We start from the raw sequence: 67,719 nt of genomic DNA, 5'->3' as shown, positions 1-67,719 counted from the left end.
AGATGGTGCGTCAACGTGCTTACGCCAGCTCGAATCGTTACCTCTTAGGACTGATGCTGGCACAGCGGGGCCCAGGAAGGGGTGAGGGCAGTGGAGCAGCAGATGGGAGAGACTGTGTGGCCTGGCCAGACTCTGCGGGAAGAGCATTTTGGATGGGGTTCGGAGAGCAGAGGCAGGGCAGTGAGAATGAGGCTGGCACAGGACAGAGCCTGCTGCCCATACTGACCTGAAAGAGTCTCTAATGGTTGGCCAGGCCGGGAGCAGTTGTGAGTTCTTGAGCAGGAGCGTCCCGTGGCCAAAGGGGGCATTTCTGCACGAATGGCCACTGGAGTGGCAGAGATGGGGGAGCCGGGGTCAGGGCTTGCTGCAGTATCTTGGGGTAAGGTATTGGGTATCCGCAGTAGGGTAGGACGCACAGAGGTGACTTCAGATGTGACAGATGAGGGATGTAAGGGTAAGTGAGCAGAGAATAAAACCGATTCCCCCCCCCCAACACACACACACACAAGCACATGCACACACACTACATGCATGGTGCACGAACACACAGCTTCTAGGCAGGCGAATCTGTCCTCCCCCCCGCCCCCACATGCACACACACTGCATGCATGGTGCACGAACACACAGCTTCTAGGCAGGGGAACCTGGGTGAATGGTGGTGTTCCTGGAGGGAAGGGGAGCTGGTCTGGGGGAGAGAAGGAACTTTTCTCACCTACAGGGTTAGGGCCCGTTGCAGCTCCCTGACGCCCTATAACAGCCCCTTCTGTATTCCAAGGGCAGATCCGGGAAGAACTGCAGAAGTGACCTCAGGGTTCTGGGAGGGCTGTGGGCTGAGGCTCCTCTCTCCTCTTGTGCTCCCCCCACAGGTCCCCCAGTCATCGTGGTGCCCCCCAAGAACAGCACGGTCAATGCCTCCCAGGATGTTTCCTTGGCCTGCCGGGCTGAGGCGTACCCCACTAACCTCACCTATAGCTGGTTCCAGGACAGCATCAATGTATTCCACATTAGGTGGGGCTCTGGGGTGGGTGGGGGACTGGTAGGCAGCCTTTGAGGAGCCCCCGAGCTGAGCAAGCCTGGAGCCCGGCCCACATGTGCCATTTTACAGCCGCCTGCAGCCCCGAGTGCGGATCCTGGTGGACGGCAGCCTGCGGCTGCAGGCCACCCAGCCCGATGACTCGGGCCGCTACACCTGTGTGCCCAGCAACGGCCTCCTGCGCCCACCCTCGGCCTCCGCCTACCTCACGGTGCTCTGTAAGCCTGACCCAGCTCCCTCCCCAGCCTGCTCCCTCTCCCCTGGGCCAGGCTGAGCTCCCGCCCTCCAATCTGCCACTGCTTCCCCCGCCCCCCCAGACCCAGCCCAGGTGACAGCAATGCCTCCTGAGACACCCCTGCCCATAGGCATGCGGGGGGTGATCCGGTGCCCAGTCCGTGCCAACCCCCCACTGCTCTTTGTCAGCTGGACCAAGGACGGGCAGGCCCTACAACTGGATAAGGTAGGGGCCTCGGGCCGGGGGAAGGAAGGGCATAGATTGCTGTTCTGGTCAGGACAGCTGGGCTGGGGTTAGTTCCGTGGAATTCAGGTCGGCCACTAGGGACACGCTTCTTCCTGGGGCTGTGTGGGCTGTTCGGAGAGCAGGAGCACCACATCCGTCCTTAAGGAGGGCACAGCCTGGAGGGGTAGGACAGCGCACACGCTCTGTCGAGTTGCGGGGGGGGTCACAGTGCCTGTGGGGACATGAGGCTACCGAGAAAGCTCACGGGGCAGGTTGGGGCCAAAAGGGAGCACTGTGGATGCCAAGTGACTATTCCCTCGTTCCCAGGCAATCTTTGTTTGTCTTCAAAGAGTACACATTCTGCGTGGGCTACCACCGCGTCCTTGAATCCCAGTGCCCCCCAGGGCTTCCGCAATAGGACTCAGTACATTTTTGTTGAACGTTAGAAAAAAAAAGTGTGCAGGCAGTTGTCTGAGCAGAGGTGTGATAGTTTTGGAGCTTGGAGCAGGAGTTGAGTCTGTCAGTGAGTGGAGGACAGAGTGGACGCAGGGAGAGGGGTTCAGAGGCTGTTGAGAAGGTCTAGGGGAGAGGTGAGGAGGTCATGGGGGTGGACGGGCTTGACGCCTAGACAAACGCCTTCCCAGAGGACAGAGCTGGTGAGCATTTGGATGGGGGAGTGGGGAGTTAGGAGTCTGTGGTTAGTAGGGACAGTGAGGCCCTTAACACAGAAATAGGGAAAGGAAGGGCTTTGGCGTGGAAGATGCTGACTTTCATCATGGAGCGCTGGAAAGACAGGTGGGGGACACCCCAGCAGGCAAGGAGCTCCCTACCAGGGCTCAGCTCCAGGGGGCGCCCCCGGAAAGAGAAGTGAAGGACTGGAGTTCAGAGAGGGGTCAGGCCTGGGGGAGGAGTCCTCTGCAGGGAGGCGCCTTTCTTCTCCCTCTCCCGCCCCTGCCCAGTTGCTTTGACTAGTGGCCATCTCCTCTCCTCTTCCCTCCAGCTCCCTGGCTGGTCCCAGGGCCCGGAGGGCTCACTGATCATTGCCTTGGGGAATGAGGATGCTCTGGGAGAATACTCCTGCACACCCTACAACAGTCTCGGCACCGCAGGGCCCTCCCCGGTGACCCGCGTGCTGCTCAAGGTGAGGCTGTGGCCGGGCCAGCAGCACTGGGCCAGGTGGCTGGGGATGCGCCCTGGCTGACGCCGGCCGACCAGGGGGTGGGACAGTCAGCGTGGGGAGGGGCTTCCGAGTCTGTTTCCCACGGTGGGCACAGTCGTAGCTACCAGACGCCGTCCCAGAGGTTTCTGCAGAGATGGTGCTGGGAGGTGGGATGGGAGGCACACACATCCCCAAAGTAAGATACCCCGCCGGTCCAGCTCACTAACCTTGGCCTCTCTGGAGGGGCAGGGGTGAGTAGCAGAGGGGAGGGTGGAAGTTCTGTGGAGGTTTATACATCCCCAGAGAGGCCTCCCAGCCCCCAAGTCCTTGTGCAGCCCCCCATTTCCCTTCAGCCCTGCCAGGGAGCAGAGACTACAGGTAGGGAGATGGGGCCTGAGACGGCGTGTGACCGGAGCCCCCCGGAAAGAGGAGTGTGGTCCTTAGATAGCAGGGTGAGAGGCCCCTCCCGATGCCAGATCTGGCTTGCAGGCTCCCCCAGCTTTTCTAGAACGGCCCAAGGAAGAATATTTCCAAGAAGTAGGGCGAGAGCTACTCATCCCCTGCTCAGCCCAAGGAGACCCCCCTCCTGCTATCTCTTGGGCCAAGGTAAGGCTCCCGATCCTGCTCTGCCTGCGTTCACGCCCACTACGCCCCTGCTTCTCCCTGCCCCTGGTCATTCTGTGGGAAGGAGGGGGCGGTCGGGGGCAGGGTGGGGAGGACACTGGAGCTGCCCTTGGTGAGGGGTGGCTGCGTGTGTCCTCAGGGCTGACCAGTGGTTCTGTAGGTGGGCCGGGGGCTGCAGGGCCAGGCCCAGGTAGACAGCAACAGTAGCCTCATCCTGCGGCCACTGACCAAGGAGGCCCATGGGCGCTGGGAGTGCACTGCCAGCAACGCTGTGGCCCGAGTGGCCACCTCCACACATGTCTACGTGCTGGGTTAGTGGCTGGAGGGCCGGCGGGGGGCTAGAGGAAACCGTGTGGGACAGGAGATGGGGGGATGATTTTTGGAGGTCCTCGTGGGCATAGTGGTTGAGGGAAGCTGGGATGATAGGTAGAGGTCAGAGGCCCCGGGACTCCCCTTAGCTCTTCACTTTCCCTCAGGGCCCTGACCATCATCCCTCCCTCAATTCCCCCTTCCCAGGCACCAGCCCCCATGTTGTCACCAATGTGTCCGTGGTGCCTTTGCCCAAGGGTGCCAATGTCTCCTGGGAGCCTGGCTTTGATGGTGGCTATCTGCAGAGATTCAGTGTCTGGTATACCCCACTGTGAGTGACCTGCCCCTGCCATTCCTGTCCTCCCCCATTCCATCTGACCCTCTGCCCTTTCCCCCACCCCTCCAGCCCAACCTTGCCCTAACTCTGCCCTATTTCCAGGGGATCTGAGGTGTTCAGGGCCCAGGTCCTCAGACCCCAGAAGGCTGAGGGGAGGGGACAGGTCAGATCTCTGGGCTCCAAACCTTCCTGGCCCTTCTAGTTCATGAGATGCCCCCATTTCCTCATGTCCTCCAGGGCCAAGCGTCCTGACAGAACCCACCATGACTGGGTGTCCCTGGCAGTGCCTGTGGGGGCTGCTTACCTCCTCGTGCCAGGGCTGCAGCCCCATACCCAGTACCAGTTCAGTGTCCTAGCTCAGAACAAGCTGGGGAGTGGGCCCTTCAGCGAGATCGTCTTGTCTGCCCCTGAAGGTGAGAGACCTCTGCCCTGAGAGCAGCTGACAGGGTGGGAAAGGACTGGTAGGGAAAACCCAGATGTGGGATGACCTGGGTGGGAGGGGTCAGAGGTGCCAGGCCCCTTGGGGTCCACAGGAGTTTGTGGAACAAGATCCAGATTCGTCTTTAGGGGCTCTGGGAGAATGGTTGGGTACAGAGGTGGGGGCAGGGGTGGTGGTGAGAGAGGGGTTGGAGGGCTGGCATGTGGTGGAATGGTCAGGGGACAGGGGAAGGGCACTGGGAGCCCTATCTCCATCATGCCTATCTGTCCTGTTCAGGGCTTCCCACCACACCAGCTGCCCCCAGGCTTCCGCCGACTGAGATGCCACCTCCCCTGTCACCTCCCCGAGGCCTGGTGGCAGTGAGGACACCCCGGGGGGTGCTCCTGCATTGGGATCCCCCGGAACTGGTCCCTGAGATGCTGGATGGCTATGTCCTGGAGGGACGGCAAGACTCCCAGGGCTGGGAGGTGCTAGACCAGGCCGTGGCAGGCACGGAAATGCAGCTGCTGGTGCCCGGACTCATCAAGGTGTGTGGGGGAGGCGGGCACAGGGAGCTTCCTCCTCTCAGCTGTCCAGGCCCCAGCTCCGGCCCCCAAACCTCAGCTTCCCACCCTAACCTCCCAAGTGCAGTCTTTCTGCATGGGGCTGGGGTGGGCGGCGCTGGCCCCTGACCCCCTTCCTGGACCCCCACCCCCAGGACGTTCTGTACGAGTTCCGCCTTGTGGCCCTCGCGGGTAGCTATGTCAGCGATCCCAGCAATACGGCCAACGTCTCCACTTCCGGTGAGAACCGGGCGGGAGGGCAGAGCGCTGGGCACGGGGGGCTCCAAGCCCACCGTCGCGGGCACCGACCCCCTCCCCCCTCGTGGCCCCTCGCCCAGGCCTGGAGGTCTACCCCTCGCGCACACAGCTGCCGGGCCTCCTGCCCCAGCCGGTCCTGGCCGGCGTGGTGGGCGGGGTCTGCTTCCTGGGCGTGGCTGTCCTCGTGAGCATCCTGGCCGCCTGCCTGACCAACCGGCGCAGGGCAGCCCGCCGCCGCCGCAAGCGCCTCCGCCAAGGTAGGCCCCTGAGGCCGCGCCCCGCCCTCCCGAGGCCCCGCCTCCCCAGGCCCCGCCCACCGGGGGTGGAAGGCCCCACCCCCAGGCCCCTCTGCGCGCGGCCAGGTGCATCCTGTCCTGCACAGTCCCCGGGGCGGGAGGGCTTGCCAGCGGGCGATGGCTGAGCCTCAGCGCCTGGGGCCCTGGAGGGCCTGAGTTTTGCCGGTGTCCTCTCTGGTTCTCCTGCCCGAACAGATGCGCCCCTTATCTTCTCTCCGCCTGGGAAGTCAGCTCCACAGTAAGTCTCTCCACCTCCTCGGCCTCCTTCTGCCTGCCCTCTGCGCCCACTATCTCGGCTTCCGTGGTGGTGCCTTGGGGTGGGCTGGGAGGGGCGGAACAGAATGAGAACGAGGTGAGGGTGGGAGTGCAGAGACCCCAGCTTGGGGCCTCTCCACTGTTGCCTCTGCCTCTTCTCCACCTCTCCACCGTGTGGGTCCTTGTCTCGGGTACTCTCCCTGGCTCTGCTCTGTTGTGCAGCAAACTTCTCAAGGCCTGATGCTGGTTCCTGGGAGGGGGACTGGCCCCCTGCCACAGAGCCTGATCTCCTGTCCTTCCCCAGCTCTGCTCCGGGCTCGGGCAGCCCCGATAGTGTGGCGAAGCTGAAGCTCCAGGGTTCCCCAGTCCCCAGCCTGCGCCAGAGTCTGCTCTGGGGGGAGCCTGCTGGCCCCCCCAGCCCCACTCCAGATCCTCTGCCTAGTCGGGGGCCCTTACCCCTGGAGCCCATTTGCCGGGGACCAGATGGCCGCTTTGTGATGGGACCCAACGTGGGGAGCCCCCAAGAAAGGTCAGGCTCTGAGCGAGCTGAACCTCGGACCCCCGCCCAGCACCAGGCCAGGTCCTATGACTGCAGCAGCAGCCCCAGTGGGATGCCCCAGCCCCTCTGCATTGCAGACATCAGCCCTGTGGGGCCCCCTCCCGCAGCCCCACCTAGCCCTCTGCCTGGTCCAGGACCCTTGCTCCAGTACCTGAGCCTGCCCTTCTTCCGGGAGATGAATGTGGATGGGGACTGGCCCCCTTTCGAGGAGCCCGCTCCTGCTCCACCCCCAGATTACATGGACACCCGGCCCTGCCCCACCTCCTCTCTCCTTCACCCCCTGGACTCCGACACGGTGTCCCCCCGGGCAGCGCTTCCTGGGGCTGTGACGGGGGCCACCCCAGAGCCCCTGTACACAGCACTGGCTGACTGGACGCTGAGGGACCGGCTGCTGCCAAGCCTTCTCCCTGCTGCCCCTCGGGGCAGCCTCACCAGCCAGAGCAGCGGGCGGGGCAGCGCCTCGTTCCTTCGGCCCCCCTCTACGGCCCCCTCTGCAGGAGGCAGCTATCTCAGCCCTGCTCCGGGAGACACCAGCAGCTGGGCCAGTGGCCCTGAGAGGTGGCCCCGGAGGGAGCATGTGGTGACAGTCAGCAAGAGGTGAGGACAGTCCCTGCTCATCCCTGCCCAGGTTCCAGTTCCTGCCCAGACTTCCCCTAATGCCCTGTGCCTTCCGGGCTCCACTCCCACCCTGGGACCAGGAGAACTTGTCTCCTGTTAGAAGCTTTTGCTGAGGTCCAGGGATCTTCAGGGGACGCATGGTCCCACCTGAGCTTGGGGACTCTGGGCTGGGGCTTTTTTGGTCACCTTCAGTTCCTCCACCCAATACGGGACATTTGTCCCTTTTAACAGGAGGAACACGTCTGTGGATGAGAACTACGAGTGGGACTCAGAGTTCCCCGGGGACATGGAATTGCTGGAGACTCTGCACCTGGGCTTGGCTGGCCCTCGCCCCCGACCTGAAGCTGAGCCAGAGCTAGGTGTGAGAGCCCTCCAGAGAGGCCGTGTGGCCTTGCTGTTCCACGTCTTGCCCGTCTGGTTCCCGTCTGGTCCCAGTCGGGCCCCGTGCCCTAGGCTTGCTCCCACTCCTGTGCCTCATCTGCACCGGCTGGGCCTGGGCGGCTTCGTGGTGCCAATGACCCTCAGACCTCTCCCTGTCCTTGTCCTGCCCTCCCCTTGCAGATGTGAAGACTCTGGAGGAGGGCGGCCTTCCGAGCGTGGCCCATGCCCCGGGCCCTGAAGCCCGCTGCGCTGCCCTCCGGGAGGAGTTCTTGGCTTTCCGGCGCCGCCGAGATGCCACTAGGGCCCGGTTACTGGTCTACAGACAGCCAGTCCCCCATCCTGAACAGGCCACTCTGCTGTGAAGGCTGGGTGAAGGCACACAGGCCCTGCGCGCGAGGGCCCCACAAGACCCAGCTCTGGCCTGGGACACTGCTTCTGCCCCCCTTTGGTGTCCAGGCACAGCCCCTGATGGTGGGCAGGGGTGGGCTTGGTATGAGATGTCTGCTGGGCCCCTAGAGCCCAGGACTGAAACAGAGATCTTAGGTCTGCCCGTGTGTGTGTGTGTGTGTTGATGGTGAGGTGTTTGTGGTGTGGGTGAGGTTTTTTACAGGTGAATAAAGAAAGTCTGAAAAATGTTTCTATGTGTCTTCTGCCTTTGAATCTGAGAGGGAGGGAGGAAAATCCCTGAACCCTTAAAAAGGAGGGGACTCTTCCTGAATGAACAGAGGTTCATTCAACATCCTTGTAGAAAGCATTTATTGAGTGCCTACTGAGGTCAGCTACTAAGACCAGCCATTGAGTTAGATGCTGAGAAAACAAAGTTCACTAAGTCAAGCCTTTGCCCTTGGCAAGTTCCTTCTAGTCAGTGAAGCAGGCAAAGGGACAGTTACAGTGTGATGTGATAAGTTCTGTGATAAAGCTTTGTGTTGCACATTGTGGTCGCACAAAGGAAGGCGTCAACAATGAGTGCTTACAGCATGTGCTGGGACAGTGCTACCTATGGGGGGGTCCTCATGGAGTGGGAGTAACAGCAATAGCGAGCAGCTGAGCCCCCACTTTCTCGGCGGCGCCGGAAAGCCAAGAACTCCTCCCGGAGGGCAGCGCAGCGGGCTTCAGGGCCCGGAGCATGGGCCACGCTGGGAATGTGCTCATGGGACGACTTTAAGCTCCTTACACGCTATTTTCCACCACTCTGAGGTAGGTAGAATGCCGGGCTCCATTTTCTAGACTGGGGAACTAAAGCATAGAGGTTTTAGGAATTTGTTCAGAGGTCACACAGCGGGTACGGAGTAGGGTAGGTCAGAAGTTGGTTAAAAGAGGGAAAGCACCCCAGGCAGAAGGCACAGAGGAGTGAAAACACTTGGTCTCCCAGGGACTCACTTGGCACTGGATTATAAGATTGGGGAAGAAGGGATGGCGAGGTGGAGGGAGGACACTGGTGGTTGATGTCCTTGGAAACCAAGCTAAACGGGTAGCTTCTACCAAACAGGAAGAACCCCACTATCTGATGAAGGCAGGGACTCTACCCGAGGGGCACAGCTCAGGAGAAACCTGAAGAGGGGCGCGCTCCTTCAACCCCTAAACTATGCTCCCCTCCACCCTCAGACACAGAACTGCCCACCTCCTTCTCTCCTGAGGCCTCCTCTTCTGATCCCTCCAGGATTAAGAGACGCCAGGTCAGGGAGGAGGAGACTAAGGGGAGAGAAGTCAGATCTGAACCCTGGGTCCCAAGGCTGATCACACCTCTTGAGCCCTGGGCAAAGAGTGACCTCACTGTGAGTTCCTGCCCAGGCCTGAAGAAGGCGAGAGCAGGAGCACGTGGGGGTACACCCTAGTCACTTGGGGGGCGGGGAGGGTCTTCCTGCGCTTCCCTTTACCTAACCACCCTTTTTACATCAAGAGGTCTCTTCCCACATAAACACGACCATAGTCTTGAGCTAACCTTCCAGGCAAAACGCTTCCCACCAAGGCGTAAGTTTAAGAGCTCTGGGCTGGAGGCCGCGGTCCTCACGGGTGGAGACCACTACTGTGGCCCGCGTAGGCCCGGACTCCCCAGATCCTTTCGCCCAGGCTCCCGCGCACCGCCCCCCTCCCCAAAGCTCTGCCCTCCGCTCCCGCGCTGTGGCGCCTTTAAAGCCTCTGGGCGCTCGCCCCGCCCCGGGTCCGCCCCGTCCGAGGCGGGAGCCCGCTGAAAACCCCCCGGCCCGGGCCGGGCGCGCCACTCGGCCCGCAGCCCCTGCCAGGAGTGTGCCGCGCCGGCCCGCCAACGGTGAGCAGGGGGAGGGCGGGGGGCGCGCCCCCAGGAAGCGGGAGGCCAGCGCTGGCGACTTGCTCCCCGGATGCGGCGAGGGTCCGACGACAGCTCTGCTCGCCCCGTGCTGTCGGGTCCTGTCCCCAAGCCCCGACCCGGCGTTGCTGGGCGATGAGGTCAGCCGAGGTTGCGGGTGCACGGACGGGGCGTCCGTCCCGAGCAGCGGGGGGACTCGGCCTTCGGGGGAGAGGAGCGGCGGGCGTCGGGGCTTGGCTGGCGTGCCCGGAAGGCGGGCGCGCCCTCGGAGCTTCCCCGCGACCCTCACTTCCCGGTCCCAGGAGCACGTGCGGGAGCTGCCCGCGCTCCGCGGCCCCAAGGCCGCCCTGTCCGTTCCTCTTCCCGCCGCCGACCCGCTGGCGAGTCGGGGTCACGGGCCGGGGAGGACAGCCCCCGACCTCGGGCTCCGGGGGCTGCCGCCCGCGCCGGCGGGCGGGGTGGGGAGGGGGCTGCTTGCGGGCGATCCTGCCCCCGCGCCCGCGAGGGCCCCCACCCCGCGCCCCCTGCTGCTGGGAAAGCCGGCGGGGGCTGCGGGCGGGCGGGCTGCCCAGACCACTGCGTCACCCCAGCGGCGGGCGGTGGGTGACTCATCCGCCTGTAACGGCCCAGGGTGTGGCGAGGCGAGGCGCGGCGGCGGGGCCGGACCCGCAGGACCGGAAGTGGACGGCCGCCCTCCCGGCCCTGCAGGCCCCGTGGAGCCTCCTGGAGCCCGTGCCCGGGGAGTTCCGGGGCAGCCTGGCATCTGGGAGCAGCCAGCGTGGCGGGAGTGGGGGGTGGGGTGGCGGGCGGCGGAGGTCCCGGGGACGGGGAGCCCGGTGACTTGGCTGGGCCCTCCCGAGTTCTGACTCCAGAGCACCGGACGGAGGGACAGCTCCCCCCCTCCAGCGCCCCTCCCGATTTCCCCTTCCTCGTCCCGCGCGCGGGGAGACCTACAACTGCAGGGGAGGCCCGGGGAGCGTGGGGCTGCGGGGCCCGGCCCTGCGGGGGGCAACCGGTAGCCTTTGTCGGACTGCAGCGCGCCTCCAGCGCCCCAGCCCTCCTCTGCGCCCTGGACTGGCCTCGAATCCTTCCTGCGCCCCAGCCCTTCTCCCTCCAGGATTTTCGGGGAGCGGGCTCTCTGACTCCGAGCACACCGTCCGTTCAAAGAGCATGTCTTCTCTACCCCCCAACTTGTAACCTCCCACGCCTCCAAACGCCCTCTAAGCTTAGCCTCCGCCGCTGCCCCCGGAGGGACCCCTCGCACCTGCCTGCACCCGGGAACTGCCGGGGGGGGGGCTTTTTCCCCGGAGGCCGCCTCCGGCCCGGGCGCACGCAGCCTCCTCACCGTGCGTGTGTGTTGAGTGCGCGTTTCTGCCCGGTGCCCCCACCCTGCCGGGTTCCTGTGTTTGGTACACAGAAGCCATGGCAACGGCCCCACCTCACCCCTCCTCCCGCAAGCCTGCGGCTTCCTGTTTGTGCCGCTTCAGCTTTCTCTTCTGCTCGCTGACGTGATGGTGAGGGGCTCGGTCTCAGGTGTCCAGCACCCTTGCCCTGCCTGCCCCCTCTGCGCTTCCCTTTGGGGGCAGGGGCCCCCGCTGGCCCCTTCAGAATAGCCCTAAGCCCGATTCCGACTTGGGAAGTTCCCCTGCGACCTCTGTGCCCAATGAATGGAGAGTCTCTTTGTCTTCCCCTGTGAGACGCCCCGGGCCCCCAGCCTCCCCAGCGGGGACCCTTGCCCTTGACATCTGCGTGGGGTGGGGCGAGGTGAGCGTCCTGCCCAGGGTCTGGGGGGCCCCTCCCCCTCCCCCTTCCCGGACCATTGTAATCTTGTGGGTGGGGTGAGGGCTGTTCCCACAGCTGCAGGCAGCTCTGGCTTGGGTAACTCACCCCCGCCCCCCCAAGTGGTTCGGCTGTTGTCTTCTCTTCGGATCCCCAGCCCTGGGCATCTCCTACACAGCTCCCCACCCCAGCAGGCACCTGGCCCTCTTCCCTTCCTTTGAGGGAGGGCTGCGGAAGGTCCCCTGGGTGTCACTAGGGCGGGCCACCCCAGCTCCAGCACACCAGCCTCGGCTGCCCAAGGGGGCGGGGAGGAGAAACCCCTGCAGGCAGGCTGGCCGGGCCGCCCCTTCCCGGAGCTCAGCCCCACAGCTCTGGCACCTCCGGGCCCCAGGGCAGTGGCCCCCAAGTGGAGCCGAGATGCTGCAGCTGGAGGCTGTGACACGGCCATTGGTGTCCAGGCTCCAGAGTGGGGCGGGGCCCCCAGCATCCTCCCGGAGCCCAGAGGTGGGGCTGGGAGGCCAAGTCTGTCCTGCCCCTGGGGCGGGGGTGGCGCTTCAGGCCTGCTCTCCCCTACTGACCCTGGTGTCGGGGTTAATGATTCTTCTGCCCTTTCTCTCCCTGGGCCATCGTGATCCCTTGGCCCTAGGCCACTTGGCTCCAAGGAGACACAGCCCCGAGGCCCAGGGGACCCTAGTGAAGCTGCTTCCAGGAGAGAGGTCTGGACATTGGGTTGGGAAAAGGGGGCTTACTGGTGGCTTCCGCCCCGTCCTCCCCCTTTCCCCCCAGGTCTCCCAGCCATGCCTCTGTGTGTCACGGGCCCCGGGCTGAGATAGAGCGAGTGGTGGCTGAGCTGCTGGGGCTGGGCTGGCAGGAGAGAATCTTGTCCCCCTTGCTCTGCAGGCCTCGGCTGCTCTCTGCTTGCCCTCCCCCGGCCGAGAGTGTGTGTGCCTGGTGGTGTGGGTCAAGGCCCAGACTGACATTTATCTGGGCCAGCCTTCAGGCTGGGGGGGAGTGAGGGTGGGCTGGTCTTAATGAGGTATAAAAATAACTGATTTAGGGGGAGGATCGCTGCCGGAAATGTGCTGCTGGATAAGCTGGCGGAGAAAGGAGCAGCGCTGTTGGAGTGTGGGGGAGGGGACCGGCCTGAGACCAAAGGCTGAGAGCAGGAGGGGTTTGAGGCGGCTCTGCCCCATGCCTGGCTCCTCTGCTGAGCCCCGAGGCCCATGGAGGGGGTGGCAGGATTGTGGAACCTGGGGTGTGTGGGAGAGAGTGAGACAGAGTGACTTCATCCCTACCGTCTGACCTGTCCTGGAGCCAGGTGTGGGGAGCAGGAGTCTCCCCTCCCTGTCCTTGCACATAGGTGCCTGTTCTGGGGGATCCCCCTGTCTGAGCGGCAGACAGCTAGCTGGATCTCACAGTGGAAAGGGAAGCTCATCTGCAGAGGGGATAGGGACAGGGAGTGAGGTCCTGTTCCTTCTGTGCTCCTGGCTCCTCCCTGGCATGGGTAGCATTTTTGGGACTTGCTCAACAGGGTCCCGGGAGTGGGACGTAGGCAATGAGGTAGGAAGTGGGGACAGACTGCCCCTGGGCCGGCGGTCTGGAAACTGCCCACTTCTTCCCAACACAGGTTCTCAAACGAAGTTAAATCCTCCCATGTGTTTCCCCAACTCTCCCTCCCCTCCAGAGTTTCCCTAAAAATATCACCCACACTCCTGGGTTAGTTCCCTATTCCTGCTGTAACAAATTAGTACAAATTTAGTGACTTAAAGCCACACACATTTCACATGGTGCAGTTTAGAGACCTCAACAGAGGTTAAAATCCTCAGCAGGGCTGTCTTCCTTCTTGTGGGGTGTAGGGGAGAACCCCTTTGCTTGCCTTTTCCAGCCTCTGGAGGCACCTGCATGGCTCTCCCCTGACTCTGCTTTCTTCTTGCTTCTCCTGCTCTGACTTGCCTGCCTCCCTCCCTCGCTTATAAAGCCCCTTGCTGTGAGGACACTGGGCCCTCTTGGATGATCCAGCATACTCTCCCTGTGTCAAGACCCTTCATTCAGTCCCATCTGCAAAGGCGTTTTTTGCTACGTAACATTCACAGGTTCTGGGGTTTAGGATGTAGACACCTTTGGGCGGCACCATTATTCTGCCCACCATAGCTTCTAGAAGGGGAAGTAGGATTGGTTTTGATTGCTTGGTTCCTCATGGGAAGTTCCTTTTGTCTGCTGAAATCTTTTAAGGGCCTACTCAGACCTCCTCTTCCAGGAAGCCTTCCAGGGTGCTTCTGCCCACACTCTTCTCTGCGTTTCTATGACCAAGGGTCTGACTGCAGATTTGTACAGTGTTCACCATGGACAAGACCTACCTTTTCCTGGGTGCTCTCTTTGTCTCTCTGTTGGCATTCTAGGACCAAGAACTTCCTTCTCTTCCACAGTCCCCAGCACAGAGAGTAGGTGCTCAGTTAAACCCAGAGGCTAACTGAGGGTGGGTGTGTCTAGTTCTCTAGCTCCCGGAAGAAGTTTCCCTAGCCATGTTTTCTTCCTGTCCCCCAGTCCTCCTCCTTCCCAGGGCTGGGGTTAGAATGACCAGTTTGCCTTTGCTAAAGCTAACCACCCCAAATGAGGGGCTGGACCCCCAGACTTGGCCTCATTTACCCCATATTCTATTCCAGTGGGTTTTCTATTTCATTCTAGTAATGGGGCCATTCAAATGAAGTCCAGTGGCAGGACTCAGTAACAGTCTGCCTGTTGTGGGGGTGGGGGAAGCCAGAGATGGCCTGCATGGGCCCTTAACCCCAGAGCTCTGAGCAGTGTTATTTCAGCCCATGCTCCGGAGTCAGGGTGAGAGTCCCCTCATTTGACAGTGGTTCCCACCTCTGGGTCCCGCCCTGGGGATATGGAGTGTGTCCCTGCAAGCTGCAGGGTACTGACTGCAGGCCTGGCCACGTCCTCTCCCCAGAGTCCCACAGCCAGCACTGCCCTTGGGAATGGCCAACAGGGGACCTGCCTACGGCCTGAGCCGGGAGGTGCAGCAGAAGATTGAGAAACAGTATGATGCAGACCTGGAGCAGATCCTGATCCAGTGGATCACCACCCAGTGCCGCAAGGATGTGGGCCGGCCCCAGCCTGGGCGCGAGAACTTCCAGAACTGGCTTAAGGATGGCACGGTGAGAGCTGAGCACTTCTGACTGGAAGTGCAGGGAGCAGTGGGAGGCCTGGGGGGCCTGGGGGGGGGGGCCGGGGGGGCCTGGACTTGTTCTACTTCTTCCTTCTGAGCCTGGGTATCTATCACGCAGAGAACTCACAGAGTGAAAGGGGAGGCCCTGGGGGACACAAGGAAGAATAGCTCCAAGGAAAGAAGCTCGGGAGGGTGTGTTCTAGGCAGTGATACTGGACCAGCAAACACTCTGGGCTCGGGCAGGAAGGAGCCTGGGGCTCACTCCAGGTGGAGTAGGAGTTGCCTTCAGGTAGGACAGGAGCCGCGGGGGCTCACTGTCTCCGGGGCCAGCATGGCCTCACCTCTGCACACCTGCTGTCCTCACCCAGGTGCTGTGCGAGCTCATCAACGGGCTGTACCCCGAGGGACAGCCCCCAGTGAAGAAGATCCAGGCCTCCACTATGGCCTTCAAGCAGATGGAGCAGATCTCTCAGTTCCTGCAGGCGGCTGAGCGCTATGGCATTAACACCACTGACATCTTCCAGACTGTGGACCTCTGGGAAGGTGGGTCAGGGCCAGGGCACTCTCACCCAGAACACCAGAGACCGGGCCGGGCCATCTTGCCCAGGAGGAGGGGGCAGGTTTATGGCACCCTGAGGACAAAGAGCGGTTGTGTGTGTGTATTTCCTGGAGGAATGGGCCATGTTGGGGGGTGGGGTGGAGGAGGGTATGGGGACAAAGGGAATTGCTGACCTAAGCGGTAGAGGTGGGACCCTGGCTCCCAGGACCCCAGCGCCGCCGAGGCCAACACACCCCCTCCCCCTTTCCAGGAAAGAACATGGCCTGTGTGCAGAGGACGCTGATGAACCTGGGTGGACTGGCGGTAGCCCGGGACGATGGACATTTCTCTGGGGATCCCAACTGGTTTCCTAAGTGAGTATGGCAGGGCGGCCCAGGCCTGTCCCTGTCCCAAGCAAATGGTCCCGCACAAAGCACTTTCCCATCCCTCATCTCCCGGAGTCCTCGCAACTCTCCTGGGATGGCAAGGGACTGTCCCTTTTGAGACACGAAGAGGTGGCTTGAGAGCGCTCAAGCCCTCTCAAGGGCAGAGTGGACACTGGCACCCGAGTCCCCAGCGAAGCCTTGCCCCGTCCAGGGAAGACACGTACTGGGGCAGCCTCCAGCCTCTTCCTCACCAGCGCTCCCTTTCCACCCAGGAAGTCTAAGGAGAACCCTCGGAACTTCTCGGACAACCAGCTGCAAGAGGGCAAGAACGTCATTGGGCTGCAGATGGGCACCAACCGTGGGGCATCCCAGGCCGGCATGACCGGCTACGGGATGCCCCGCCAGATCCTCTGATCCCACCCCAGCCCTGTTCCTGCCTTCCCACGAATGGTTAATATATATATATATTTTTTAGCAGTGACATTCCCTGAGATCCCCTGGGGCTCTCAGACGCCCCTTGGCCAGGGTGGGGGCCTGGCCTGGCCGGCCTCTGGGGGTGTCCGATGGCAGGCTCTCCCCCGTGCTTACTAATACATTCCCTTCTTTAAACCCACCAAAACTGGACCAATGGGCCTCTTCCCTCCTGGGACCAAGATTTGGGGGCCTGGCCACCCCCCACCCTCATACCTCTTCTCTTTCCCTTCGGCTTCTTTTCCCCCTGAGCTCTGTCCTCAGTCCATTCCCTGGCTGGGGGTTAGGGACCCTGCCTCCTGGCCTCGCTTCCACAAGTAGGCCTCGGCCCTAGCTGTGGCCACAGGACTTAATTTATAGGGAGAGGCCTGTGGCGACTGCCACCCCAGCCGCAGCCGGGCTGTGTTCACCACACATCAAGGCAGCCTGCCCCTGGCAGGGGCTCTCTCAGCTTCCCATTTTCCATTTCCCTTGCTGTGGCTAAGGGGTGGGGGTGAGGGGACAGGGAGGGACGGCTGCCCACCATGGGCTGGGGCTCAAAAAACCTGAGTTTGCTGATTTCAATAAATCTCTCTGTCTTTTTTGGATGGTCTCTGGCTGTGTCTGGGGCCGTGAGCCCTCCACTGGGAAGGGAGGAATGTGGGGGGCAGTACCGTGACTGGTGTGGGAGAGAGGGCTTTGAGATGAAAGGCTGCAGTCCTCACACCCATCTTCCGAGTTCCTTCCCTGTCCTCTTCCTCCCCGGCTTTATTTATTTATTTATTTATTTTTAAATTTTATTTATTTATTCATGAGAGACAGAGAGAAACAGAGGGAGAAGCAGGCTCCCAAGGAGTGGGAAGCCCGATGCGGGACTCGATCCCAGGACCCTGGGACCATGACCTGAGCCAAAGGCAGATGCTTAACCATCTGAGCCACCCAGGCGCCCCCTCCCCGGCTTTAAGGGAGGGGAGGTTGGGTTGAGGATAGTTGCCGTTGGGCCAGGGGCCGTAATGCAGGAGAGATGTGGGCAGTGTCCACATACCAGCCTAGGAATTGGGCATCCCACCTGGTGCTCCTGGTTGGGCCCCTCGCCCAGCCAGAATAGCTTCTTCGCCTTGGCAGGAGGGTGGGCCTGGCTGCTGACCCTGGCCTGAGTCCTGGCCAGTCTCGGCGGGAGGCCCCTCAGGCAGGCAGGCCTGGGGCAAGGTGGCCCCTGTTGGAGTTGGCCACACCAGCTTGGGGGCCAGGGGCCAGGGGGGCAGTGGTGGGGAGGAATTGCCAGGCTGCGAGGGAGCAGGGGGGAGTTGGTGGTGGTGGCTGGAGGGAGGAGGCCCTGTTGAGGGATCCCACGCACTTGGGAGTGCAGAGGAGAGAACTTGCCTTCTGGGCAGGTGGCCTTGTAACCAAGAGAATCAATTTTGGGGTCAGGTTGCCCGGAGCTCACCCTGACCGAGGCATGAATGTTGCCTCCCTCGTTTCCAACTCCTAGGTGTCACCTTGACTCCATGGCCTCCCCATCAGGCCCTGGGAGGACTGGACAGACCCTGGGCCAGCCCCCCACACCAAGTTCCCCCCTACCCTCTTTCTACTTCAGCGCCTGTTTCCTTAGGAGGGCAGAGCCCCAGCATTGTGCCTGAGGGGGACAGATTAGGACCGGGTTGCTAACCAGAGAGCTTTAATTCTCTCTTCTCCCACTGCCTCACTGTGGCTCCCTCTGCCAGGGAGCACCTACTGTGTGCTAGGCCCCGTGCTGGGCTGTCTGTGGAAGGTCAGCTGGAAGGCTCAGCGGGGATCCTGGGGGATCCTGACCTGACCCCGCGGGAGGGATGGAATTTGCTGCCCTCCCTCTGGCTGAGGCACAGATAAGATAGGCTGGTGCCTCTATGCAAATTCCCACGGATTAGCTGTCATTCTGCCCCGTTATCTCTGGCTCGCGGGACGCCAGAGAGGGAGAGTGATGTCATTGCAGAGAAAACCTTGAATTCACTAATTGTTATACTAGAACACTGAACCATTTGCCCCCTTCCCAGATTTAACCATTTATAGCTACAGATTGCGGGCCATGCGCCTCACAACTTTCTGAGACACTCAACTTGTTCCAGAGCCTAGACTGAGACCCCCTGGCCTCCCCCAGTGGATTCCCGCAGTAGTCCACGAGGTGCATATCACTGTGTTCTTTCCCCCATTTTGGCCCCACATGAGCACACCGGGTCTCAGGGCATCCCACGGCCACGTCAGGAGTAGAGGGAGGGACGTGGATTTGAGGCCGGGTCAACCTGGCTGTGATCCTGGGCAGTTGGAGGCTCAGCAAGAAGTGGGGCCGTGGAGGAACGGGGGGGACAAAAGGGAAGTGGGAGTGGTGGGTGCCCCTCATCTGAAAGCTAGAGGTACTGGCTCCTTCTTCCTGGTGCTGTGAGGATCGTGCCAGCCCTGTGCGGAAAGCACGGGCCCTCGCCTGCAAGGGCTCCAGGGACGGACGTGTGGGGTGCAGCACGGTTTGCGTGGACGCCTCGCAGGGAGAGAGGTGGTGCTCGGAGACGCTTCAGGCAGCAGCCGGACCCCCTGCCCCGGGAGGAACTGGCTCTTCAAGGCAAACAGCGCCGGGATAGGAGAAGTGCTTGGTTAGGGGGCCGCCTTGCTTCTGGCTGGACCGCCACCCTCCACAGGCTCTGTGAGCCATCTCCACGGCTCCCCGCAATCCACCTGGCCGCAGCTCTAGCAGATTCCTTCTGGAAATGGCCTGCACCGACACCTCAAAATCTGCTTAGTGTTTTGTCCCATCGGAGGCTATAGTTTTGCACCGAATCTGGCCTCTTTCACCTCTCCTGGCCTCACCCTCTTCGGAGTCCTAGCGGGGGGGTTGGGGGGGCCAGGCGCTCCTCTGTGTGGCACCTCGCTCTCCATGGCTCCCTGCACTGGTGTCTCCTGACGCCCTACCTGCAGGACTGTCCCTGCTGCCAGGACCCCTGTCCCCTCTAGATCTCACCACGGTTTGTCCTTCAAGTCTTTGTTCAAAGGTTACCTTCCGAGTAAGGCCTTCCCTGGCCAGCCTACTTAACATTGCACATTCCACCCTCGGCCTGCTCCCCATCCTCCTCCCCTGCTTTCTCGTATCACCACCTGACCTGCAGTGTATTTTACTTATTTATCTTCTGTCTCCACCCACAGAGTGTACACTCTTTAAGGGCAGGTTTGTGTTGGTTTTGCTGATGTGGAGAGGTGCCCGGCATGTAGTAGGTGCTGGATAAATATTTGTCGAACAAATGAATGAATATCACCCCACTCCCATGTTCCTGAATCCCCTGGCCCAGTGACACGGTGCCCAGCCAGGGCAGGAGCTCAGCAAGCCAGCCTGTCACTGGGTCTGAGATGGAACCAGCTCATCCGTCAGCTTCCTTCCAATACTCCCCCATTGTTCATTTCCAGCAGGTGAAAACCTGAGACGCCAGGGCTCCGGACGGCCAGAAGTGAGGTCGGGGAGGGGCAGAGAGCCGTGTGTGCGCCGGGCAAATGGAAGGCACACTGAGGATTTGGGGGAAGACAGGGGAGTAGGGCAGGAAGGGGTAGGAGACAACTTTGGTTCATTTACTCCTTGCCTTCAGCCTTGAAGTGCAAAATCACTGCGGAGGTGGAGAGAAAGTAGGTTCAGCTCCTTGTGGCCCAATGGAAAGAATTGGAGTAGGAAGGCAGGGAGAGGTAGGGGGAGGCAGAGGGGAGGGGAGGAAGAGGAAGAGGGCTCCTGGTGCTCAGCCTAGCTAGGCTCACCATTGGGGAAAAAGCATAGGTCTGTGTGGTCCCTTCCCGTGGGTGTGTGTCCAGGTGTGTGAGAATTCTCAGGGCTAGGGCTCAGCAGGTGGGAGCAGAGGAATCTGTGACCGAGTGTGGAGGCCGCCTATGAGCATGTTTGCCAAGGAGCAGGGATTATGGGCACAGCGAGGTGTGCGTCCTGTGTGCGTAGGCAGGATGTAAGCATCTGTGAGTTTGCACATGGCTCCGTGGAGAACAATATGTCCCATTCCTGCCTTTACAGCCGGGGGCAGCCTTGGAGAGCTTGGCAAAAGGCCCAAGGAGCAGCAGAACAGGGAAAAGCCAGGGCAATAGGGCCCTAGGGAGGGAACTATAAAGGGTTTGGGATTAAATTTGTTGAAGAGAAGCCTAAAGAGTAAGTTAGTAACTGTCTCCATGCAAAGAAATGAGTTTTAGTCCCAGTGGCCAAGAGGTGGATTAAAAGAAAATGCACTGAAGTTGCATCTAGAGAAATTTAGGTTACACAAGGAAAAACGATCCTCTTGACTCTGAAGGTTATTAGCCTCTGGCATCTCTTAAGGATCAAGAGGAATGTTTTCAATAATAGGACAGATCCCATCTTCTTAAGGTAGAAAATGGGCAATTCTGCTTGGGAATGCATATACATACACCCATTTTTTTTTAAATTCAGGTGTTGGTTCGTTCAACACTTATGGGGGTTCTCTATGTCAGGCCTTATGGGGGAGATGAAGATTATTATTATTATTATTATTTTTAAAGATTTTATTTATTTATTTGAGAGAGAGAGAATGAGAGAGAGCACGAGAGGGAAGAGGGCAGAGGGAGAAGCAGACCCCCTGCTGAGCAGGGAGCCCGATGCGGGACTCGATACCGGGACTCCAGGATCATGACCTGAGCCGAAGGCAGTCGCCCAACCAACTGAGCCACCCAGGCGCCCGGAGATGAAGATTATTAATACATGATCTCTCTGCTCAAAGAACACATAGTCCTGCAGGGGCGATAAAACAGATATGAGCCGAGTCTCAATCATTCAGGAAGCCAGCGCTCTGTGCCTTCAGAAAAATGCACACAGGGCTCTTTGGGAGGATCACTCGCCAACCTCCAGCAGCCCTGGGTCATTTCTGCAGTGGAGGCTGGTGGTGATGTTGTGGGGAGCTGAGGCTGCATATCTCAGGAATCCGCTCAGGCGAGTGGGGCTGCTGGTTGGGGGCTGGGGGGCTCCTCCAGGACCAGCTCTTCCAAGGAGCTTCAAAGTCAAATGAAAGATTTTGGACATTTCACTAAGGGCTGGGGGCACCACTGAGGAATTTTAAGCAGGGAGCTGAAGAGATGAGAGTTGTGTCTTACTTAGAAAACTTTCCCAGGCTGTAGGGCAGAGAAAGGCCTGGGGTTGGGAAGACTCCGGGGGCAGGCCGACCTTGGGAGGCTACTGCATTGGTCCAGGCTGGAGTGAGAACAGCCTGGGCCAAGGGGGCTCAGCAGGCATGAGAAGGAGAGGATGGATTTCCAGACTGGCTCATGCATTGTGGAGAGTGAAGAGGGTTTCGGCAACTACGTGAGTGGTGCTGTGGTCTCCGGGATGGGAAATCCAGGAACAGGGGCCTGATACTACCACAGATTCTTCCCTGCTTCTCTCCCATTTTCCAGGTCAGGAAACCAAGGCAAAGGGCAAAAGTAACTTCAGAGCCCAGCTGGTGGCTGAACTGGGATTTGAGCGGATGACCAAAGCAGTCTAAGCTCATCACGTGCCCCTTTCTGGGCTCTCCTGTGAGCTGGCTGACCCGGGAAAGGGTTCGGCGGGTAGCCAGCGTGAACTGCAGTGTTTCTGTGGGTGGAGGCCAGGGCCGCAGTGAGGAAGTGGGAGGTCAGGCCTCAGAAGTGGGGCAGGAAGTTCAGCTCCAAGGCAGCCACCCCTCCAAGGCTACTGCAGATCTGGCAGCTTCAGAAAGAGGCTAGTGGAGAAACCCTGAGGCCCAGCCCCTGGATCTTGCAACTCGGGGTTGCTGTCCTCAAGGCTCTCTGGCTTTCTGGAGCTTTCTGACTGCCCAACTTCTACCTCTAGCAACAAAAGCTTTCGCAACAACCAGGACATACAGAGAAGCACTCCCGTATCTATTAATTCTGGAGGGGCTTGTCACCTCTTGGAAAGGCTTTAATATTTGTATACCCTTTGGAGAAAAGAGAAAAACATACCTAACCACTGTTAAGTGGTGTGCTCAACCCAGCGTCCTTGAACCCCTTATGTATCTGCCTATGGCTCCTGGTGCTCAGCAAGGTAGTACCTGGCCCAGAAGCTAGCTCAGTGGGAGTTCATAGTTTTGCACTGGTTCTGCATGTTCTAGAATCCAGATCTCTGGACTCCTGGTCACTCCCTGGACATTGAAAATACCCAAAGTGAGGCATCCCTGGGGCTGGGGCTCACTGCAGGCTCCAGCAGACACTGGATGGTTGGGCTACCCTAGGCCCCCTCCTGTATCCCCCTAACCCCACCACAAGGAGTCCCAACTTGCTCAGACTTATTCTGTTCTCTGAGTGACATCTGTCCTCACATTGCCAATACTGCCATCACCCCGGGTGCTGGTTAGAAATGAAGATTCCAGTTTGTCCTCTTAGACCCCTGAGACTCAGAATCCGTGGGGGAGTTCATGGGGGTGTTCTCTTGAATTCGCGTTTTAAACTGGCTTCCCCCATAATTCTTAGGCGGTCCTGTCCTCAGAGATGCAGAGCGAAGTTTCTCCAACAGAAAGCTGAGGTCTGGGACGGCCCTGGCCCAAGGCCTTGGATGGGAGTTGTCCCTACCCCCCCCCCCCCCCCCCCGCACTGTTTGGAGACTGTGGTGGGTTGCCAGGGGAAACAGGCTGTGTAACTTCCGGGCTTTGGCTGCTTTCCCTCCTTGGCCTTATCTTAACATCCGCCATGCAGTCCAGGGGCCGTGCTGGTCACGTAGGAGGGGAAGCTGGTGCCAGGCATGCGGAGGCGTGTCCAGGGCACCCGGGACCTGGGAGAACCTGGGATGGGTGGGAGGGTGGAGATGTGGTTTTGAAGAGGGGTGGAGGCTGTAGATTCCTTAATGTCTTTCTCCTTGGCCTGGGGGCTCTCTGCCCAGGGGTGCTGGGGCCAGGTAGGGGGTGGGCTGTGTGGCCAGCGTGGTTCTGTCAGCGCTCTGGAGGTTCAGCGCCCCACTCCCCACCGTCACCACCTCCAGGCCCGAGGGTGGGACGGTGATGGTGCCTCCTTGGCCAATGCCCTCTCCCCTCCTTCTCTCTGGACCCAGGGCCTCCAGTCACCTCCCACACCCTCCTCCCCCTCTCTCCTCCCCATCCCCCCACCCCTTTCCCTGGGGCTCACCATCTTTCTCCATGGCTCTCCAACTCTCTCCCCACTCCCTGCCCCATGCCTCGTCTCCCAGTTTTTTTTTTTTAAAGATCTTATTTATTTTTTTAGAGAGCGAGCGAGAGAGAAACAGCATGTGAGGGGAGAGGGTCAGAGGGAGAAGCAGGCTCCCCGCTGAGCCGGGAGCCCGATGTGGGGACTCGATCCCAGGACCCTGGGATCATGACCTGAGCCGAAGGCAGACGCTTAACCATCTGAGCCACCCAGGCGCCCCCTCGTCTCCCAGTTTTTAAGGATGGGAAAGAGAGATCTGGAGAAAGAGGGAAGGCAGCAAATTCTTTGAGTAAAACAATTCATGCATTTAAGTGTTTATTTATGTGTTCAGCTCTACTTTGCTTTGGGAAGAACTGAAGGCCCTTCTGAGAGTTCAAGTGCTCCAGGAAGAAGGGGGTAGTGAGATAGGCTTTCAGGCATCCTTGCAACTTAGAGGATTTACAGTCTGATTCCTGACCGTGTTTACACTACACGGAGGACAAAGAGGTCCCCCACCCCACATAGCCCCCTGCTCTGGGGGGCGGAAAAGGAAGGAAAACCACCGGGCACTGTGCAAATTGGTTTTCGAGCCTGGTCGGCACAGTGCCTCTTGGGGCTATTGCCCCGTGTCGCAGATGAGTTCACAAGGCCCAGGTGGTTGGGCAGGTGGCCCAAGGGCTCTCGGCTGTGAGCGGCTAGGTCAGGGCTGTAACCCTGCTAGTCTGGCTCCAACATCAGTCACCACTTTCCTTCTTCACTGTGCTGCCGGGGGGAGCACAGATCATGGGAGAGCCTCTTCCGGGCTGTTCTAGATGGACTTCTTGGCTATGAACCAGCCTGGAAACAATATGCTTTCCTGAGAACTGAGCATCCCACAGTTCCCTTTATGGACAGCGGGTCACCCTGACGACGGGAGCAGAATCTGGTAGGGTGATGGAGGCAGGTCCGGAGGAAGGAGCTGGGGACCCTATGTTGGAGAACTCCCAAGACACGTGTATCAAAGGCGTTCAGAGACTACACGAGCGAGCAAAGAACTACATGCGCTCGACACAAACTCTCCAACAGGAAATGTGGGAAGCCTCATCCCTGCTGGCCATTCTTTCCTATGGCCCTGCTACCCCCAAGCCCCGCCTTAGAGCCTCAGCATCGCCTATCCCCGGCCTACGAAGTGTGGGTTCTAAATGCATTTCAAGCGCAGAGAGACAGAGAGAGAGGAAGAGAGAGGGAAGCGGGGAATCAGTCTCTCCTCTCGTTGCTCTTAGACGGGAGACACGCTCCAGGGAGCGGCCAGACCTGTCATTTTAACCATCGGCTCCTCCGCGCTTATCTCCCAGGCTCCTCCCATCTAAAATGTGCTTATTAATCAGAGTCAAAATTCTCGCCCCTCCGGCCCTACCAGCGCGGGGAGCACCTCGGGACGCCTGCAGGGTGGGGCCGGCCCAGTGGGGCGAGGAGGAGCTGCGGGGGCCCAGCGCCCCCCGGGGAGGCTCCTCCGAGGGACGACGCGGTGGGAAGGGTCAGGGAGCGGGGGTGGGATTCGGGCAGGGCAGGGAGTCGGGACCGCCCTCTTCCTCCGGCTCCCCAGCGCCCCCAGCCCCGGACTGCTCTCCCGCCCGCCGGGCTGTGCAGTGGGGACGCTGCGAAGGGGCGGAGCGGAGGACCAGAGGGAACCGAGAGTCTGGGGAAGGGCCCGCAGGAAGCGGACGCGCACGATGCACAGCAAGGAGGAAGGCCGCGACGAAAGGGAGGGCAGGGCGCAGGGGAGAAGGTGGGAGAGGGCCCGGGAGGAGTGGGCAGAGCCGGCTGAGGCTGCGAGGGGAGAGCAAGGGCACGCCAGGCCGGCCCCACCGGATACGGCTGCACTTGGGAGCCAAGTTTTGCTGAGAAGGGGAAGGTTGCCTCCCTGCTTATCAGGGGTGGAACCAGGCTTTGTGAGGCCCGAAGCTCCTGCAGTCTGGGAAGCCCCATTGAAGAGGAACGAGGCAAAATTATTATTATTTTTAAAGATTTTATTTATTTATTTGACAGAGAGAGACACAGCGAGAGAGGCAACACAAGCAGGGGGAGTGGGAGAGGGAGAAGCAGCCTCTCCACCAAGCAGGGAGCCCGATGTGGGACTCCATCCCAGGACCCTGGGATCGACCTGAGCCGAAGGCAGACGCTTAACGACTGAGCCACCCAGGTGCCCCTATACTTCAATTTTTTTTTTAAAGATTTTATTTATTTGACAGAGAGAGACACAGCGAGAGAGGGAACACAAGCAGGGGGAGTGGGAGAGGGAGAAGCAGGCTCCCCGCGGAGCAGGGAGCCCGACGTGGGGCTCGATCCCAGGACCCTGGGATCGACCTGAGCCGAAGGCAGACGCTTAACGACTGAGCCACCCAGGTGCCCCGAGGCAAAATTATTAATACACAATTAATTGCAAGAGTGAACCTTTATTTGGTATAATAAATCATGACAAATTAGAAATGTTTCAAAATCTGGCAAATACTGTAAAAATCATAACATCTGGAAGAGTAACAGAAGATTTAAGTGAATTCACTGCCTGAGACAACTCTAAAATAGCTTTCCTCCTTCCGTTTTTTGGCCGTTTATTCTTTGTGTCCGAACGACAGTGATTTTATATTATTTTGTATAGGCAGAATAGAGTGATAATTCATTCCTTCTTCTGATATGGATTGATCGACACTTTTATTATTATTAATAGATTAGGATGTTTCTTTCATTTCAGTTTGCCATTGGCAAAATCATATCAATTTTCGTAATTGTCAAATTTGGAAAAATCGGTGCTAAATTTTACATGAGCTATAAATTTCATGACATTGTTCAGTAATTAAATGTTCTTTGAATTGAGGGCACTCATTAACCAACTTGTCAAAGGTTCTGATTTTAGGGTACCGATATGAGTTTTATGCAAGCTCTGTCAATGTCAATATTTTATGTCAAATCAATAGGAAATCTAATATATTCCCAATGTGTTCATAGGATTTTTTTCTCCTTGTTAATTGGATTATTAAACAATCCAAGGGCCTATTTATTCAAAATTCGTCTATTTCTCTTATTGAATTACGTTGTTGATAGAGTCTGAACATTTTTGTTACCATTTACTTTTCAATTTCCTAATAATATGTACTGATTTCATGGTTCATTTTTATCACTTTTGTTTCATAAACCTATTAAGTTCTTTTATTGAGATATAATGACACATAACAGTATATTAGTTTCAGATGTACAACATAATGATGCAGTGTTTGTATACACTGAGAAATGATCACCTCGAGAACTCGAGTTAGCATCTGTCACCACACACAGTTTACACATTGTTTTCTTACGATGAGAGATGTTAAGATCTACTCTCTTAGCATCTTCCAAATGTACAATACAGTATTATTATTTATTTTTTAAAAATATTTTATTTATTTATTTGACAGAGAGAGACACAGCGAGAGAGGGAACACAAGCAGGGGGAGTGGGAGAGGGAGAAGCAGGCTTCCTGCGGAGCAGGGAGCCCAATGCAGGGCTCGACCCCAGGACCCTGGGACCATGACCTGAGCCGAAGGCAGACGCTTAACGACTGAGCCACCCAGGCGCCCCACAATACAGTATTATTAACCACAGTCATCCTGTTGCACATTAATCCCCATGACTTACTTATTTTATAACTGGGAGTTTGTACCTTTTGACCATCTTTGCCCAACTGCCCCACCCCTGACTCCCCACCTCTGGCAACCACAAATCTCCTCTCTGGATCTATGAGTTTGGTTTTGTTTCCTTGCCACTGTTTTAGATTCCACACCTAAGTGAGTGTTGCTTTGCAACCCTCTCAGGAGCTTCCTGGATATAATCTCAAACCGGCCCCATATGTGGAGGGCAGAGAGAGGTCAGAGAGAGAGATGACCACTCCAGGTTCGAAGGTGGCAGATTTAAGAGGCTTGTCTTGGGTGGGAGCCAGATAAGTAGATCCTGCACCTGCCCCCCCAAATCTGAAAAGTTTCTATAGAGGCCTTAGCTGGGTTCAGTCACATATACTGGCCAAATGTTCTCAGTGCCACATCATCATCCAAGGCTGTGTCCTTGGAACAGCCTCTGGGAGTGGCAAAGCCAAGTGGAACCCGCATTCCAAGGACAGAGTGGGGCTGGGGAGCCTCTGATGGCCTGGGTCCAGGTCACGGGTCAACCAGTGGTCAGGTCTTTGATGACCTCCCCCAACAGCTAGATCATACCATTTGTCTTTCCCTGTCTGACTTACTTCACCTAGCAAAATACCCTCAGGATGCATCCACCTTATCACAAATGGCAAGATTTCATTCTTTTTTTAATGGCTGACTAGTATTCCATATGTATATATATATCGCATTTTCTGTATTCATTCATTCATCAGTGGACACTTAGGTTGTTTTCATGTCTTGGCTATTGTAAATAATGCCTCAAGTATCATAGAAGAGTGTATATTTTTTTTGATTTAAGTGTTTTTGTTTTCTCTGGATAAATACCCACAAGTTGTTCGCTGGATCATATGGCAGTTCTCTTTTTAGTTTTTTGAGGAACCTCCATACTGTTTTGCGCAGTAGCTGCACCAATTTACATTCCACCAACAGTGCAGGAGGATTTCCTTTTTTCTACACCCTTTTTTCTACACACTTGTTACTTCTTGTCTTTCTGATACTAGCCATTCTAACAGGTGTGAGGTGATATCTCATTGTGGTTTTGATTTGCATTTCCCTGATGATCAGTGATGTTGAGCCAGTTGTATATCTTCTTTTTTTCTTTTTTTTAGATCTTTTTATTTATTTATTTGAGAGACGGAGACAGAGCATGAGCAAGGGTGAGGGGCAGAGGGAGAAGGAGAAGCAGATTCCCCGCTGAGCAGGGAGCCCAATGCGGGGCTCAATCCCAGGACCCTGAGATCATGACCTGAGCCAAAGGCAGACGTCTAACTGACTGAGCCACCCAGGCGCCCCCATTTGTATGTCTTCTTTGGAAGAATATCTACTCAGATCCTCTGCCTATTTTTAAAGTGGATTTCTTTTTCTTTCTTTCTTCTTTCTTTCTTTCTTTCTTTCTTTCTTTCTTTCTTTCTTTCTTTCTTTCTTTCTTCTTTCTTTCCTTCCTTCCTTCCTTCCTTCCTTCCTTCCTTCCTTCCTTCCTTCCTTCTTTCTTTCCTTCTTTCTTTCTTTCTTTCTTTCTTTCTTTCTTTCTTTCTTTCTTTCTTTCTTCTTGCTTGCTTGCTGTGGAGTTGTAAGAGTTCTTTATATATTCTAGCTATTAACCCCTTATCAGATACAGGTAAATATTTTCTCTCGTTCAGTAGGTTGCCTTTTCATTTTGTTGATTGTTTCCTTTCTTGTACAAAATAAATTCATTAATTTTAAAGTAAATTTTCTGTTCTTTAACACATACATTTAAAGTTGATGGAAGAAGAGAATGTACTCTTTTTAAAAGATTAAAAAAAATTTTAAGTAAACTCCATGCCCATCGTGGGGCTCAAACTCACGACCCTGAGATCAAGAGTTGTATGCTCTACCTACCAACTGAGTCAGCCAGGTGCCCCAAAGAGGATGTACTCTTGATATATGTCCAAATCTGTTCACTCTCATTTGTATTATTTGAATCTTCAAAGAAATTTTCCAAGATCAGTTTAGAAAGGCATGTTCAAGTTGTATCAACTTTTTGAATAAATATTTTTGCATTTTGTTTTTTGTGTTTCTCTCCCAAGCCTTTGAAAATATGTTACAGATCCTTAAAAGGATTGTACCTAGCAAGGTGTGGTAGGCAGAATAATGCACCACCTCTCCTCCAAATATCTACCTCTTAATTCCCCAAACCTCTAAATATCTACCTTACATGGTAAAACGACTTTGCAGTTATGAATAAGGTAAGGATCCTGAGATGGGGAGATTCTCTTGGATTATCCTGGTGGGCTCAACCTAATCACACGAGTCCCTAAAATCAGAGAAACGTCCCCATAGAAGGAAATGTGACTTGTGTAGAGTGCTCAGCGGTGTAATGTTACTGGCTTTAAATATGGAAGAAGGGGGGCGTGAGCCAAGGAATATGGTGGCCTTCAGAAACTGGACAAAGGATTCAACCTAGAGCCTTTGTAAGGAATGTGATCCTGCTGAGAACTTAGTTTTAGTCTGGTAAGAACTCCAGGACCATGAGATCATAAATTTGTGCTGTTTTGAGCAACTAAATTTGTGGTAATTTGTTACAGCAGCAGTAGAAAACTAACACACAAGGCTTGGACAGTTTTTAAATGGAAAGACTGTCTCATTATACTCAGAAGAGTTCGAGTGGGCATGTGGGTTTGAAATTATCTATGAGAAGAATGCAAAAAGGAAAAACCGTATCACTGTTAGAAAAACAGAACCGTCAACAAGTTTAGGTCCTCTGGAGACAGATTTTTCTCTGGTGAGATGTATAATGTGTTTATAATTATATATGTTGCATTACTAGGTCTCTTCTTGGCCAGAGAGAACTTCCGTTTTGGCCAGGCAGTGATAAGAACAGAATCTGCACTTACAATTTTATACAATGGGAGGGTTAGAATTTATTCATGGACTGGCTGCTGGCTTTTTCTTCTTCTTCTTCTTCTTCTTCTTCTTCTTCTTCTTCTTCTTCTTCTTCTTCTTCTTCTTTTTTTTTTTTAAGATTTTACTTATTTATCTGACAGAGAGAGAGACAGCGAGAGAGGGAACACAAGCAGGGGGAGTGGGAGAGGGAGAAGCAGGCTTCCCACTGAGCAGGGAGCCCGATGCGGGACTCGATCCCAGGACCCTGGGATCATGACCTGAGCTGAAGGCAGACGCTTAACGACTGAGCCACCCAGGCGCCCCTGGCCGCTGGCTCCTTAAAAAAATGTCAAACCTTGTTTTTCTTCCACTTTGCAAAGCCTTCTGGGGTCAGGCACCACAGCACATGTTCCCACAGAGAATGTGGCCAGCCTTTTCCCGTCCGGACCTCAGCTGAGGTGGCCGGGTGGGCGGCCGGAGGGAGCGTCCCAGGTGGCCTTGGGGACAGCTGCACAGAAGGCAGTAACACAATGAGACAGGTGATGGGGAACCACACAAACACGTTTCATGGAATCCAGAATAAATGGATCCCTAACTCAACTTACTTTTGCAAATCTACAAACCACATAGCCAAGCAGACACGCAGCTAAGAGGCCTGGTGATTGACCCTTGTAAGGGGCTCAAGCACTCCACTCCGAAGGCCCGAACCTTAAGGATTGGGAGCTTTGAGGTCAATTCAAACAAAGCCTGGCAGGGGGCTCCCTTACCTGGCACTCTGTCCCCCACTCCTTCCTGCCTCGACTTTAAGACCTTGCCTTCAGAGAGGCAGCCTGGGTTGAGGAAAGAACACCAACTTTTGAGTTTGGACGGTGACCCCTCTTGGCCTCAGTCTCCTCTCTGGTGATGGGGATGATTTCACGGAGATGCGGCTGAGGATTCGGAGGAACACTTAGGGGAGCATCCCAGCCACAGCAGGCTGCTCACCTCGTTGTCCCTCCTTCCCTCGCCTCACTCCCAAGCCCAGAGGATTGTGCTCCCCCTTCAGGCCCACGGGGCGTGGTAGCTGCTCTCACCTCCCCCTCGGATGCCACCTCCCACACGGTGGCCTCCCCGCCACCCCTGTCCCGCCCCTGTGTTCTTTTGCGGATCCCAAAGGAGATAAGGCTGGGAAATCCAGAGAAGGAATGTGAGGTCTGCTGGAGTTAAGTCCTTTTAAGAACAACTGGAGGTGAGCCCGGCTCCCTTCCTCCATCCCCTGGGGCTGTGGACAGCCCTCGGTGCCCCTAGCTCTGCATATAGTCCGGCCCTGAGTGTGTCTCAGATGCCGTCAGTGGCTTTAAAGCACAGAAGCCAAGCTGCAGTGAGCTTCCGAGGGCGGGCTGTGAGGGACTGGGGAGAGGTCCGCGAGTGGGAGAGCAGGATCAGTCATCACTGCCTTCTGGCCCGAGTTCAGCTCATCAGGGCTGGAGGGGAGAGCGTCCTTGGTGCATGCAGAGGCTTGGTGAGGCGTGGGGCACACAGGCTGGGGGGGTCAGCTCAGTTTCGTCCCTGCAGGTTGCGAGGTATGCGGGCCAAACCAAATTGGGAAAATCATAAAACTCCTAAGAACTCTTCCAGAACAGTCCACGCAAACTGGGAAGCGTTCAAGGGCAGATTTCCTAAGGTCAGTTCCGTAGATTTCCATTCAGAAAGTCTATAGGGCCTGCCTTTTATTTTTATTTTATTTTATTTTTTTTAAAAAGATTTTATTTATTCGACAGAGAGAGCACAAGCAGAGGGAGAGAGAGGGAGAAGCAGGCTCCCCGCTGAGCAAGGAGCCCGATGTGGGACTCGATCCCAGGACCCTGGGATCATGACCCAGGTCGAAGGCAGCCGCTTAACCGACTGAGCCACCCAGGCGTCCCAGGCCTGCCTTTTATTTTTAATAAACTCCCAGGTGACTGAGCTGGAGGTCTGAGGAACTGCTCCTGAAACTACACACACGTCCTCAAGGCGGGAAGGACTTTCTGCGGTCTAACCAGACTTTCCTGTTGTGAAACTTGTCTCCTCTGATCCAGGGTTGGCGGGCACCTCCTGGGCAGCACTGGCAACAGGAACCATGGTAACCAGGGGGTGTCCCCGGGCCTGGCTTTTGCAGGAGTGCCCACAGATGCGTCCTGGGCCCGTGCCAGGCCCTTGAGGGTTCGGGTTCCGACCCTACGGTCCAGCCAGAGCCAGAGTGAAGGGCCGGGCTCGCCGGCGGGGCTCAGTCTTTCGGGGGCGCGGTTCCCAGTCAAGGGAGGGGCTCGGGTCCCCCAAATCGCGGGACGCCGCGTGCCTCCGCGGGAGCTGAGGGGCGGGGCCGGGGCGGGGCCGGGGCGGGGCCGGGGGCGGGGCCGCGGCGTGCGCGCGCTCTCGTTGCTATGGTAACGCATCAACATCCAGCGCCCGGGCTGCGCGGTGGGTAGCAGAGGCGGCGCAGGCGCAGAGCCAGGGCGTTCGGCTGAGATGGTGAGGTCCCGGGAGCACCAAGGAGGGGGGGTCTCATGTGTCCTGACCTGGGTTGGGGTGCTGAGCGGGAAGAGCGAGGCGTTGGGGAGGGCAGAAAATGAGTCAGGGTCTGAGGTCAGGAAGGCCCAGGGGCAAAGAAGACATGCCTAGAAGCAGCAAGGGAAGTCCCGAGGAGGGTCCACGGGAGGAATTAGGGGTGGGGTCGATAGGGATTGAAAGCGCGGAGGGGTGCTGGCCCGGGAGTTGCGGAGAAAGGGACGTTCTCTTCCCTCTCCTTCAGGCTGGAGCCTCCACGGGCTGGGGATGATGGGTGGTGATGTGGGTCAACCGCAGGTGAGGAGGCCACATGCCGGGTTATCGGACCTGCTCGGCCACTGAGAGCAGAGTGACAAAGTCACCTAACGCCCCTGAGCCTCAGGTTTCTCTTCTGTTGGTGGGGCCTTGGTTCACTCAGTAGGGCTCAACAAGTATTTGATTGAATGAATGGGTGGGTAGGTACCAGGTTTGAAAGGCCCTGGGGAGGGATCAGGTGTGCTTTGGCAGGCCTGGGGTTCCCTGGGGTGGGAAGGATCCCGCAGTGGTGAGGGTTGACAAGGACACCAGGCCTGGGAGGAGCTATGAAGGGGTGTCTGGGTTCCAGTAAGGAGGGTGTTGGTCCCTGAGGGATAAGGCAGTGGGACAGAGGATAGTCATTGGAGCCTCAGGGTGTTGGAAATAACCTTAGAATTTCTGGGGCACACCAGGGGGCAGAGATGGTGCCCTGGGTATTCAGTGGACACATTTCGTGCCCATAGGTCACACTGCTTTTCTAGGGCTCAGTGGTTCCAATTCAGGGTCCCCAGGTAGGGATTTCAGAAGAGCTTTGTTAATTATATGCAAACAAGTCTCCAACAAAGAACGGTCCCCAATTTCTGGGGACTCCCTGTGGTGTTGCGGTGGGGGTCCCCTTTCACGGATCCGTTTTATCAGGCATAGTCATTCCGGGCTCTCCTCAGTGCTTCATAAGCGCAAGGTGCGTGTCTGTCTGTCTGTGATGGCCTAGCATTGCGTCAGGCCTCCCGGCAGGCAACCAAGAGCACATAGCAGCTCTTACTTCCTTTCTCTCCGGTTAAAACTATTCATATTTTCCAGTGCAAATTAATCAGTGCATTGCACTTAGGCTAGACTTGTGGGCTTTAGTGTACTCAGATCGGGATTCCCTGCCTACGGGCCACTCAGGGCAGGGGTTGGCCTGCTGACGGAGGCCTTCTGAGATCCCCCGGACAGGACTGGGCCTGCAGGCACCTTTCAGAAGCAGTGGGTCGAGTTAGTGATCTCCACTCTTCTGGCAGGCTGTGTGTGTGTGTGTGTGCGTGTGTGTGCGCCGCTCGCTAGCTTTTGAGAGTGTTTGGAGGAGTGGGGAGAGGTGCTGGCGGAGGCGGGGAGGCTGGGGCTCACAATGAGGCAGATTTCAAGGACTCTTCCAAAAACAATGAATAACACCATCCTCCAGAAAGAGGCTTGGGACCTCAGTCCTGACTAGGATGCCACCTTCAGATGGCATTCCGCTGATGGCCAACCTTGTCTCCCATTTGAGGAAAGAGGTGGCTCGGGTGCATCACTCTGTAAAAGGCAGATGCCTGGTGCAGGCGCATCCTCACCTTCTTGGTAACCAAAGCCCACAGAAAGGGAAATAGAATCGGGCCGAGCGCTGGGAGCTTGACTTTGCCAGCCCGTGAGGAACCTACATGCAAAAGGAAAACTGGACGGCAGGGTGAGGAGGATGTCCAGGAAAGGACGCAAAAGGTCTTCGTTCCGTTGACGGGTGTTAAGGTTACGTCAAGGAAACCCACAGCTGTCCGCGCCACCCCCATACCAGCTCCTTCTCACCGGATTTGGGCTGAACGTACTGGATCGGGGACGTCCGATGCTGCAGTTTTTAAGGGCTACACTTCTGTGTTCAGAGTTAGGCACCAGCCCCCCGGCTAAGTTTGGTTTTCAAATAAATACAGTGTGTTACCTATAAAAAGAGTTACCTCCTCAATTGCAGAAAATCATTCACTGCGAGAACCATCTGAAGATAATGTTCATCCAAAATTTCTGTTCAACATTTTTTTGTGAACATTCTTTCAATACGCACTCGGGGTGCACACCCTTCAAACAGACATTTTCGCAGGAATACTTACATGTGCCTTCCAATCTGGTTTCTTCAAAACCTAATACATTATAGAGACTGTCCTGTATCAATGACAGAGTGAAAATCATCCGATTGACCAGCTAATCTTTTGGCATCGGAGTCTCTCCCCAAATTCCTAGTGGCGGCCAAATTCCTGTGGTCCTGGGGTGGGAGGGTATTTGAAGAGAGGGAGTCAGCTGGGTCAGCAAGAATGGAAACATCAAAGTGGGACTGGCATCTTTATCTGTCCGCCCTCCTCATCTCCGCCCGTGCAACTAGGCACTAGACAGGCTTGTCTCTGGGCGCTGCTCACCCTCTTGGGGATATTTATTTGGTCATGCAAGAAGTCAAACCAGCCCTTCACTTCCTAAAAGAGCCTTTTGGCTACTGTCTTGACCTAGAGGGCTCTAACTTTCCGTTTCTGCTTGGTTCTTCATTTTTTCGAGTGCTGTTACACAGTGACCTCCCCAATCCTTCTTGTTGTTCTTGGCTACAGGGGCTGGGGCTTATGGCTTAAAAGTCAGCATTTCTCCAGTGAGGTTTCTCAGCCACCCAACCCTAGAGAGCTCAGAGCTTCCCTCTGCCCTGCCCAGTGGCCACTTCCCTGTGGTCATCTCTTTTCCTTCCTCTGTTCTGACTTCTAGGCTCTGACAGTGGAGCATCTCCTGCGCGGCTTGCTCTTGACCTGGGTGCCAAGGGCACAGGAAAGAGGCGACAGGGTCTCAGCCCTGGAGGAACCTGTCGCCCGGTGGACACCTGAGGGTAAACGGCAAACCTGCAGGAGCCCTTGAAAAGAAACAGGAGAACACATGCAAAAACAATAATAATACTTTTCATCTGTCTTCCAAAGCCCCGTCACTACGTTATTTTCCACAGTGATTTGGAAGATGTGGAGTCGGGGAGTGGCGCAGAGTCAGGCGTGTTCTGGGGAGGCTTCCAGTCAAGCTGGCCTGCGGCCCGCGAGAGGCCACCTTGCTTGCTTTCATTCACCCGGGCTTCATCTAATGCGTGTCGCACTCCTCTGATGGGCCAGGCACCACACCTTCTTCCTTACTTAGAGGCAGAACTCACACCATCCCTGCTGGTCCGGTACCTTCCACCTTTCCCCTCCCAATGCTTGCCCTCAGTCCCACCTACTGCAGGTTCTTTTCATTTCCTCTGCTTCTATTTTTGGTGGAAAGGGGAGCAGTTGCTCACCACTAACCATACAATGACCCTTCCGAGTCTGTTATTAGGCATCCTCGGGGCTGCTATATTTACCTTCTAATAAACCCAAGCTTTCCTGCTCTGCTGTCCCGGGGCTGCCTGAAGCTGTAAAGGGAGGCCCCCACCGTAAGCCTCCTGCCGGCTGGGCCAGGCAGTGAGGAAGAAGGGAGGGCACGCACAGCGGGGCGCGGCTGGAGAATAATCGTCTGATTTAGCGGGAAAACCCGAGGCAGGTGAAACAGGTGCTGCCGAATCTGGTTGGTCAGGGCGGATCGGAGAGAGCTTTCAAAACACATCGTCCAGGGCTTAGTGACCTGCAACGACAGGGTCCTTCTCCCTGTCTGCGCTGTCCTCTTGACGGCTGCTGATTCCCAGGCTTGGGAGACCCCCAGTGGGTAGCTCATGCCGCCGAGACACCCCAGCTTAGAGGACTGGGGGACAGGTTGGCTCCTCCAAAGGGAGATTTGGGTCAGCTTTAGAGTAAGGTTGGAGTCGCCCCCAGTCCTCGCAGAAGTCACCTCCCGGAGACAGACTCCCCTCGGGGCTGAGCTGGGCTTTGGGAGGGGAGGAAGTACTAGTATTGCTAGCTGGAGGCAACAGGGCCAGAACTCTGACTTAAGTGCGAGGGCATAGAGGGGGGTGGATTTTGGGGAGCTCCCCGGCTGGGAAACTGTGCTTGGGAAACGGGGACAAAGGGAGGCACTGCAGCTGGAACCGGAGTCAAAATCACCACCCAGAGCGGGTCTGGCAAGGCCCCTGGCTGCACCGTGGCACGCCCAGCCCCGGCAGCTTTGTGGGGTGCTGCCGCGGGTCCTTACCACGCTGCCTCGGCCAGAGCTCCCCCGGGCTCTCCTGGCACCACCCGCTCCCCTCCATTCTCCGGCTCAGGGGATCCGATTGGTGAAGCCGAGGCCCTTTGCCCAGGCTCAGAAGGAGCGTATCTGGTGTTTTTAGCGTCTACAGTCGGAGATAGGCCTTATCTCAACTCATTAGATGAGGAATTCTCCCCAAATAGGAAGACACTGGCTGGTTAAAAGTGCATGCTTTTGGGGTCCCAGGAGTGAAAGCCGTGAAGCAATCACTCAGCCTTCATCCACTGAACTTTACTGGGCACGAACTGTGAGCCAAGCAGCAGGAAGGTGCTTTTCCATCCTCAGTGTCCTCTGGTCCCCACCATAACCTTGGGAGCTTGTGGGGACACGGAGGATGTCAGATAGCGGTGTTAGTCGTGAAAGGGGCTCAGAGCTCAGGCCAAGAGGCTTGGAGGTGGGAGAGGATGCTACCTTTCCGGAGAGGCAGCCCACGTGGCCTCTCAAGACAGTGTCCTTGGGGGAAATTGGGACCAGGATGACGATGACGTCCTCTTGCCATCCCCACTTCCCTCCTCCTCCCTTCTGTACCACACGATGACCTGGCCATCTTCAGTGTGGGGACGAGGAAATGCGAGGTGTTTCCCTTGCCCAGGGTCCAGCCGACCCCTCGGTACTGACGACCCGGCCTTTCTGCCTCTCCCTGCAGCCGCTAAGCACCACTGGCGTCCTGAGTTCGTCCTCCACCACTTCCAACAGGTCGAGGAATAGGGCTCGCTACCGGACCAAAGCCGTGAGCTCCGAGGTGGATGAGAGCCTCTTCGGAGGGGTCAAGGTAACTGTCACCCAGCCCCTCCAGGTAGCTGGCCCTGGGAGGCAGTGACCAGGACTGGTGTTGCTCGGGATGAAGCCAGTCACCCAGATGACTCTCAGAGGGAGACCCGAGCAGCCGGACGCTGGCATCTAGTGGGGCCCTGTGATCAGGGGTACCTGGCCCCTCCACCCCTGCAATCTTCACATCTGCCCTGCATTTAAAATCTGTTGTGATGTTGAGGGGGACTCTGCTGCAGAGAGCAGGTCGTTGCCCAGTGAGTGCCCCAGGATGAAGACGTGTGAGGGCCACGGACCGAGCTCACAGACCTGGAGCAACATATTGCCCCTCCGTCCAAGAACAGCATCAGAGAAAACCACAGATCCTCCTCTCCCAGTTGCTCAACTAACAGGGTTCATTAGCTTTGGGAAATCCCGAGCAGGTCTTCATGTGCAGGTGTTGTCCCCACTAAGAGGCCGACAGCTTCTTCTGTGTAGAGAAGGAGAGCTAGCGAGAGCATGACTTGGAATATTCTTGGTACACGGGAAGTGCAGCAGGTGAGAAGGAAGGACAGAAGGAGAATGGGACATGGAGAGAGGGCAGTGAGAGACGGAGGGGCAGAGTAAAGGACAGGAAAGATGCCAGGAGTGGTGTGAATGCTGGTGGGAACACCTGTGCATCCGGCAGGTGGTGGGAGCCCAGCGGATGTCCGTGCTCCTCGCTGTCCTCATTGTGAACCAAAAAGGACTCTCCAGGGGCATCTGGGTGGCTCAGTCGGCTGAGCGTCTGAGTCCTGGTTTTGGCTCTGGTCTGATCTCAGGGGTGTGAGATCAAGCCCACCGCCCCACCTCTAGCTCCGTGATCTGTGACCGGTAATCCGTGATCTGCGATCCTCGGGGAGTGTGATCCGTGACCCCGGGGAGTCTGCTTGGGGATTCTTTCTCCTGCTGCCTCTGCACCCCCTCCACTTGCGCATGTGAGCGCTCTCTCTCTCAAGGAAATAAATAAATCTTTAAACAAACAGGACCTTCCAGAGGGTTCGAGAAGGCACCTTTCTCCATTTATTTTTTTCTGATTTACTTATTTTTAAGATTTTATTTATTTATTTACTTGAGAGAGACAGTGAGGGAACACACACAGAGGGAGAAGCAGGCTCCCCGTTGAGCAGAGAGCCCGATGCTGGACTCGATCCCAGGACCCCCGGGATCACGACCTGAGCAGAAGGCAGACGCTTCACCAGCTTAACCAGCTGAGCCACCCAGGCGCCCCGCCTTTCTCCATTTAGAAGACGGCCATCTGCATCGGTTTTCCTATCCACAGGGACAGAATCGGAGGAATGCACCCTCACTTACAGACAGGTTTTGTTTTGGGCCCGTGGGGTGATGAAGGGTTTGGAAATGGCCGAGTTCTCCAGGAGTCGTCCAGCTGGGACAGCGGGAGGGGCAGTCAGAGAAATGCCTGTTCCGGGCCCTTTTCTTTGGCCTCCTCGCTGGGGGAGCGGAGGTCTCTGAAGCGGCAGCAGGGGGCAGAAGCGGTCCGTGGCGCGCCTGAGTCGCGCCCTCTCGGAAGCAGATGGACTGCAGCTGGTGGTAACACTCTGGGGACGGTCTGTGCAAAGGGCGAAGGGCGCTCAGGACCCGAAGGACCTGCACAACCTCCATGGAGGCAGGATCACGGTCGCTGCCTTCATGACAAATGAAATTCTCTCCTGCGTTCAAAATTTTCCTGAAATAAGTGCTTTCATTTTCTTATTACCTGACTCTTTCATGGTTGGAATATTTTGGAAAAAAAAATCATACATTTAATATGTATGCCTTCTAATGCTGATTCCCTGACTTTCTAACCACATTCCATGTAAAAGCAGGTCTCCGCCAGGCCATTTGGCCATTTCTAACCTCCTCCATATGATTTTTTCGGGGGCGGGGGGACCAAAGTAAATTAATCATAAGGAAGGATTAAAAATTCCGAATATCATGGATTGCATGAGTCTGTAACAAATGGTATTATCTCAAACCACGATGTGGGTCCAAGAGAGATCATTATTTCTTCTTTCATAAATCTTAAAGGGAGGAGAACCTAGAGACCCCAGATTTTCTGTGCCTGATGGTTTCAGGTTAGGAATGGACACACACTAGCCACTCCCCTCCCCATCCTTCCAGGACTATTTGCCAAGACATGGGAAGGCCTTGTTCTCAGAGGCACTGGTCAGTAAGAAGGCAGCCATATTCAAGGGCAGAGCAGTGTACTGCTTTCTCAGTGCCCTGGAAACTCTTGGTGGTCCCGCCATCTGGGCCGCAGTCAGCCTTTTCTGCCATTGGATGGGGCGGAAGAAACAGGGGAAGGCTGCCCTTGAAGAAGTTGGGACTGACCCGCAGGATGTGGGCTGACCAGCTTCTAAGCCGGCTTCCTGACCCCACAGCCTCAGGCCCAGAGCGACAGCCCCATTGTGGTCCTCCGAGATAAGCATGCCATTCGGAAAACCCTCACTGCCCTGGGCTTGGAAAACAAGCCGGAGACCATCCAGCTCATCACCCGGGACATGGTCCGGAAACTCATGTGAGTACCCAGGGCTCAGGGCCCTGCCTCCCCATCCCAGCCTGCACTTCTGCTAAGGACCTGTGCAGGGAGAGGGGCTATCTGATCTCCTCCAGATAGTCGAGCCCCACTTCTGTCCTATTCATCTCCCCTGTTCTCTTCCTAGCTCTCCTTCCTTGGCATCTTGGCCTCTCTTGTTGCTCCCCCTCTTGTATCGATTCTTGCCTTTGCCTTCGATCCCCCGCTTCTTCTTTTCCCCTGTCTCCTGGCTGCGGTGGGACTCATGGGACTGCGAGAGGGGCCGTGCTTGGTGGGTCCTCTCTGAGCCCCCCTTAGTGCTCTTGGTAAAGAGAAATGGTCCAGATGAGTCAACTCCTTTTGGCTGTACCAAGAATCTGAAGTAAAGGGAAACTGACCAGATGCTAATTGGCCCCCTGGCTTCTTCCCAGGCTCTGGGGCCAGAAGAGGAAATTCCCTGGGGCTCTTGGGTTCCTTTGGGATTGGCTCTGCGTGGCTTCCTGACTAGAGCTGCCCCCTTGCTCGGTGCCCCTGTGGTTTAGGTCTGTAGCTCAGCAGGGGGAACAGCTGTCGCTGGGGGCGGTGGGGGTTGGTTCCAGCTGCACTCTCTGAAACCGTCCTCCCAGCCCTGGTTCCACCCGCGGAGAACTCGAGCTCCCAGGAAGTGTTGTCTGTGTCATGAGCTGGGGCAGCGCGGCTGGGTCACGGCCCCAGGAGCGCAGTCTGGTCGGCCCTGGTGGCAAACGGCCATGCATGGTCCGCCTCCTGCAGCCGCTGGTGGGGCGAAGGAAGGGTTCCTTTTTGGGGTGGGCCAGATCGGTCCTGGTCATTGCAGGTCCCGGGCCAAGCCCCGGATCCACTCACTCATTCGGCCCTCCTCCTGAACTGCTCCCCACCACACCCACACCCACACCCACACCCACACACACACACACGCATTTTATGAGATGAGGTTTCACTTCCTGCCTCCGATGGTCTGCGTCTCCTTGCCGTGTCCCTGTTAAATGGCCTCACCCAGAAGCAGCTTTATTCCCGGCCCGGGCTGCTCCTGCCGCCTCCACCTTCAGTGTATGTCATTTGTTTGTAATCATTATAATTAGCTATTGGTTTGCTGAATGTGCTGGGCGGATAGGAGGAGAGGTCCGCAGACATGCTTCTGACTGTTGTTGATGAGAGATTTTAATTAATATTTAGGGCTCAAAGCTTCTCTCTGGGCCGGATGGACAGGGATGCTTAGGTTTCTCACAGCATCCATTTCAACCTTGTCTGGCGTCCCCCCTGCCCTTTTTATGTCATCCTTGAAGAATAAGCTATTTTTAAAGTCCAGTTCACCAGCGTGGTTTTGCGCTCTCCCTCTGGGCCCAGCCAGAGGCTAGGCGGCCACCGGGGCCAGCAGAGGCTGCATCCTGGAGGAGTGCGTGGTCCCCGCACAGGCCGTGCCCGGGGGTAGGAGGCACAGCCCAGGCCGTGACAGCAGAGCGCGGTGGCCTCCGAGGAGGTCGGCTCTCGGTCTGGTGGGGGGATTGGCCTATGTGCACATGAGGGGCGGGGGAGGGTCTCTGATGGGTGCACCGAGAAGGTGACATGCACACTAGGCCTTTCAGCAAAAGTCCTTAAAATGTCTCTGCTTGGCCTATGCCTCACCTGGGACCCCTTCTCCCCAGTGGGCCGGTGGTGCAGCGGGCGGTCTCTCCCGCCATGGGGTGGCATCGTGGGACGCCAGCAGTGATGAGGGAGGGGCGGAGGGCCGAGCACCTGTGGTGCGGTGCTGAGAGCTTCCCACTCCTCTCCACTGACTGTTCATCCCCTGGGGCAGCGTTCCCGCCAAGGATCCCTCTGGGGAGTCCCTCATCATGAGCCCTGAGGAGTTTGAACGCGTCAAATGGGCATCCCACCTGCTGACCAGAGAAGAGCTCGAGGCCAGGGAGCAGGCCTTCAAGAAGGAGAAGGAGGCCATCGTGGTAGCTGCCCTCCCCGAGCCCTGATCTCTGCAGATGGGAGGGGGGAGCTCTAGTCTGTGGGTCCTGGAAGGAGGCGTGAATGTGTGCTTCATGGAGACCAGAGACGTGCTAGAGTGGACACCAGGTGTGGGAACAGCTGGGGGGCGGAGGACGGGTGAGGAGGAAGCCAGGCCGAGAGACTTCTGGGTTCTGCTAGCACGATGGGTGAAGCCACCTTGAGGGTCCTCCTGGGTGGCCTGTGGTAGCCGGGCCAGCACCCCGGGCAGTCCCCTACTGATCCAGACTGTCTCCCGTAGGACGCGGTGACCAAGCGCAAGAAGATCATGAAGCAGAAGGAAATGGTGTGGAGAAACAACAAGAAGCTCAGCGACCTAGAGGAGGTGGCCAAGGAGAGGGCCCAGAACCTCCTGCAGAGAGCCAACACCTTGCGCATGCAGCAGGAGGAGGAGCTCAAGGACATGAGCAAGGTGGGGACTTCGTTCCTCCCCTCCTCCCGCCCTCCTCTTAGGCTCTGGATGGCCTCAGCTCCAGATGGACTTGGGGCAAGGAGGGGGTGATGGGTGAGGGGCTGGTGGAGGGGGGAGTTGCTGTGGTCAGAGGGAGGACTGGCCTTGCCACATGCTGTCCGTGTGACCTTCAGCAAGTCACTCATCCGCCCTGGGCCTCATTTTCTTCATGTGTCAAACAAGAGTGGTAAAACTACTTAGCAGGGTGATTCTCGGGGTGAACTGAGCTTTGCCAAGTGAGGACCTGCCTTCCCTTTCTCTCCTGCGGGGAAACGGGCTTCTCCTGAGGAGCCCAAAGGGCTTCCTTTAGCTGAGAGCATGAAGACAAGAGGCTCGGGTGGATTTTTTGTTTCTCATTGGCATGTGGTTCACGTCCCAAGCACACGAACACCGCTGACTCCCAACCCCGTCATCTACACTTCTCTCCCAGGTTGTCTGTCCTCATGCCTCCTTTTATTTTCCAGAGCTTTCACTTGGTCGTTCTTATGGAAGGCTGTCCCCTGATGTGTCATGTTGGGCTCTTCCAGCTTAAAAAGTCTAGTCGCTTGGCCTCTGCACGAGTGTTTCAGTTTCCCTGAGAAGTAGAACAGGGGGCCTAATGTTGGGGTTCATGGGTCCCTAAGGGGGACCTTGAACCTCTGAAGTTTTATGGAAATTTTATGTGTATGTATGTAAGTGAATCTTAAGGAGGACAGAGCCCATTGCTTTCTTCATATTCTCAAAGAGTGGTCCATGGCCCCCAAAACACGAAGACCCAATGCCCTGAGAGGTGCTAGTGAGGCTTCTCCTTGCATAGGCTAGCACTCTTAGGAGCCAGTGAGTGTTCACACAGAGCTACACTCAGGGAAGGGTGAGCACAGGAATGCTCTTGCTCTCCCGGGCTTGCGTGTGGCTGTGCGCGGGTCCGGCACGCTCAGGAGTGCCCTGCTCCCATTTCTCCCCTCCAGCTTCCACACCCCATGGTGCATCCCTCCCCGTCCTTGTGCCTAGACCTGGTGCCACCGTGTCATTCCCCCTCCGCCCCCCCTGCAGATCATCCTCAATGCCAAGTGCCATGCCATCCGGGATGCCCAAATCCTGGAGAAGCAGCTGATTCAAAGAGAATTGGATGCAGAGGAAAAGCGGTTGGATCAGATGATGGAGGTAGAACGACAGAGATCCATTCAAAGGCAGGAGGAGCTGGATAGGAAGAGGAGGGAGGAAAGAATCAGGTACAGCGGTGGTTTTGGCATCTCCCTCCCTGTCATTTCCATGGGTCTTTAGGTCCCAGTAGCCTTGCCAAGAGGGAACAGAGGAGAAATGGTCATTACTACCATCTACTATGATCTCAAAACCTTATGATGACATTCATAGAACCGCAGAGCTTCTCAAAGCTGATTCCTCAGATCATAACAGGTGCCTCACAGTCTGGCCCCAATGCAGCCTCGTTTCCTAGCTTTTCCTGCCATCCCTCTGTGGTTCCCCGTCCCCCAGCACGCCTGGACTCCTCACGGTTTATGCTTTTGTTGTTCCTTCTGCTTTGAATACTCTTCTCTTTCCTTTTCCCTTGGAAAATACTTTCTCTTCCTTTAGTATGTGGCTTTGCTGTCACCTCCCCTGGAAAGCTCTATCCCTTCAGCGGGCAGGCTCCGGGGTCCCTTTCTCTGCGTCCTGCCACACCATGTTTATACTCCAGCACATGGCTTCTCGCACTGGGGCTCTCTGGCCCTCACCAGACAGCATTCCTGTCTTGGTTCATTCCTGTAGCTCCTGGACCTAGCAGAGCGTTTGGCCTGTGGCAGGTGCTTAACACACGTTAGGGTGAAAAATTCAGTCCCCTTCCTTTTGCAGAAAAGGACAAGTAAATTTATCGGAGCAGGTTATTTACCAAATTCACCAGAGCGGGTAAAGTTACCAAAAGGACGAGTAGATTTACCAGAACAGGTAAATTATAGGCCCACAGTGTCCCAGGTCTAGAACATCAACCATATAAGGTGAGAGTTACCTTGAACCACACTGACTGGCTCTGCTCTCTCCCCCTCTGAGTCTGTGCTCTTGAACCATTCGCCTCTGTGCTTCACGTAGGCAGCTGCTCGACTGTAGCAGGCTCCCCATAAATGTGGATTTAATGGCTAAGTGGCTCTTCATCTTCTGCATAAACAGCTCCAATTAAAGAAAAATCTCTGCCTCATCAGGCCACTCTAATGATCTGAGTTGGTCCTTATATTGAGCCTCAGCCCGCTTCCATGTAACTCTTTTACTCATTCCTCCTGTGTATTTCATCTGGAGTCATGAAGCCATTCAAGCGCTCCACCTGGATGGGAATCTCATTGTCCTTCCTCTCAGTTCTACCCTAACCTGTGTCTTCTCTCATTCTCCCAGCCTTTACTCATACATCATGGGGTCTGGATGCGTCTAAGTTTACTGTCATCCCAACAACACATAGGGAATCACTGCCACCAGCAGGGATTGTAAACTCTGAGTTCTCTGCTATTTACTGTTGAGCAAGGGCATCGCTGAGTGCAGAGGCTTGTTCAGACCCAGGGGTGGGAGGTCCGTGGCACGTGAGATGGGGCATAAGATAGACAGCTAACGAAGTGGGTGTGGGAGGTGGGTGGGAGACAGGACACACTGGGTGCTAGCCGAGGCACGGGAGGAAGGAGAGGTCCTGGGCTTTCTGACTGCGAAGCTGGCTAGGAACCTAGCATCCCACGGTTGCTCAGGGAGGGCTTGGGAGGCGGTAGGATTTCAGAAGCTCTTGACACACTGAAAGGCAGACTGTGCATTGCAGAGGTGCGGTGCACTCCTGGGCAAACAAATGAAGAAGGGGGGCCTCAAGAAGGGGGGCTTGGAAGAGGAGAGGACAGCACCCTCACGACACCGGACACTCGAGAAGGACTTTGGTCTGGGCTCATGAAGAGTAGCGATGTGTAGGGGGTGCTTGTCCAATTGTCCCTGGGACACCTCCCATCTTGGGGGTTATTTGGGTGGAGGCTGGAGCAGAGGAACGTGGACGTGGGTTTCTAAGCCCCTGCGGTACTTCTCACTCCTAGAGGAAGACAGCATATTGTGGAACAGATGGAAAAGAACCAGGAGGAGCGGTCGCTGCTCGCCGAGCAGCGGGAGCAGGAGAGGGACCAGATGCTGGAGTACATGGAACAGCTCCAGGAGGAGGATCTAAGGGTAACACGCTGGACAGATGATGCCAAATTCCACCAGCAACAGCAACAAAGCTCTCCGAGATTTGGGGGTGTCAGGGTGTGGACTGATTTTCTGTCAGGCACATGCTCATTTCGCAACACCATCGCCATCAGTTTTTATGGCCTTGTTGAATGTTCATTTGGCTGTGGCGCTATACTGGGGGATGAACAGGGACTTGGACAGATTCTGTCCCTGCCTCCCGGGGACTTGGGGTCCGAGACCAACACATCCGTGGGCATGGACACAGAAAGGAAATATACAGCCATGTGCATTGCACACATAAACACAGGGATGTTTATTTATTTTTTTTGGTTTATTTTTTTTATTCTTATGTTAATCCCCATACATTACATCATTAGTTTTAGATGAAGTGTTCCATGATTCATTGTTTGTGCATAACACCCAGTGCTCCATGCAGAATGTGCCCTCCTCAATACCCATCACCAGGCTAACCCATTCCCACCCCCCTCCCCTCTAGAACCCTCAGTTTGTTTTTCAGAGTCCATCGTCTCTCATGGTTCGTCTCCCCCTCCGATTTCCCCCCCTTCATCCTTCCCCTCCCGCTACGTTCTTCTTCTTCTTTTTTTCCTTAACATATATTGCATTATTTGTTTCAGAGGTACAGATCTGAGATTCAACAGTCTTGCACAATTCACAGTGCTCACCAGAGCACATACCCTCCCCAGTGTCTATCACCCAGTCACCCCATCCCTCCCACCCCACCCCCCACTCCAAAAACACTCAGTTTGTTTCCAACACAGGGATGTTTAATAGTCTTCCCGCACCTATTTAGGGATGTGATACACTTTGTAGATGTCTTAGCTCTGTCTTAGGCTCAGGCTCCCTGCTGTTCCCTCACTCCAAGTACACAGCATCCGAACGTGGTTAATTGTGTGGAGGAGCCAAACCTTTTTTCTCCGTTCGTCTAGGTAAAATCAATAGGCATATCCACTGCAAAAGAAATGATGACATACCTGCCCAAAACCAGTGAACTTAAAGAAACCCTCTTCTGTTTGCCCGCTTCGGTCTGTTGCAATACATAAAGGCCGCTCGCACAGTGCGGGGGCAAGGGGAGCCTTTGGGGTGTTTATTCTTTCTGCCCCCCCTCAGTTTTTTACCTTTGAGAATTTTTGTTCGCACAGACAAGTTGAAAGAATTATATATATCACATCCATCGATGTTCCACCTGGATTTCATAATTGTGAATCTGCCATAGTTGTTTGTCTCTTTTGGGGGCTTATACGTATTCTGTTACTGTTAAACTCTTTCACAGCAGATATCTTGAGACTTTGCTACTAAATGGTTCAGCCCTTATTTCGGAAGAACAAAGATGCTCTCTTACCAGTCATCAGTACTGGTATCTCATCCCCTCGTGAAAAATTGGAATCCAGTGATTCTGTCATATCATTTAATACTTAATCCACATTCAGATTTCCCCAAGTGTTCCAAAAATGTATTTTCAGTTTTCTTTTTTTCAACCAAGATCCAATCAAGGTCCCTGCCTTGCATTCACTTAAGCCTCTTTCATGTGCTTTGACCTAGAAGAGTTCTCGTTCGTTCCTTCCTTGATTTTTTTGGCACTGGTTTTGTGAGGGACCCAGGCAAGTCAACTTGAAGTGTTTCCCCCATTCTGATCTGTCAGATTATTTCCTCATGGTGTCATTTAACTAGTGGGATCTGTATTCCTGATTTTTTTCTCTTCTTTCCCCACGTTAATGGACGATTGGGTTGTCATCCCCCAGTGATTTGATGATGGTTGGAACCAACAAAAACAACAACCTGAAAAGTAAATAAATAGGCAAAGAAGTAGGTCAATGCATGATGGTATATCTGTCCTAGATCAGTGTTCAGCAGGTTTTCTCCTTGTGCTGGTCAATGGGATTAAATAATGGGTACTGATGGCAGGCCTAAATCTGGTGGGAAGCAGGTAGAAAGGAAAGGAAGAAAAGGAGAAGGGGAAAGGAGTGGAGAGTCACTGGGCCAGGTGGGGAAAAGTGGGGTGAGTGAAGAGGTAGGCGCGGGGAGAGTGAGGGAATGCTGGCCGCTGTGACTCACGCACCACAGCCGGGTGGGAGGCAGTGGGTGCTGTGCCGATCTGGTGCAGAAGGCGTTCCGGAAGGCCTGGACGTGGCTGTGAGTCCAGCTCGGGGAGAGCCAGCAGAGTTGTCTTGGATGAGTCAGGGCAGAAGCTGGGTTGAGAAGCAGCTGGAAGTCTAGGGTGGGGCATAGCCTTTGAGGGATGGAGGGAGCTGGAAACGGTGTGTGGGGGGAGTTGTTGGGTGGAAGAATTTGAAGGAAAGAGGTGGAGATTGATGGGAGGATATAGGTAGGCCAGCTGCATAAGATTCTACGTTGGGACCCGAGAATGTGCTCGCTCTGATCTTCAGGCTTTGAAAGGCTCAGGCTCCTTCCTTAGAAGGGATCTTGTCACTCAGGGTCACACTGGCACCCTGTCCTCCATCATTCATTGTCTTTCTCTGTGTCTACCATTTTTTTTCCCCTTTTTCTCCCATGCCACTCACTTTGGTTCCCCCTTGCCCTGTTTTAGTTGATTATTTGCTGTTTTCCTCTCATTGGGCTACACATATTGCCAGGGAAGACAGGAAGTGTGACATGGTCCCCGTCCTCTGGCAGGGACAGGATGAACACACAGGAATGAATGGGGACCTACAAGGCAGGGCCTAACCAAATCCCAGGAGGCGTGGCACCGTCTTACGTGCAGAGGGGATTCAGAAATCAAGAGAGAACTGGAAGTTGGGGCAATCTTCCCGAGAAGATTGGAACTTTAATTTAGAAAGACCAGGTTTTGGGGCGCCTGGGTGGCTCAGTCATTAGGCGTCTGCCTTCGGCTCAGGTCATGATCCCAGGGTCCTGGGATCGAACCCCGCATTGGGCTCCCTGCTCTGCGGGAGGCCTGCTTCTCCCTCTCCCCCTCCCCCTGCTTGTGTTCCTTCTCTTGCTGTGTCTCTCTCTGTCAAATAAATAAATAAATAATAAAATCTAGAAAGACCAGGTTTCAAAATTCTGGCACTGGATTTTGTTAGCTGGATGGCCCTGGACAAATAAATTTGGGGCCTCAGTGTCTTCACCTGCATGAGAGAGAACAAATTCTACCTTTCAGAGTTTGGGGATGAATTTGGGTTTCAGAGATAGGCTATATAAAGGGCCCAGTGAATAGAAAATACTCAGTTAGCAATACTTTATTATTTCAATCATCACTATGGAATAGAGACCAGAAGCTAGGGTTTGACGAAGAGAGGGAAATTGAAGGCAGGAGAAAAGACCAGCAACAATGGGTAGGACTTCTCATGACATGTGGGAGACACCGGGGAGAATTTTAAGAGCCTCCACTTCCCCGAGAGTGTATAGAAATCATCCGAGTCGGGCTGCCACCAGCCACGTGAGTGCAGACTGCAAAGAGGCCATTTGGCTGCGAGGGGTCATTGGTGAGGCTTGACCAGAGGCTAGCGGCGGCAGCTGGCCGGCAGATGGGGCATGTGCCCCTGCCTCTGTGTCTCTGTCCTTATGGGCCAGTGTCTCTGGGTCTTGTCCCCTCCTACTTGGAGGCTCTTTTCCTTCTGATGGCAGGACATGGAACGGAGGCACCAGCAAAAACTAAAGATGCAAGCTGAGATTAAGCGCATTAATGATGAAAACCAGAAACAGAAGGCAGAGCTGCTGGCTCAGGAGAAACTGGCAGACCAGATGGTGATGGAGTTCACCAAGAAGAAGATGGTAGGTTTCTGATGCCCGGGACTTCTGGCCACGGGGAGCGTCAGGCCTGAGATCTAGGGGACTCATGACAGGAAGCCATGTGTCCATTCCAGAATTCATGTTCTTCGTTCAAGGGACTGGCTCCTTCTTCTCTTCATCTTGGCCACTGGTTCATTAATAGAGAGTAGGCTGGAAGGGACACCCAAATTAGGATGTTATACCCTTGTTAACATCTTTGATTAGAAGTTGGATGAAGGTCAGGTACAAACTGGGAAGAAAATGAAAACTACTGAGGAAAGGAAAGTTTTTGTGGATTCCTCATGGAATGCATAATTACATCCCCAGTGATCACGGGTCACCTGCCCCATAAATTTCTTGTGAAAATTCCTGTACTGGGCATCCTGTACTGGGGGCTAGACTCTGAGAGTAGAGCTTCTCCCACCACTGCTGTGGAAGCTGTCAGCATAAATGCATCGCGGGGCAGAGAGTGACCCTGCTCATGGTGAATGGGGAGATGCTGCTCATGCTGCGCGGACTCACTCAGGAGCCAGGCTGAGGAACGGAGTGATTGGGGGCAGTGCGGAATGGGGGTGAAAAAGCTTCTAAGCCCAGTTTAGATGGAGTGGTGGTCTCTGTTCTTGCAGCTGGGGCTGCCCCGTTAGAGCTAAGGACAGAGATTGGTTGTGGATACCTCTGGAGTTCCCTACCCTGCCATCCGGTGCGAGGTGGAACAGAGACCAGCTTTGACACACAGCCCCTGTGCATAGCTCACAAGTAGGCAACTCACTGGGCTGCCCAGGAGTCTGGGCGGGTAGAATGATGGCTATGGAATATTCTTTATGGGAACGGAGATCACATTTCCACCCAGCTCAAGCCATTAGTCTTATGACTACCCAAGAATGGTAGTTGGGAGGCTGGGTTTGGGAAGATTTTAGGGCTATGTCTGTTCTTCCAGTGAAGTGGCAAAGGGAGCTAACTTTGATGGTTCACTCCTTGCGTATCTGCTAACCACAGTGGAACTGCCCAAAGCATGGTTGGCCATTTGCCCAGGGACTAATGAGGTAACTTCCACCTGCTGCACTTTACAAGACAGGCAGGGTGCCACAGTTGTTACTTGCAGAAACGTGGCCCAGTGGCCTTGCAACTTAGACATTGTCTGCAATACAGTGGAAGGAGCATGAAGGCTGGGCTTGGGATACCTGCGTTCAAATCCTCTTTGGTTGTTGACTAGCTCTGCGATATTGGGCAGGACCCTTGATCTGAATGAATGTCAGTTTCCTCGTCTATAATACCTGTCCCGTAAAATGTAGTAGGGGCCCTCTGGGATCATATAGGAGGAAGCATTTGGTAAACAGTGAAGGATTTTGCAATGCTAATTGACTTTATTCATGCATTGCTAGTTATTTTGCCCTACCTTAAAAAGAGTCAGGGAGTGATATGGGAGATACTGGACAGACTGTGGCAGGAACTTCGTTTCTCTGCAAGGCTGGGGCAACGGGAGCTGCTCTACAAGACCTTTTCTTCCTGGCAGGCTCGAGAGGCAGAGTTTGAGGCTGAGCAGGAGAGAATACGGAGGGAGAAAGAGAAGGAGATCGCCCGTCTGAGGGCCATGCAGGAGAAGGCCCAGGATTACCAGGCAGAGCAGGTACCTTCTTGGTCTCGGCTTCCTTGGGGCTCCCCAGCTCCCTTAACTATTCCCTTGACAGCCTGCAAAACCGACCTGACGGACAGAGTTGCGGAAGGGGTGGGGCGTGCTGGTTACCTAGACTTGAGTCGTCTGAGGGCTAAGGGGTGAGCTGCCCCCAGTGCTTGCGGCAGTGAGGACTGCTCAGGGCATTATGTGCTGAAGGTTCAAGAGAAAGCTTTTGGCTGCCACGTGAAGAACTTTCAACTGTAACTATCACTGAACTGTGTCACCAGGGGAACTGTGGCATCTCCATCATTAGCAGTTTTTAAAATGAGAGGCGACTGTAGGGCCCCTGGAGGTGTTGGAGGTGTAGGGAAAGAATTGGGATCAGCGGTGGGGGAGGACAAGCCAAGACCCCCCAGGGTATCTTCCGACCAGAAAGTTCTACAAGATTCCACGTACGCTTTCCCGCAACAGTCTTGCTGCCAGAGAAATGCACGGCACTCCTCAAAGAGGGCTGTGTCAGAGTCTGCAGTCGGGGTCTTCCTAAGGTACCCGGTCAGTTCCGAGGTCGGTTTGCACCCTCGCGGGTCTCCCCACCTTCTCCTTTCCCAGGATGCCTTGCGGGCCAAGCGCAACCAGGAGGTTGCAGACAGGGAGTGGCGCAGAAAGGAAAAGGAAAATGCGCAGAAGAAGGTGGAGACGGAAGCCAAACTGCGTAAAAGCCGGTTGGAGCAGGTGGCTTTCAAGGAGCACGCTCTGGCCGTTCAGGTGCAACGGGACCGGGATGAGTTCGAGAGGATTCTTCGGTAGGTGGGGCTGGGCACCTCGGCTTCCTTTCCGTGTACTGTGGCAGGGATGGCCCCTACTGGGCGGAGAGGACTTGCTGGCATGTCCACAGACAGATGTGCATTCATCTTGCCTGGGATGGCGGAGTCATTCCAGCTAGATGCAGAGCTGAAATGCGCAAAGACAAGAACTGAGAGCCAAGAATTTTCTGATTAGGGATTTGGAAGACTGCACCTTGACATAGCTAAGGAATTGGGTATTATCGGGATTATTTGTCCCGGAGGATTAAAGGTGTAAGTAAAAGTATGTCTGGTCCCTCTGCCCTCCCCTGCCGCCATGTCCCCCTGTAAGTTAGGGATGAAGCTGCAGCCGGGAGGTCGAGGAGAGATAGAAAGAACTTCAAACACCAAGGCTGTGGGTCACTGGGGAAGAGCCTGGGTTGGGGGCTGGGGTCTTTGCCATTCATTTGATAAATATGTTTTAAGCGTATAAATTCAAGACTCTGTGCTGGATGCTTCAGGAGACATTAGAGGTGAACAAAATGCTGTCCTTGCCAGTTAATGTGGGAGGATGTGGGAGACTCATATTTGGATGGACCTCACCTATATTTATCCATCTTGCCTGCCTTGCCAACCCTTCATCCTTTTATTTTTGTTCCCTTTTGGCTCAGTGAAAATTCCCACCCGTAAGTGGAAGTGAAGTGTTCACATCTGTCACTTTCCCCGCCCCGCGTCCACCCCCAGAGCTGCCGGCAGCCAGAGCTGCTTTGGCGTCTCTCAGTCTGATCTGCCACCACCAGACCCGGCCCCGGGGGTGTCCCCCTGGCACTGTTCTGGACAAACTGGGAATGACTCCTTTCTTGCTCTGGTTCAGACTCTGTAAGATCAGAAGCTTTCAAAGGAAACAAACAAAACAAAATTGGAATGGGGGGTGTAGATACAAAATAACAGAAATTACGCTCAGGTAAGTGGAGAGGCAGTGGTGCAGCCCGGCTTTCTGGTCTACCTGCTCTCAGTCCTTGGCACGGCCCCAGGTACTTGCATGCCAGACCAGACCTGGGCCCCCACCCAAGACCCACCAGCCAGAGGCAGAGCAGACCTGTAGGAACCTCTGCCCTTGTCAGAGCCAGGCTCCTGGTCTTTTATTGGACCGTGGGCCCCCAGCCTGTCCCCACCAGCTGCGGTGCCCTTTGGCTCCGTAGCTTTGCCTGCCCACAAGGGTCGTGCCATGGTCCCTGGAAACCTTCTGAAGGAAGTGGCTTCCTTAACAGCCCCACAGATTCCGCCCCTGGGCTCCAGACTACCTCTCAGATGTCTGCCCTCACCAGCCTGTGTGCCCTTGGACACCTGTGTTGCCTTTAGCAGGCACTAATAAATATTAATGGGAAGAAATTAAGGGTCCTACTTCTGCCACTGACCCATTTGTCCCTTCTTTGCTTTGTTTGCCCAAAGCATGTGCACTAGCCAGTTATTAAAGTGAGACCAGCCCTTTGGACACGTTCAGCTTCACCCGATGTCCTAGGTTAGCATTTAGACCTGCTGTCTCCAGGGCCATGTGACCACCAGGGCGGGTTTCTTTTAGCTCTAGGAGCGTCTCTGCTGTAGCCAGCAATCCAACTTTTCCTCCTTCAAAAGCATGACCTCGTAGATGGCCTCTGTATGTGCTTCCTGCTTCTGGAGAGAGGGATGCCTTTGCCTGGGAGCCCACTGACTAAGCAGAGATAGCTGACCTACCCTACCCCGTGGCTCTCAGGAACACCCGGGAGCTCACATAAAGTCCTGTGGCCCGGGCTCCACCCCCACAGATTCTGATGTAACTGGTCTGGGGTGAGGCCCTGGGCAGCAGCAGGTTTTGGAAGCTCCCGGGTGACTGTAGTGCAGTCAGGCTCCAAGGTCACGGCTATAACCCTGTGAAGTGACCAGGCTTGCCCCATTCAGATTTCCAGCTGCCCAGGGGTTCCCTAGTGACACAGGCAGGCTCCTGTTTCCAGCCTGTTTTGCTTGAGATGAAACAACAGAACCCCATTCTCTGTATAGGAAAATACAAGGGTAAGCGAGGAGGTGTGGTTTCTTGCTATCACGGGGGCGTCTGAGTGGTTGGGGTTGGAGTATAAATGGAGAGGGGTGAGGAAGTCGGCAGGTGTCTCCGGGCAGACTGGGGGGCCCTGTGGCAGGTGCAGGTGACCGCAGGTGTGCGGGAGTTACCGAGAGCTGAGACGACACTGGTGTTTCTCGGGGCCGGGGAGATGGCTGGCCAGAGGGAAGTGAATAAGTGACATGGTGCTTTTTGGAGCTTTGTGGGGTACCAGTGCCCTCAGGGCAGGGAGCAGGTGAGAAATCCCTGCCCAAGATGATTTTACATGTTGTTCTCGTTTTTGGTTATGTCGAGAAAGAACTAAGATGACTGCTCAGGGTGGCCGAGCTCAGCGCTTCCCCTGAGATGTGAATACATTTCATTTGAGGTTTTTTGGAGTCTGTCTGGCCCACGTTGGCCGCTTTCTCCAGGATATTAGGGCCCGTGAAAATCCCCTTGCAAAGAGCCTCCTATGAGGAATCTGGAGAGCTGGAGAGCTGGAGCACTAAGAGGCCCCAGGGACAACTCCTTCTTTCTTCCAGCAAGTAGGAGAGCTAGCTTTACCAACACCAGCACTTGTCACTTCTGAGCATCCCCTTTGCAGTTTTGTTAATGTCATTAGGATTGTTCGTGGGAAGGCAGAAAGGGAGAGAGAGAAAGAAGGATATCTTAGAACCAGCTAGAGAGGAGCTGTGCATCGTTGCAAAAGAGAAGGCTGGAATAAAATAGCTTCCAGTGGGTGAAGCCCTGAGTACAGGCCAGCTACATAATTTGCAGGGCCTGGGGGATCCCTTGTTCAAAAAATATTGAGAATTTCAAAACGGTGACGGAACAGAATGGAAGCAAGCACGGGGCCCGTCTAAGCATGCCCCTGACATGGAGTGCCCCCGGCGCCGGGCCTGGCTGAGGAGAGGGGCGGCATGCACGGAGGCGGCCTGGAGGCTGGTCTCTGAGCCTCAGAAGAGGGTGGGAGTGTGCAGGCCTGTGGTCTCTGAAGCATGTTCCCTGGAGAAGCCCTTCCAGAAGGCTTCCTCAGTGCCTCTCCTCGCTGGGCCAGCTCGGCCTAGTCCATTCGGCAACCGGTGTCCCCGCTCCAGGGCTCAGAGAGAGCAGATTGAGAAGGAGCGGCTGGAGGAGGAGAAAAAGGCCACCGAGCGCTTACGGCATGCCAACGAGCTCAGGCGCCAGGTACGTGAGAACCAGCAGAAGCAGGTGCAGGACCGCATTGCCACCTTCGAGGAGGGCCAGCGCCTCAAAGAGGAGGCCCAGAAGCGGCGTGAGCACATTGATGACATCAAGAAGAGAAAGATTGAAGAGCTGAGGTGCGCTGCAATCCGTGCGGCCCACCTCCCCTCCCCTTCCCCGAGGGCGGGGCGTGTGGGAGTCAGGGGACCGGAGGGAGGTGGCAGGCGCTCTGGGAAGGCCCCTTCTCCTGACTGAAGGCTCACACAGGTTGTTGCCCCCTGACTGGGGCTGCCTGGCTCTGTGGGAGCTCCGAGGCAGGGGGCTAGAGCCTTGAGGGGAATGTGTTTGGGGGACGGATTGTGGGAGCAGGGGTGGGGGTGCGGGCCCCCCGGTTCCGGGGCCCGCTTCCTGCTGCCTCCTCTCTGGTCCCATGCCCCCCTCACACCCGCCCTGTGTCCCCCCTGCAGAGCCACCGGCCTTCCTGAGAAGTACTGCATTGAAGCGGAGCGCAAAGCTAACATCCAGCCAGCCGCCTCTGTGAAATGAGGGGAGTCTCCGTGTCCCCAGGGGTGCCTGCAGGGGACAGGCTCTGCCCAGTCTCTGGGCATCCATAACTGCCGCTAACCTAGACATTTTATAGTTACAGATTAAATTTATTCCACTTCATTAAGCAACAGCCCAGCTTTCTTGGGGGGCGGGGGGCTGTGGCTGCTGAGGACATACGAGCTGCGAGCCCAGTGGGCTATGGGAGCCGGGGCCGTGGGCGATGTGATGCTCTGGGGGGGATGGAAGGGTGCTCCCTGCTGGTGGTCCCTCCTAGCTTCACGGGCCCTTGCCCTGCGTCCCCTGGCTTTTTGGGGGCCCTGGGGGTGTTGCCTTCCTGTCCACCTTCAGCACGGCCTTGCTCTGGCCCTGTTCCAAGTCCAGTTCCGAGGCATTTCAGGGCGGGGGGCTGGAGCCGCTCTCTCAGGGAGGGGCTGGGGCAGGAGGGACCAGAGCTGCAGACGCACGCTCCTACCGGGCACCTGTGACTCAGACCACACCTGTGGGGGGGTGGCATTTGCACCCGGCTTACCCTCTGGCTCTGCCCTCCCCTGCCAGAGCCCTTTCCGCTCCAGGTGTTGCCACAGCACAGACACGTTCCCCCCCCCCAGGCACACGCAGGGCCCTGCTCCTCACCCGACCTGGCTGCCCCTCACTCAAGCGGCCGGGCTCTCCTCACTCCACCTCACCCTGACGGAGGGGGGGCTCCCCGTGGCCATTGTTGCCTGTGTTAGCGTGCCTCCGGTCTCCCCAAAACACTCTTGGTCATTCATTCCCTCATTCAAATGCTGCTTGAGTGCCTCCTTCGCTGGGTGCACGCTGGGCGCTCAGTGCAGCAGACCTGGGTCCACCCTCGTGGACGCTTCTCCTCTGGGCCAATCTGCTCCTGTTCCTCCCTCAGCTGCTCCGCCACGTCTTGCGCCTTTACGATAGTCTCAGCGTTTTTGGAAGCAGCCAGATTACCAGGCTCCTTGTGGGCTGAAGAGCTGTGGTTCAGGGATGGAGGCTTTTTCCCGTTTTGTATGCCTGGGGGGTGGGGAAGGGCTTGCCTCCCAGCTCCCAGCCCCACAGCGTCACCCTGCCCCCTCCATACTCCCCTCCAATCCAGAGCCCAGTCTTGCCTCCCTCGATGGGTCCTGCCCTGGAGGAGGCAGGGAGCCGCTGCTGAGTGCGTCCTGGGTGTTTACAATGCCAGGTTATAGGGGCCTTGGGCAAGAGTCCTCTTTTCATAAGGCCCAGGGAGAGTGGGCAGGAAAGCTGCTCCCTCTGCTTCCTTCCTCTTCCTCAGAGAAGCCTCCCCAGGTTCCTTCTCCACCTGCCCCGCCCTGACCAGGCTAGCTGCTGGGGAGGGGGGCTCTCACCCTCCTGCTCAGTGCTCCTGAGGACGCCCCTCCTACCAAGGGAAGCTGCTCCCTTCCTCCCAGAGGTCTTGGAAAGATGTGGTGCTCGCCCAGGATGGGAGGGCTCCCTTGATCTCATGGCAGCACCACTGAGGTTTCTGGCACCTTCTGTGGCTGGCTCACTTGCTCAAGCTCCCTGGGTGAAGCCTCTTGCAGTTCCTACCTGCAGAGACCAAGCCTTGAGCCCTTCCTTGTTCCGGGGGACCCTCCTGCCAGGAAAGCCAGAAAGGGCCTTGGGTGCCTGGAGTTTGCCCAGACCCCGACCTGAGTCACCCATCTCACGACCAGGAGGAATGGGTTTCATCGGAGTGAGGGTCGAGAACAAAGGACGTTCCAGGCCCATTGCTAACTTGTGAGGCCACGTGGAGAAAAATGGGTGACATTCACGGCTTAAAGCAAGGCTTGCATTTCGGCAGAACTGCTGCCTGAGAAACCGCAGGTCTGTGGGGTCTGGCAGAAGCCACAGCCTAAAACTGAGACCATCCTGACCTGGCCTGGACACGGTAGGGGCGGGCAGCTATAGGTCAGAATAAAAGCCTGGCTTCAGAGTTGGTGGGGACAGAGCCTCCTCTGAGCAGGGGAAGACAGTTTGGGGAAGAATCTCCCAGTTCTGCCATCAGAGTTGCTCCCTCTGGGAATTCTTGGAATTGGCCCGTGACATGGAAGAGAGGTTTGGTTGCTCCTCTTGGGATTCCTCAACAGCCCTGCACTGGCCTCCTCCGGCTTCGGGACTGGCCTGAATCATCCGCAGGAACCCAGTTCCTAGAACTGGGACATTCCTCAGTGCCCGGCAGGCCGCTGGCTTCGGAGGCAAGCAGGGAGCATCTGGGCTGCGTCTTTTATAAACCCTCCGCCCCCTCGCTGAGAACGGCAGGGGAGATAGTGACAGGGAAGAGGTCCACGGCATTAGTGGGGGCTCAGGGGTCGGGCTGCAGGAGCTTGGTGGCAGAGCCCGGCTTACAGACTGGGGGTGGGCCACTCTGGGGCAAAGCAGAGAGACAAATGGAATTCCTTGAGGACTTAGTGGGCCCAGAGCTCAGGAACAACCAGCCTCAGTCTTGTTGCTAGAGATTGGGCCTTTGGGCGGGCGGTGCTTTTCCTAGGGAAGGCTTTGGTTTTCCCTCCTCTGCTCTGAGGCGGAAGTGAGCTCTGAACCCCTCAAGCCGCTGAAGCAGTCCAGGGGTGTCTGGGAAGCTGCAAAGGGGAGAGCCGTGCTGGGCGAATCAGGGAGTGTTTGGTGCATTGTCTTTGTTGATGTAAAGATGTTAGAAGCTTGTGGAAAAAAAAAAGAAGCATGCCCAAGCTACCGACTTAGTTGTATGGGTACCCAAGGGACTCCCCAGCTGCCTGTCCCCTGCTCCTTGGGTCTTCTGGTCCTGGCAATGTCAGACTGGGCTGGTTGGTGTAGCCTGGCAAATCCAGAGGTTGGGCTCCACCTCGGAGCCCTGGGTCAGGTGTGCAGGCGGCTGCCTCCCGGGCATGTGACCCCGGCTCCTGGCTCCTCCCGTGTCCCTTCCTGCCCGTGTGCCAGTTGCCTGCTCCCCATGCTTGGAGTCCCGTCATGCTCCACTGTGGCTTGGAGGCGGTCTCAAACCTTTGCACCTGCCCAAGAAGCAGCTCCAGTGGAGTGTAACTCAGCAGCCTTCCCTCGTGGCCAAGCCAGGCTGTCCCTGACTCAGTGGGGTGCTGGGATGTCCTCAGCAACCCCGAGCACCTCAGCATCCCCATCTGTGACTCGGGTCACAGCCGGGCATTAACTGGTCTCAGTAAAAGCACTTTGATTAGGCTCGGATGAAAGAGGCTCAGAGAGTTCAAAGCGACACAGGGCTTTTGGGATGAGAAAAAGGAGAGTAGAGCGGAGACGCGGGAGTCTCAGACAAGCGGTCTGGCTGTGGAGGCCATGGAGCTCCTCACTGCTCTCCCTTTTCATCTATGCCGACACTTCCTTCTGCAGAGCGGGAGCCTGGAGACAGCTGTGCGGGAGGATGGCTCGCTCCAGACCAGGGTCTCCTCCGGATCCGAGGCTGCTGCCAAGGTTACCTGCCTCCCTCCCTCCCCCTCCCACACTCTGGGAGGTATCCCAGCAGAGCACCCCAGGTTACCTGAAAGAAGCTCATTTCCAACATCACAGAAATCCAGAGTCCCAGAAAAGACTAAGTTGCTCTTCATCTGCCCGGCTTTAAGTAGTTAGACCTTCCCTCTCTCTCAGCTTTCCTAGCTCAAGCTCTGCATCGCTCCTTGCATCCTGCATGTCCTCTTGGGAGACACGTGGCCATCACCTCAGTGCCCATTGATGGCTTTGAGGCTGGGACAGGCATAGGGTTGAGCTTTTGGGTGGCTTTTTCAGGAGACTCCTGGAAAGAGGAGTCGGGGGGTGGGGGTGAGAATGGAGAGCAAGAGAAAGTGCCCAGAGCTAATGAGCTTTTCTGTATGGCCCCTGGGGAGAGACCATCCCCAGGCCTAGTGGGGTGAGCACCAATCAGAGAATTTCAAGTCTGGAAGGGACCTGCAAAGACCCTCTGGTGCTTGAATGTCCTTTGTAACCTCTAATCAAACGACTGGGCAGTTTGAGCTTGCACACCCCTGGAGACAGGATGCTTATGACCTCATAAGGCAACCCAAGCTATCCCAGACCAGCCCTGATGGTCAGAACGTCTTCCTGTGCATCCCCCTGCCGGCTGGGACCGCACTAAACAGGTCCAGGCCCCTTTTACACACCACACCCCTTCAGGTACCTCATACCCCGGTTCCTGTGTAGTCTGGCTCCGTGTGGGCATGTGTTCAAATTCTGGAAACACAGGACTCTTCTGGGCATTTTGTGGGCTGGGGGCGGTTGTTGGAGGGAGGAATCGGGGGTGGGGGCAAACAGGGAATCTTTATCCCTTGGGCTGGGCATTAAGCCATCCTGACAGCTAACACCTCCACTGTCCTAGCCAGCCCTGGCCCAGCTGTGCTGCCCCTGAGCCCCACCCCCTGCACCGCCTCCCCCCACCCCTCCCAGTGTCCGGGCAACGGGAAACAAATGAACACAAGGAGAGCAGAGTGAGGGTTGGCCGGGCGGGCTTAGTGGAGAAGGCTGAAGCAGACACACCCCGGGCTTGTCTCCTGCCCCTGCCGGCTTCCACTGTCAGGGGCCGCCCCGGGCGCCGAGGAGGACCACCGGGCCCCTCTGCAGTATGTGTTGGGGGGGGAATCCACATGGCACAATCAAAAGCAAATTTTATTTCTATAAATTCAAAGCAATGTGCCCCTGGACGTGTGGAGTAACCCAACCCAAGGTCTCTCCATACGCAGACGTGCAGGCGTCTGGGACGACCAGTCTGGGTTGTCTGGTCCATCCTGAAGGCCTGGCTCCAATCCCACTGACTGCCCTGCTGGAGTGGGGAGCAGCTCCCCAGAGGTCCGGGTCTCCAGGATCTTCCCCTCAGTGCGAAAGGCACCATCGGCCGACTCTCCCCGCTTCACCCTCTTCTCTGGCGTGTCCGGCACCTCCCTGGTTTATGTCCCGAGGACCGACACATGCTCCCGGGCGCATCATGAGTGGTCCTCCAGAGCTACTGGAACTCCAGTCCCACCAGGTCAGGGGGCTGGCCGCCCATCGCCGTAGCTCACGAGCCTGTGAGCGAGGGGGCACCCCTTCCCTCGCTGCTCTCCCCCCCAGGCCGGGCGCTCCAGAAGGACAGAGCAAGTTATGCTAATGGCTGCCGCTTGTGGAATGGATGAGGACCCCGCAGGATATGGATGAACTCCGTGAGGTGAACACAGCTCGGATCTTCAGAGTCTCTCCACTCTTCACCAGGAACCCACATACTCTTTCTAAGCCGTTCCCGTGACAGTAGCTCAGTTGGTAATGTTGAGCCCGCCCAGCCCCTCTGCTGTCCTGGCCTGGGAGCTGGCAGGCCCCGCTCTGGGATGGGGACCCTTCGTGCAGCTTGCCCTTGTCAGTCCGGGGCATCACTTGATGGGAGGGACTGGGGCACATCCCAGCCCCCTCCCAGGGGCCTCCCTTCTTCTGCGGGGGCAGCAGGAATCGAGGAGGCTTGGAGGGCCTGACAGGGGCTGGGGAGCCGCAGGGCTCAGAAGCTCTTGCCCACCAGCCCTGACCCGGCCTCAGCCCCTCAGCCCCTCAGCCCCAACCCAGTTCCTGAAACTGAGCCCACACGTGGATCTCGGCCTTCTGTCAGTCACCGACCAACACTTCGTCGTCTGAACTCCGCAGTCTCCCACCACAACCCCTGTGCCCCCGTGCCCCCACTCTTCTCGTCCCCCTATGGCCTCACCTGGCTGCCCGCCCACGACCAGCCCTTGCTGAGACCTGCTGGAAAGCATCAGCTGCAGGGGTCTTCTGCTTCTCTGCGACCCTGCGCCTCAGACGCCTGTCTGCTCTCCTGACTTGGTATACTGGTGTCCCTCCCATGGCTGTTCAGACGTCTGCTCCCAGACCCTCTCCTCCGGGGCCACTCCTGGGGTCTGCTGCCTGCGTCTACACGGGGACCTGAGTGAGGGGCTAAGGAGTCTGCTGACTGTGTGAGTGTGTGTGTGTGGAGTTTAGTAGGGGGCAGGTTGCAGACCCAGGGCCCTGGAGCGGGGACGGGAGTTTGAGCTTGAGCCTGGGGCCCCAGGGAGCGGGGCTGGAGAGCAGGGCCTACAGGGCTGTGTGGAACTGTTGTGCAGGGCTTTGGAGGAAGACGAGGCTGGCCAAGGCCTCTGCCTGTCCTTCCCCAAGACATCGTGGGGCTGGGCTGCACCTTGGCTCAGAAGTAGCCTTTGGGCTCCTCTGGGTCCTGGGCCTGCCTCTTCCCTTCTTCTCGGTGTCTCCATTCACTCCTTTCCACGCCTCTGTCCTGAGATTCTGCTTCTGTCTTAGGATAGAAGCAAATACAACCCACACTGGGGGGCCTGAGAGAGGATTTCTTAGGGACAAGCAAGAGGCCCTTTGGAAATGTGGGCACTGGATCACAGATGACAGCCTGGGTCCTCTCCCTCTTCTGTCTCTCAGAGCCTCTGATGAGCCAGCGGGGTGTCACATGCATTTCTCTGCCCCTTCCCTGAGCACCTGCTCTCCTGATCACCCTCTCTCTCCCTGGGGCACAGACAGACCGCAATAGTCCCCTGGAGCTGTCCAGACCTTTCTGAGACCTGCAAAGAAAGTGGGTGGGGACGTGGGATATTTGGAGGTGGAGACTGGGTGGGGGAAAGGGAGACGGAGGAGTCGGGGTAGGGGGCTCCCAGTGTTGAGGATGAGCCCAGAGTGACACATGGGCTGGGGGCCGGGCCTATGCTGTGAAAACCAGGTTGATACCCCAGGGCACTCCCTCTGCCACCTCCCCCCCCAAAACCCTGCAGGGCTCAGGGCACAAGGCTGGAAGGCTGGCAGCTTCATTTATGGGCCCCAAACTATAAGGAGGTGGCAATTAGCCCTCAGTGGGTCAAAGGAGAACAACAATGTGCTTTGCCTTTTGAGGCTTTGAGGGGCCCCAGTGTGGAGCCCTCAAAAGTGACTGTTCTAGGAGTATGTAGGCCCTCAGCCTCTCCCAACACGCATCCCCTAGACTCCAAAACCAGGACCCTCCTCTGAGCCAGTAAGACTGCCTCTGGTGGGTCCTGTCTTCTGGTTCAATATGGCGCCCAAGCCCCACTCACTGCTGATAGTTCCTGCATCCCACCCCCCCATGTCACTCGGGGAGCTGGACTGGTGGCGGGCTTGGGTTGTGGAGCAGGACTCCTGAGGTTACATTTATTAGGGGCTGAGGTTGCTTCAGGTGGGCTCGTGCATACTTGGAACTCTCTCCCCAAACTTGGGACCTCAATTCACACACTGGTATATGCTGATATGACGCTGATGTTCTCCCAGAGCAAAGGGACGAATGTTCTAGGCAATCTGGCATTTAGCAGTTGGAGACTGAAGTCTTTCTGTCTCATAAATAAAACCTCACTTTTGATCCCCACGAATCACCCTGCCCATATAACTGCCACTCATGTCCTAAACATAACCATAGCCCGTCCTAAGTCAAATCCCAAACTCAAATTGAACAAATCCCAAACTTAGCTAGCAGGAGCCCCAGCCCAAGTCAGTTTCAGCCTGGCCTTCAGCTTCCCGAGCCAGGCTGTGAGTGAAAGTAAACCCCTGTTCATGCCTTATCCTAACACGGACCCAGGCCACAAACTCCAGCCTCAGCTCACGCTGTTAATCGAGCTTAATCTAGCCTTCGTTCCCATCTGGGCCTCAAGTTGAACCTCGAGCTCCTTGGTAATCCCAACTAACTGATCCAATCTTCACCCCAACTCTGGCATGAACTATCCAGGACCTAATCCACCAACCGTATACTCGAGTGTGTTCAATCCCCTTCTTCCTGGCCTACCGTTCTCCCCCTGTCTATCCCTGACCTTCTGCACTTTCCCCCTGCGGGTGGGTCTATGAACCCACAGGGCCACCCAGCCCTTTCCTTGGGCCACTCTGGATTGAGAGTCAGGATGCCTGGGTGTCCCCCACTCTGTCAGGCCCACAGCAGCACCTGGGCTGCATCCCCTTTCTGTAAAGTGGGGAATAATAATGATCCCTGCTCTCCCAAGCGTGCAGGGCAATCCCATAAACTTCAAAATAAACAAGGAAATAAGGATGTTCATTGGTACATCAGTGGGCCCCAGAGCACCCTGTCATTGCTGAGAGTGCAGGTGGAGAGGTTTGGAGCGCAAAGACGCGTGGAAGCCTTGTGCTTCCTTGTTTTGGGCTGCCCCTGAGCCCAGAACTCTCCCCAAGACTCTTCCCCCAACCCCTGCCCTCCCTGTGCCCCCTGCCAGGGAAGGGGAGGACCCTGGATTCCTCTGAGGGAGCTGAGCTGCTGCAGCAGGGCCACTCAGGACCTGACCCCCACCACCGTGTGCGGGACAGCCCTGAGACCCCTCCAGAGCACTAGCCAGGGCTGGTGCTCTGCCTTCTCCCTTTGCCTGCCAGGACCTCCCCACCCAGCTCCAACCTGCCCAGAACTGTGCTGGCCTTGTCCCCCCCAGCGAGCTGCTGAGGTCATAAGGGTCCTGGTCTGCTTTCCTGGGCAGAGAAGCATGGGCAGACACAAAATGATCCCTAAAATAAGTATACACAGCAGAGACATAACTCACGTCGGGTGAGCAGGTGCACATGGGCTAGCCCCCTTCCCTGGCCCTCCTGGTGCTTCCCCCCCTCCCCCCCGCTGCCCCATGCATGCCCTTCACCCCCTCCAGACACCTGGCTCCTCTCCTCCCAAGCCCCGCTGGAATGGGGTTGGTTCTGCGGGGAGATGGGGGTTTGATCTCTCCAGCAGCTCCGCTCCCAGGGATCCCCTGCCCTCAGGCCTGACCTCACCTCAGGTATGGGTGGGGGACACAGCTCCAGAGGGGCAGCCAGGGAAGACCCCCATTCCCAGATGCCCCCCCCCCCGGCAGCTCAGGAGGCTTGACTACCTTTGAAGGGCCAGAGGCCTCAGGGGGAAGGTGGGCTGGACATTCCCGGGTCCCTTTCACCTGCCTGGGCCTTCCCTCCAGCCTGTGTCCCTTTCCTTGTAGCCCCTTTCCACAGACTTCAACTTGGGGGAGGTCCCTGAGGGTCTGTCGGTGGGTCTGGATGCTGGGGGGGGGCCTGAAACCCTGGGGCCTTCAGGGGAGGTGAAGTCAGACCCCTGGACTCAGTATTAACCCTTCAGGGCCTGGTCACCCTTCCTCCCCAAGCCTGACTCTCCTTCCGCTTCCCCGTTTCCCCCAGGGAAGGAGGCAACAAATGAGTGGTGATGAGAGGAGCCCTGTGGACGCTGTGAAGTGGGGCGACTGTTGTTATTCCGAGGATGGGGCCAGGAGGAAGTGGAAGTTTAACAGGTGCCTAATTACAAGTCCCATTGGCCGCCCTGCGCCACTCTCAGGATCGGGGAGAGCTTGGGTGAGGGCCGGGTAATGCCTGGGTAGGCCACTCTGTCACCCTGATAATTAGGGTTCCTTGGGCTCCTCCCCAAGGCGGGGACCAGGCCCCCTCCCTCCTATAGAAATAACTCCGGTTGCGGCTGGGCACTCATTGCACCTTCCTGCCACCCCGGGCAGTGTCTAGGCCCTCAGTCCTCCCTCCCTCCACCTGTCCCCACACGCCCACCACCACCGGCCCCCAGGATACCCAGCCCAGGCGGAGGAGACGCCAAGCCTAGAGACATGGGAGTTCGAGGAGCATTCCACCTTCTACTCGTGTGCCTGAGCCCAGGTATGGGGCCGGGCATCCAGCAGGGATGCCCACACGATGCCGGACGGGCAGGGAAGGGGCAGCAAGGGGCCCGCAGACGAGCCTCGGAGGTGGTCGGAGGTGCCCGCTGCGACCCCACTTTGGATATCGCCAAGGGGCCTCTCCCCAGGAGATCCTGTGCCTGAAGGTTTGGGGCACGTGTCTACGGGGCAGGAGTCCCTGATGGATCTTTGCTGTGTCTGTGAGCCGTGTGGGCTCAAACATGCATGCACAAGGTGTGCATGGGAGTCCAGGCCTGCCTGAGAACTGGGGGGGCCTGGGGGCGGGCCGGGGTGTCAGGTGAGCAGCAAAGCTGGAGGCGCTGAGGAGGAGCCAGGAAAGACCCCTTCTCCTCAGTGTGTACTATTCCTGGAGGAGGGGCCCACCCCGGCCCCCAGGCTCGAGCCAAGGGCAGGGAGGGCTTGCCGCGAGAAGGCAGAGCCTCGGCGTAGTCTGCGTGGGTGAAGCAGGGACGTCTGCTCCGGGCCCCTGAGCTCTGAGAGCTCCTGGGTAGAGCCACACCCCCAGGATGAGGCGGCGGGGGGAGGGACGGCGCCTCCCAGGGCCCCCTCGCCCCACCGGGGCGCACCCTGAGAGCAGGGCTCAGGAGCAGATGCCGTGGCTGCCTGCCAGGCTGGGGCAAGTCCCGGCAAGGGCCATTCTGTGTGGGCCTCGCTGGAAAAGGCTCTGAGACCCTCGTGGGGTCTGGATTCGGCACGAGGGGGTTTGTGGGAGGAACTCGGGGAGGGGGGAGCGTTTTCAGCCTTTGTTCATGCACATGCGCGCACGTGTGCGTGCGTGTGTGTGTGGTGTGTGGTGTGGGGTGTGGAGTGGGTGTGGGAGGGCAGACCCGGCCCCCCGTGTATCCAGGCTCCAATGCCCTCATAAGGGCTGCTTTTCTCTCCTCCCTCACATCCAGGCAGAGGGTTAGGCGCTGGGGAAGCAGCTTGACAATTCACGAAGGATTTACAAGCTGAGAGTAGATACCCCCAGAGGGAGTGCAGCCCTGGGGCTTTCGTGAGGGGCCATGTATCGCCCCTGCCCCTGTCCTCCCTCCCTCTCTCCAGGGCGTCCTGACCAGCTCGCTCTCCCACCCTGGCTTTCTTCCCTCTCTCCAGCCTCTCTCTTCTCTCCCATTCCCTGGAATACTTCCTTAGTGCCACAGCAAGAGGGACCAAGGTGAGACAGCAGGAACAACATCCTCAGGGGAGCGTGAAGGGGTGTGGAAAGGCTGGAGCCCTGGGGGGAGGTTGAGAGGCTAGGTGAGGCCCCCTGGCCTGGGACCACGGAGGACATAGCCTCATGCAGTGTGGTTCAGCCTGTCCCTCTTTCCCAGTCCCCTTCTCTGCATCCTTGCCCTCCTGCCCACTAGCCCCCTGGGCATGGGGACAGGCCTCAGGGTTGTGGGTTGCTCCCAGCAGTCCTTCCTTGGGGGGAGCCTCTGCTCTCCACTGGGTTCTGGCTCCTACCTGGCGTGCCTCCAGCTGCCCCGGGATCTGGCAGTCAGCATCAGGATCCTTATCTCAGGAGAGCTGGCGTTCTCTTGGCCTGCGGCTGGAGGAGGCGGCCCCGGATCCCGTTAGTGCCCCAGTGGCCAGCCTACCTGCTCTGGGTCCCCCTGCAGCCCAGGGGGTTAGGGCTGCTCCCTACCAGGGGTCCGAGGGGCAATTTCAGGGATCCCTGAGGGGTTGGGGGTGTTGAAAGGGCCCCTCTGGCTCTTTAGAACCAAACTAAGCTTCTGCAGGTGTGTCGCGTCTTGAACGAATGCAGTCGGGGGACTCTAGGAGTGTGCAGTGGGCGCGTCTTCTGGATTAATATGTACTGGTGTTTGTGTGCAGATGTGGGTCCGTCTGGACCTGCCAGTGTCTGGGTGGGTAGGACGGTGGGACTGCATAGGCCTACGTCTGCATTTTGAAGGTCTGCAAAAGTGTGTCAATGTGTGAGCACACGTCACTGCATGTGTGACACTCTCTCTAACAAGAATGGGGGCCCCAGAGAGATCGAGAGGCGGGCGGAGCAGAATGAGTGGCTGAGACCTGGGCTGGGACTCCAAAGGATTTGCTGGCTGTCATGAATGCAGGAGGAGATGAGCCAGGCTGGGCCAGGGTCCAGGGCTGCAGGAGTCTGGGAGCTGGAGCCTGCCTGCCCTGCTTGCTAAGGTTGGGGCCCCCGGCACACCACCAACCTCCCCCCCCCCCCCCCCGCTTCGTCTTCCTCTCTGGGTCCAACCGGTTGGGGCTAGTGCTTGCCTGGGGCCTCAGGGTAGGGAGGGCAAGGAGCTCAGGCCTGAGCTTCCGGATCCTGGCTCCTCACCGGGCTGACTCAGTAGAGCGAGGGCTGTTAGGAGCGGGAGGGGCCCCAAGTGGAGCGAGCATGAGGGGGCAGCTACCCTGGAGCCACACAACTGTGCGGGGAAGGACGCAAGCCACAATGCCATGGCGTCACGCGAGGCTCAGACTGCTAGAGACGCAGGCGGCCGTATTCCCAGGCACACAGCACCGCTCACCGCCGGACAAACGCAGCCAGGCTCCTGGTCACAGCTGCCCCCTGCCACCACAGGCTCAGATGGCCACCCAGAGCACTTACACAGCCAGGCACACGCGGTCACACCCATGCACTGTCATACCAGACGCACAGGCACGTCCAGCCTCTTGCTCCTTGGGCCGGAAAGGGACCCTGGAGGCCGTGGTGTCCGCCCTCCTGTCTCCAGACAGAGGCGCCTTTGAACGAGCCAGGCTTCTCCATCAGAGCACTTAACAACTCTGGCGGCTTCACGTGCTTACACACACACACACACACACACACACACACGTCATGTAAGTACGTACGATACCCTACCTGGTTCTAGGCATGAATATCCCTACATACGCCGACGCAGCCGCAAGTCCTCATAAGCACCCTACGTGCACCTGTGTGCGTGCACAGTCTTGCACAACCACGCACACACACA

At 56.7% G+C, this 67,719-nt stretch overlaps 4 protein-coding genes across 5 annotated transcripts in view; all 4 read left to right on the top strand.

Moving 5' to 3' along the window:
- The window catches only part of IGSF9 (immunoglobulin superfamily member 9), a 17,383-nt gene extending 9,401 nt beyond the window's left edge, over positions 1–7,982 (top strand). The window contains exons 7-21 of the mRNA XM_035009917.1: positions 867–1,008; positions 1,106–1,251; positions 1,351–1,493; positions 2,494–2,634; positions 3,142–3,258; positions 3,437–3,587; positions 3,793–3,916; positions 4,160–4,335; positions 4,638–4,888; positions 5,059–5,143; positions 5,242–5,418; positions 5,653–5,695; positions 6,017–6,868; positions 7,121–7,248; positions 7,451–7,982. Coding sequence (XP_034865808.1) covers positions 867–1,008; positions 1,106–1,251; positions 1,351–1,493; positions 2,494–2,634; positions 3,142–3,258; positions 3,437–3,587; positions 3,793–3,916; positions 4,160–4,335; positions 4,638–4,888; positions 5,059–5,143; positions 5,242–5,418; positions 5,653–5,695; positions 6,017–6,868; positions 7,121–7,248; positions 7,451–7,632 — 2,858 coding nt within the window. The 3' untranslated portion in view covers positions 7,633–7,982. The remainder of the gene's footprint in view (positions 1–866; positions 1,009–1,105; positions 1,252–1,350; positions 1,494–2,493; positions 2,635–3,141; positions 3,259–3,436; positions 3,588–3,792; positions 3,917–4,159; positions 4,336–4,637; positions 4,889–5,058; positions 5,144–5,241; positions 5,419–5,652; positions 5,696–6,016; positions 6,869–7,120; positions 7,249–7,450) is intronic.
- Positions 7,983–9,454: 1,472 nt separating this feature from the next.
- Positions 9,455–16,485, top strand: TAGLN2 (transgelin 2). Of its 2 annotated transcripts, none has more exons than XM_035009919.1 (5): positions 9,455–9,539; positions 14,287–14,494; positions 14,874–15,048; positions 15,315–15,417; positions 15,702–16,485. In XM_035009919.1, exons 2-5 carry the CDS (start codon positions 14,315–14,317, stop codon positions 15,841–15,843), a joined length of 600 nt encoding a protein of 199 aa, XP_034865810.1. In that variant the 5' UTR covers positions 9,455–9,539; positions 14,287–14,314; the 3' UTR covers positions 15,844–16,485. The 2 variants fall into 2 exon arrangements, with proteins under 2 accessions (XP_034865810.1, XP_034865809.1); XM_035009918.1 differs by lacking the exon at positions 9,455–9,539 and adding an exon at positions 9,678–9,697.
- Positions 16,486–36,712: 20,227 nt separating this feature from the next.
- On the top strand, positions 36,713–55,133 carry CFAP45 (cilia and flagella associated protein 45). Its single transcript, XM_035009583.1, has 11 exons — positions 36,713–37,029; positions 39,419–39,555; positions 41,369–41,513; positions 41,810–41,980; positions 43,052–43,230; positions 45,052–45,181; positions 48,788–48,934; positions 50,445–50,558; positions 51,156–51,349; positions 54,500–54,724; positions 55,055–55,133. The coding sequence occupies exons 1-11, from the start codon at positions 36,820–36,822 to the stop codon at positions 55,131–55,133; spliced, it is 1,731 nt and encodes a 576-aa protein (XP_034865474.1). The 5' UTR covers positions 36,713–36,819.
- Positions 55,134–64,702: 9,569 nt separating this feature from the next.
- The window catches only part of VSIG8 (V-set and immunoglobulin domain containing 8), a 6,668-nt gene continuing 3,651 nt past the window's right edge, over positions 64,703–67,719 (top strand). Inside the window, exon 1 of the mRNA XM_035009493.1 lies at positions 64,703–64,751. Coding sequence (XP_034865384.1) covers positions 64,703–64,751 — 49 coding nt within the window. The remainder of the gene's footprint in view (positions 64,752–67,719) is intronic.

The sequence above is a fragment of the Mirounga leonina genome, unplaced genomic scaffold (assembly GCF_011800145.1).
Source record: "Mirounga leonina isolate KUSES-001 unplaced genomic scaffold, KU_Mleo_1.0 Mir_154, whole genome shotgun sequence".
In the NCBI taxonomy this organism is placed as follows: domain Eukaryota; kingdom Metazoa; phylum Chordata; class Mammalia; order Carnivora; family Phocidae; genus Mirounga; species Mirounga leonina.
The sequence above is the reverse complement of the archived record's forward strand: the minus strand, read 5'-3'. Positions and strand labels throughout refer to the sequence as shown.

Bases quoted from the DNA above. Each gene is read 5' to 3' on its own strand.
- CFAP45 (XM_035009583.1), top strand. From the start codon at position 36,820: ATGCGAGGTGTTTCCCTTGCCCAGGGTCCAGCCGACCCCTCGGTACTG. The intron at 39,556-41,368 runs GTGAGTACCCAG...CCCCTGGGGCAG, and splicing joins GACATGGTCCGGAAACTCAT to CGTTCCCGCCAAGGATCCCT. The intron at 54,725-55,054 runs GTGCGCTGCAAT...TCCCCCCTGCAG, and splicing joins AGAAAGATTGAAGAGCTGAG to AGCCACCGGCCTTCCTGAGA.
- TAGLN2 (XM_035009918.1), top strand. The intron at 15,049-15,314 runs GTGGGTCAGGGC...CCCCCTTTCCAG, and splicing joins GACTGTGGACCTCTGGGAAG to GAAAGAACATGGCCTGTGTG. The intron at 15,418-15,701 runs GTGAGTATGGCA...CTTTCCACCCAG, and splicing joins GATCCCAACTGGTTTCCTAA to GAAGTCTAAGGAGAACCCTC.